Genomic DNA, 72,089 nt, shown 5'->3' on the forward strand with positions numbered 1-72,089 from the left:
CAAATTTAATTCGTTATTTTGTAGTTTTTGATAGAAAGTAGTGTTTCTGAAAATTCCGTCATCTGATATTCTTCCCTGACAATGGCGAATATAAAATTGTAGTTAGCGTCTACACTAGCCATTAATACCACTATAAATAGTCGTAACTAGTAACGTAGCCGTAAGTAGGAGCTGCCGTAGTGGGCTCTAATGGAAGTATACAGTCAGGCTCAATAACACATCCGCAATCTGTTGCTTCAGTAGAATCAAGCAACACAGCAACACAATCGCAACCTTCAACTTCTCTGGGATCTAGCCACACGACAATACCACCAAAAAAATCTAAACCTGAAGACCCTCTAGTAGACGTAGCCTACCGTATTGTAAAAGATACATATGAATCAAAGATAAGTTACAAGAGTCAAGGTTTTGGAAATCATGTAGCTTCAAAACGTCGTGAATATTCAAAATAGACGAAAGCATATTATGTTGAACATTGTATAAATAATCGAACAGTATCGATGCTGATTTGGGGAAATTTGAGTTTGAGTCAAGTTTAGCATCATCTCCGATGTCTTCGTATTCAACAATTCACAAAATACATTACTGCATTCTGTAATCATAGATCAACCACCACCCAACCAGATAATAACAGTTCAGAAAATACTATAAACACAGGGCAACAATTACACATTCCGGATGATACCGAAACTGAAGAAACTTTCGTGTATTACCTTAACAATTTTAAGTAACTTTTTCTTTTTTAATTTCTTTTTGTGTTTCAAGAAATACTATTAATTACCTATGTTCTAAGATTGTTTATTTTTCCAATAAATGTTTTAAAAATAGTGAGTATAGGTTTGTTTACTTACCTTAGCGTAGTCATGAAATACTGCATTTATCGCAGCACATACTTCAGATATAGCACTACACATTGTGGATTTAGATATTTTAGTAAAATACATAAGGCTTTCATAGGAATCTCCAGTTGCCAACAATCTTAAAGTCACTGCTAGCCTGTCATATGCAGGAATCGAGTCTCTAAAATTCGTACTTGATTTCCGAATTTTGTCGCTGTTTAGTGATAATAAATGGTCAAACTCCTTTAACGACATTCTACAAAAATTTTAGAATTGACCACTTTCTTCTTTTCTTGCATATCCGACGTCGTTTCACCTAAATTATCCAGTATCCTTCGCTGCATTACATTTGTCACCAACCAATATCTCTTCTACTTGCAATTATAATATGACATAACGAAGCACTACCAACCACAGAATTGACATGTATGAGCAATGAGCATTCGTTCGGCTGATCTAAACTTCAATTATGCAAGAATTCTAGTTCTTGGTTCTCCTTTTTGCTCGTTGATATTTTGGTGTAAACACACCAAATACGTACCCTTCACACGCAAATGAACAAAATTAGTAACGAAACTCATAAAATGAGGAATCCTGAACATATGTCGGTAAATATCTACTACAGATACTTCAATGTGTTCATCCGGTTACTACGCGTCCGTTTATTAGAGCGTCTGCTTATGGGAAAGAAATTTATACATGAAAATATAGGTTTGGGGTTGGTTCCAAGATTTTTGTCCGTTTATAAGAAATTATAAGAGATGTCCGCTTAAATTTGTTTTAAAATGCAATTTATCTCATTTTGATATCTCAATCAGTTTTTGAGATACGACTTTTTAATTTTATATCACCTTAATACATGTTGCGCGCAAAATGTTATTTAAAGCAACATAACAAAGAGGATTATGAACTCCAAATAAGTACTTTTAGTATATTAAAACTAGATTAAATTAGCTTTAATATGCATTATATCTCATTTTGTTATCTCAAATAAATTTGGAGATTCAATTTTTTTATTCCTGTTGCTATTTTTATTACAATTTATTTATTCCGGTCTCGACGTCAGCAGAGAGTGGATCCACGCAAATTTCTGCGATGTATAAACAAAGAAATTTGGTTAAATAAAGTAAAAACGACGTACGCTGTGTTGCGGAAGGGATAAACATACGAAATAGTGATAGGTACTTTCATTTCAAGTTTCTGTGAAAAATTGTGTAAATTAACTTTCTACGACTTCGTTAAACAAGTGTCACACGTTACAACAGGGCATTTGAGGGTCAAACAGGTTTTTCGTGGGGATTTTCATTCGTGTTGAGATGGCCACAGTGGACTTTGATGTAAACAATCTCAACGCGCTGACAGTTATCCAATTACGGGAGATTTTAAAGGCTAAGAATCTTCCGCACGGTGGTAAAAAGAATGAGTTACTGAAAAGATTAAGTCGGGTAACCACAAAAGATGTGGTGGAAGACAGCTCAATCACTGAAGATGAAGAAGATATTTTGGAGATGTCAATAAGTAGCTCGGAAAGCGTATGTACAATAATTACCAATAACAAAAAACAGTGCACAAATAATAAAAATCGCAAAAAGAAAATAAAAAAAAAGCAAAATATGATGAAGAAGTATTCAATGTTATTTAAACAAATAGAAACAAAGATCGAAGAATTAAAAGAGCTTGGTAAATTGGTGCACAGTAAACTTTCTTCTGTCTGTGTGTGCTGTGGAGAGAAGCTGGTGGAAAAAATGGAACAAGAGAAATCAACTGTGACAAAATGAGGTTTTTCGCCCCCTTTTACTGCTGAAAAAGACCATAAGGAGAAAGCTTCAGAGGAAAGAAAGGAATATAGTAAAAGTTATAGGAGTGTGTCAAAGGGCTCAATGAGTGTAAATGCAACGTCCAAAGTTGAGGGTAGTAAAAAGAGAGTATTGGTTTTGGCGGATAGTCATGGTCGTAATGCAGGTCAATTTTTGGAAAGATTCTTAGACTCTACCTATGAAGTGTTTACTATTTGTAAACCAAATGCGAGCTTTGTCTCAGTGTTGGGAAATGTTGATCAGCTTACGACAAATTTCACAAAAGATGACTTTGTTTTGGTCATGGCGGGAGTTAATGATATACTTTTAATTCAAATTTTCCGCGGGCTGTCTATGATAAGCTAAAACTAATACACAATCGATGTAATCTTTTGTATTTGTCGATTCCCTACTGGGAAAATAAAATTGATGTAAACGATAGTATTTATAAAATTAATTGTAAAGTTTTTGACTTCTTGCTTAAACTGGATAGATCTAATTGTTCGTTTATCGACGTAAATGGTCTTTTATATGCCTCAGACAGAACTAAGCATGGGTTACATATGAATGTTCGCGGTAAATAAAAAGTATTGGAGCCTACAGCTCAAATTATGAAAAATATCTCCGGGTCTAGTCATAGATCTTCAAATATTGTAATTGATCGTAATAATGATCAGGTGAAATCACGAAATTTTTATCAAAAGCGCAAGATAGTAAAAACAACATAGCTCCCGGTGAGTCGAATAACTGTCATTTGCTATATGCCAATGTTCGGGGGTTGAGTGGTAAAATAAATGCTTTGGAGGCGTTTTTGATTGATAAGGGCTATGATGTTCTATGTTTCACTGAAACGTGGTTAAAATCACAACAAGCAAGCGTTGCTAAGTTATTAAATTTCATTCCTTGCGGGTTTTTTTGTAGAGAGGTTCATGTCCATGGAGGTGTATTAATAATGGTGAACGAGAAAATTAAATTTAAAAAAATGGACTCAATTAGTAGTTTTTCACAAGAGATCCATTTTGAAATAAGCGGTACAAAACTAATTAATATTAATGTTGTAGTTTTAAACATTTACAGATCTCCGGACGGCGTTTTTGATTTGTTCCTTGACCTTCTTGAGATAGTGTTGTCTACCTTCCACCCTGCTCCTAAAAACATTATAACTGGGGACTTCAATGCGAAATTTGGCACTGATGACAGATGTGCTGCATTGCTGCTTGATTGCCTAAGAACTTTCGGTTTCGAGCAGATGGTGTATGCTGCTACTCGTGGTAAAAATTGCCTGGACAACATTTTCGTAAATTTTGGGAATACAAATGTTAATGTAATGGTAAGCAACAATTTTCAGACCACAAAAGCTTAACGTTGACGTATGCTTTTGTTGATCCTTTGCTTGACGATACTTTTGTCACAATTAGGCCAATTACCCAAAATGGTAAAGTTAAGTTTTTTGAGAGCGTTTCTAATGTTGACTGGAGTTTTGTTTCGCATGCACGATTGCAAGCCACTGAAAAATTCGATATATTTTTGGAGAGAGTGATGGATGCTTATAATAGAGCTTTTCCTGAGAGGCGTGTTCGCGAGGGGCGTGCACATCTATCGCAGGGATGGTTAAATACAAAATTAAAAGAAATTCGTGCAAATTTGAATGTATTAACTACTGTATATGAAGTCACAAAAAATGATAATATAAAGCTGCAAAGAAATAAACTCCTTCAGATATACAGGGTCATCCACGACGACCGTCCATTAGAACTTTACAGGGTTCTGGCCAAAATACAAATTTGAAAATTCAGATTTAAGTATTATCAATTGCGTTCTCTTCGACTAAAATATTTTCAAATATCTAACACTTCCGATTATACCGGAAGTAGCCACCTACTTTATTTTTTTAAATGGAACACCCCGTATATTTTTACATATTTGGATTTGTTTGTTCTCAAGGTTTATGAATGATTAAGTCAATTTAAATAAAACAAAATTTTCCTCTTTCTTGCTATTTATTTTATTATGCTTCTAAATCGATTTCGAGGAAACAATTCTCATCTTCAGTAGAATCTTATATAAAAAAATTTTTTAAAAACAATATGAAGTAAATCCAAAATTTCTATAAATTTACTTACTGTCAGTTTAGTTGAAAAAATATATTAATCATCAAATTTAACACATCCTCCAAAGTTAACTTCATCTTTTTTATCCAAACTTGAAAATTTCTTACTTTAATAATTGAACAAATATAATAGAATATCAAATTCAAAACCAAAAGTTTTTTTTATATAAGATTCTACTGAAGATGAGGATTGTTTCCTCGAAATCGATTTAGAAGCATAATAAAATAAATAGCAAGAAAGAGGAAAATTTTGTTGTTTTATTTAAATTGACTTAAACAAAGCTTGCTAATGGATAATTTAATCAATGAAGAAAATTCCTTGAATATTTAGGAAATTATATAAAACTTTGGAAATTACATATAATCACATTTACTTCATCAAACAATGCATCAAAGAAGAAATAACTCCTGATTTTGCTAACATTAAAATTTCAAAAACCAAATTAGTAAATAGAAAATCTATTATTCACAAAGTTTTGAAAGATGCCAAAATTGAACATTATAAAAAGATAGGATCCATTTATGAAAAGCTCAACATCAACCATAGAAAACTTAGAGAGAAATATCATTACCTGGAGATAGAAGAGATTATAGAAAGTATAAAACAGGAAACAAAACAACACAAAAATGAAGACCTAAAAGAAAAAAAAAAAAAAAAAGAAGAAACTTCAAAAACTTCGTAAGAAGAAAGAAGAACAACAAAACATTAAAATTGATGAATTTATTAATAACGATAAAATGACAAATAACGCTACAAACATAGATAATAATCATAAAAATAAAAATTTGTTCACAAACTTAACACAAATTCAATTTGAACCTGACGAACTGGAAATGTTGAATAAAGGTTACAAGTATGCTTTAACAACATATACGGATCCAATTGAAACTGCTATAGATTTAGAAATACTTATTAAAAATCAACCCAAGTTTGACGAAATTAAAAACGAAATTATCCATACTTTAAATAAGAAACCAAATAAAATTTCAATAAAGAATAAAATGGAAAATAAAAAGAACTGGAAAACAATTAAAGATATTAGAGATAAACTCAAAAATAATAATGCTGTATTTACCAGAGGAGATAAAGGAGCAGGTATAGTAATTTTAGACAGGAAAGTTTACAATGAAAAAACAATAGATTTCTTAATTAAAAAGAATTATATTGAACTAAAAAACAATCCTTTAGAAAAGATCATTAAAAATACTAGAAATATAATTAAAGAATGTAAAGATACTTTAATTCAATATACTCCTTTTCTTAATAATTCGGAAAAAAACTTTTACAGTTTCTATTTTATGGAAATTAAACCTGAAATACCTAGACTCTATTCTCTGCCTAAGCTTCACAAAGAAAATATGCCAATAAGACCTATTACAGCATACGGTAATGCACCTACAAAAAAGTTAACAAGATTCATGTCAAAAATTTTCAAACACAAATTTCGAACCTAAGTATACAGTTAAAAAATTCGAGGGATTTTATTGAAAAAACTAAAAATCTAAATATTGACGACTCTTTATTTGTTTCCTTTGATGTTACAAACTTGTATTCGAATGTTCCTATTGAATTTACTCTTGAGGTTGTCTCGCAACTTTTTGAGAACCACTTTGCAGATCAAAATACGTCGAACAATTTAAATAAAATTCTTAAACACGTAGTTACTCAGAATTATTGTTCTTTTGAAGATAAATATTATCACATACCTGATGGTTTACCGATGGGCATGCCCTTATCAGGATTAATCTCAGATATATATCTAGATTTTATTGAGAAAAATATGATTCTTAATTATAACAGTATATTTGAAGAAAACATTAAATTTTGGTGTAGATATGTAGATGACGTGTTTTGCATTTGGAAGGGAGACATTTCTCAGTTGAAACAATTTTTAAAATATATCTAAACAACATACATGAAAAATTAAAATTTACCATGGAAATAGAAAAAGATAATTCATTGGATTTTTTGGACCTTACTTTAACTAAGACAATAGAAAACAAAATTAAATACAGTATTTTCAGGAAACCTACAAACTCTTTAACTACCATCCCCTTCAATTCATACCACCCACACAATCAGAAATTTGCAAATTTTAGATTCTTAATCAACAGAATACTAGATTATCCACTTGACAAAGAAACTTTAAAAAACGAAAAAGATTTCATATATAAATTAGCTAACAATAATGGTTTTCCAAGAAGTTCTATAGACAGACTTTTTTATAGAATTATAAAACAAAAAGATCCGTTAAATACTAAAATAAAGAACTCAAATTTGACATATAAACCTATAATCTACAATCGATATACTTCAACTATGCAACACCTATTCTCCAGATATGATATCTCTCTGGCATATTCTAATAATAACACAATTTTAAAATTATTATCAAATTATAACAATAAAAAAGAAATAGATATAAGAAAAGAATGTGGCGTATATTCGATAGAATGTAATAATTGCAATAGTATTTACATAGGACAGACAGGAAGGAGATTAGAAACACGTATCAGAGAACATGAAATTAAAAATAATTCTAATGTTTATAAACATAAAATGGAAACGGGACATAAAATTAAATACAAAGAAACTAAATTAATACACAAATGTAATAAAGGTCAAAGATTGGATTTGCTTGAAATTTTGGAAATTTTAAAGTATAAACACAATCAAAATTATAATTTATTAAACGATCAAATACAAATTAATACTGCACCTATTTTCACTTTATTAAAAGATTTTAAATTTAAATATAAACAGTGTTATTCAGGATGAATACCAGTTTCCTTTTTGCTTGTTCCTTTTGACCTTCAGTCATTTTTCGTATCTTTTGTCAAATGTAAACGCGTGTTTTGTTTTATATTGTTTTGGATTTTGTTTTAAGTGTATTTTAACTTTTGGTTTTGAATTTGATATTCTATTATATTTGTTCAATTATTAAAGTAAGAAATTTTCAAGTTTGGATAAAAAAGATGAAGTTAACTTTGGAGGATGTGTTAAATTTGATGATTAATATATTTTTTCAACTAAACTGACAGTAAGTAAATTTATAGAAATTTTGGATTTATTTCATATTGTTTTAAAAAAAAAAAAAATTTTTATATAAGATTCTACTGAAGATGAGGATTGTTTCCTCGAAATCGATTTAGAAGCATAATAAAATAAATAGCAAGAAAGAGGAAAATTTTGTTTTATTTAAATTGACTTAAACAAAGCTTGCTAATGGATAATTTAATCAATGAATTTATGAATGACTTTACTTTTTGCAAATTAATTCGGCCGTTCTCGAGTTATTCTAATTTTTCTAGAACAATCAGCTCCAGCAGACATTTGTTCAAAAAATCAGAGAACACTCGATTTTTGAGATATGAATTTAGGATTCAGAACATGCTTAAGCAACATGATGGAGTATGTTTTGGTGCCGACTATGGCTGTCTAGAACGTTTGGTTACTTTACTATGGCACGTTACCTTTTCGAAACTTGGAAGTACCATAACTTCATTTCTTTAAACGGCACCCCCCATATTTTATTACTTAGTCGTCTTCGGTGTCTCATTTTACATCTTTTATATCCCATGTTATTATTTATGTATTATTGTATAAGTACGAAGGCTTTCACGGCCGGTGTGAATTAAACTAAAATTAGAACTAAAACTAGAACTAACACTAGAAACTTTCGGGTTTTGTCGTGCGTCTTTTAATAAAAGGTTTGACGTTTCGGATGCCATGTTGCAACCTTCTTCAGAAACTGGTTGGAGTGATTGAAACCCGAAAGTTTCTAGTGTTAGTTCTAGTTTTAGTTCTAATTTTAGTTTAATTCACACCGGCCGTGAAAGCCTTCGTACTTATACAACGTTACTTTTTATAATTTATAAATCATCTACTTTGGCGCCGGAAAAAAAATTTTGTGTTGGGAATGTTGTTGTGGTTATGTATTATCAGAGGATCAGTAAGGAAAGAGTAAACAGTTTGACATTTGCAATAGCTATGCTTTATTTCTGTTGGTGTGATGACTAGGTTACTTTTTGTAGTGATCTGTTCTCAAGAAATGCCACGTTTGGAATTTAGTAATGAGGATTATTTGAATTTGATAATAATTGATGGAGAGTGCAACCAAATAATTGCGCGTACGTGTCGGCTGCAACATACAGGGGCCTAAAATTGAACAAAAATTTCAAAAATGTAATGAAATACAGGGTGTTCCATTTGAAATATGAAAATTGTCACCTCTTCCGGTGTAACCGCAATATTTTAGTAAGAAACTAGCATCAAACACAGAAGTCTGCAAATTTTCTAAACTCCAGTTCATATGGTTATACACTAGGTCACACTAGGTATTCATGGCACACTAGGTTAAATATCGATATGATATGTGTGCATTTTTCAAAGAACCCTAATAATCTTCCAAACTATAAATGTTAGGTATAGGACATATGGAATATAAAAGATGTAAAATGAGACACCGAAGACGACTAAGGCTCACTTTTACCACCTCTTGATAAATTTAACCGATAGATAATTACCATGGTTACAGCGGTTTTAAGCGCTCTCATTGGCTAAGAACGCCAATTTGTCTATCGGATAAATTTATCAAAAGGTGGTAAAAGTGGACCTAAGTAATAAAAGGGGGTGAATCCTAGGTGGGCTTGTCCTACTTGTTTTGCCGTACTCAGGGTTCTTGTCTTATGACCTGAATCAAGACCGACACTGCAGTTTTTTTTTTACTGCTCCTTCACGAGGTGCCCCTGTACCATACCAAAAGTGTCGGATCTAGACTTGCCAGTCGATAAACAGGCCTCCCGCCCGGCTGTCGTCGCGTGGCTTAGGGCTTGCACGGGAGAAAACGTGGCCGGGGACGACTGATATAGTCGAAACCGTTATACCATGCATGCCTATTGTTTGTGGACCTGTTCCACGGGCAGGGCATGCGGGGGATCTTCGCTTAATTGCCTGGGTCAAGAGGAGACAACCTCATTAAAAACCCCAAAGTGAATGTGGAACAGCTTATGCAGAGCACTTTAGGCTGTCATCTGACGGTCTAGTCATCCGGGAAGTGGTGGCTGCTAATAAGCGGACTCTGGAGACCTGCCGCCCTTCAGTTTCAATAGGCTTATCGGGGTATGGGAGCACTGCCTCGATGGACTACCCTTTCTGCCCTACTCGTGGGATTAGTATGGAGACCAAAAAGATGGAGGATAGTCCTCCATCACAATCTACACTTGTGGTAGCCGGACCGTCCGCACCCAAGTCAAGTTCTCCCTCTCTGGAAGAGGAGCAGGTTCTTCTGCACTCTGAAGGGGAGGAAGATGAGGAGGAGGCTGTTAAGGCACTAGACAGTCTCACCCTCAAACAAAAACGCCTGCGGCTGCCAGGGTCCGCTAGAAGGAACCTGCGCAAGCTTATGGGGAGCGGGGTGCCTTATGAGACCACCCTCAAGCAGGTGATTGAAAAGATCAATACTCCATCGGAAAAGAGCGCAGAGACCTCTAAGCCTTTGGCCAAGAGGGCGCGCTCTGATGGGTCGACGCCCGAGCAAGTGGCTAAGAAGCCCAAGCCGGCTGAGATCGTACCGACGGAAACCAAAGCTGCTTCAGAGAAGCAGCTGACTTACAAAGCTGCTGTGAGCGGTATCAGGGTTGGATTAATCCACCCAGATTATCCCGCCCAGCAGTTCAATGTAGAACAAGTGGGGTTGCTACGGAGGGAGGTTATTTCAGCCGTAGACAACATCCAAAAAGGGGGTGTGCGAACACAAGTCCGGTTCGAGGGCTGTGCGACGCGTCCAGGCTGGCTTTTAGTCACCTGCGCGGATGCCTGCTCGAAGGACTGGCTTGTGAATACAGCCAATAGCCTTCATCCATGGGAGGGTGCCCAGATTAAGGCGGTCGAGGGGAAAGATATTCCCAGGCCGCACGTCTGTGTAGCATATATCCCAGACGATGAAGCTAATGTTCCTCTCACCAAAGAGACGGTGTTAACCCGATTGGAGGTGATGAACAACTCACTCCAAACATCCGAGTGGACGGTTCTGAACACCACCAGATCCGGACCGGGGCAGACGTGGACCTTCGCGGTTGACGAAGTGTCTTGCAACGCCCTGGAAGAACTGTGCTGGCGGCCGTACTTCGGTTATGGAAGAATTCAGTTCCGACTGAAAGGAAAGGGAGTGGAGAATCCCGCACCTACTACCGAGACGACGGAGGCTGTGACAGTCGCCCCGTCGACATCATCAGCTCCCGCGGCAACAAGCGCCAAGCGCGTGAAAAGATCGCCAGGTGTGAAACCCAGCCGAGGTGGGATATCCGCACGTGCCGGGGTGTCCAGCAGGGGGCGTCGTGCAGGTGCTCGTTCTGCACCGCAGGAGAGTGGAGAAAGAGGAAAGTCCTCTACTCCTGCCCGAGGCTCGAGAGGGCGCGCTGGAATGAGAGGGACCGGTGGGACGGCTGCTCCATCCCATGCGAGAGGTAAGTAGGGGAAACTGTACTCGGCTCAGTGGATAAGTCTATTAACTGTTTACAGGTAAACCTGCAGCACGCTAGGGCGGCTATGGCTGTCCTTAGCAGAACCTGGATGAGTGAGCGAATTGATATTGCCCTCATTCAGGAACCATGGCTCGCCAATACCGGGCGCATCAGCGGACTCGGTAATTTATCCGGTAAGTTACTTTGCTCAGGAGATAGACCCAGAGCTTGTTTACTTATCAGGAACAACATTAATGCTTTCTTAATCTCAGAGCATAGCGACCGCGATTGTGTGGCTGTGGTTCTGAGAATCCGTGGTGAGAAGGGCTGGACAGAAATTGTCATCTGCTCGGCATACTTCCCCGGAACGGAAAATGACCTTCGCCCGGCCGCTGTGCGAGACATAATTGCCTACAGCCGGAGGAATAACCTGCATGTTGTTGTTGGATGTGACGCCAATGCCCACCACACAATGTGGGCAAGCACCAACACAAATGAAAGAGGTGAGTTACTTTTTGACTACCTATTAGGGGAGGGGCTTACTGTTAATAATGTAGGCGCCAAACCAACCTTTGTTACCAGAAATAGAGCAGATGTACTTGACATTACGTTCAGCTCAATTATATTGAGCTCTAAGATAACCTCCTAGAGGGTATCCTCTGAACCGTCGTATTCAGATCATAGACATATTCAATTTAAAATTGATCTAGGGATGAAATCGGACTGTACATACCGTAATCCCCGTAGCACTAATTGGGATCTGTTTAAGAGTTGCCTTGCAGATAACCTAACTAGATATGTATTCTATGTAATGTAATGTAATGTAAGGCTCACTTTTACCACCTCTTGATAAATTTAACCGATAGATAATTACCATGGTTACAGCGGTTTTAAGTGCTCTCATTGGCTAAGAACGCCAATTTATCTATCGGATAAATTTATCAAAAGGTGGTAAAAGTGGACCTAAGTAATAAAATATGGGGGGTGCCATTTAAAAAAATGAAGTTATGGTATTTCCAAATATCGAAAAGTTAACGTGCCGTAGTAAAGTGACCAAACGATCTAGACAGTCGTACTCGGCACCAAAACATACTCCATCATGTTGCTTACGCATGTTCTGAATCCTAAATTGATATCCCAAAAATCGAGTGTTCTCTGATTTTTTTAACAAATGTCTGCTGGAGCAGATTTTTCTAGAAAAATTCGAATAACTAGAGAACGGCCGAATCAAATTGCAAAAAGTAAAGTTATTCATAAACCTTGAAAACAGACAAATCCAAATATGTAAAAATATATAGGGTGTTCCATTTAAAAAAATAAAGTAGGTGGCGACTTCCGGTATAACCGGAAGTGCTACAAATCTGGAAATATTTTAGTCGAAGAGAACGCAAATAATAATGCTTAAATCTGAATTTTCAAATTTTTGTATTGGCCAGAACCCTGTAAAGTTGTAATGGACGGTCGTCGTGGATGACCCTGTATAATAAACGCATTATACTATCAAAAATTAATTACAATGATCAGGTATTTACTGATTCTGGCTACTCTGGTAAAGCAATGTGGAGGTTGATTAATAAGAGTAGTGTCGAAAAAAGTAGTAGAGTAAATGCACAGTTTCCACCAGATGAGATAAATAACTTTTTTGTTGATATTCCGTATAAAATCTTAGAATCAATTGAAAATAATGAAGTAACCACTAAACCATTCAATAAGTATTTAAATAAAATAAACGTCGAAGGATGTAATTTCTCTTTCATGGAAATATCCTTCGTTGAGTTGCGTGATATCTGATTAAATCAAAGTCAACTAAGGATATATACGGTTTTAATGTTAACTTAATAAAGCAAATTAAAAACTTGATTATACTTCCACTATGCAAATTACTAAATCAACTACTAATGGAGGGGGTTTTTCCTGATTCGTTAAAGATAGCTCTTGTGGTACCTGTGTATAAAAAGGGTGACCATGACAAGATTGAAAATTTTAGGCCAATTTCTCTTCTACCCGTTTTCTCTAAAATTTACGAAAAGGCTTTAAAAAATAAAGTTTATGAATATTTTGAAAGTAATAAATTATTTACTAAGACGCAGTTTGGTTTCAGAAAAGAAAAAAGCAGTGTTGGTGCAATTGTTGATTTTGTAGAAAATGTTATGCAGTCCTATGAGGATGGACACTACATGATGGGTGCTTTCTGTGACCTCAGTAAGGCATTCGATTGTGTGCAGCATGACCTTTTGCTCTATAAGTTGAAAAAATATAATTTTGACAATAACAGTATTAGACTGATTAAATCATACTTATCAAATAGGTCACAAATAGTTAAATGTAATGATTTATTTTCGATAGGTGTACCCCAAGGATCAATATTGGGCCCTCTTTTGTTTTTAATTTATATTAATGATGTCCCTCAGAATATAACGAATGGGTGGGTTGTTGTGTATGCCGATGACACAACCCTATTTAGCAATCACAAAGGTTATGAACATGCTTTTGAGAGTAGAGCTGTTTCTCTAAGGGAGGCCGAGCGTTGGTTTGCTAGTAACAAACTAAAGTTAAATTCAGATAAAACGGCTTTCACTACGTTTACATTGAGACGGTGCCCTAACATACAGTCTCTTTCTGCTGTAAAGTTTTTGGGTGTTTATCTTGATCCCGGGCTGTGCTGGGAGGAACATATTTTGACATTATGTAGTAAATTAAGTGGCAGCATCTATTTGTTGCGAAACCTGCGCTCGAACGTTTTACGCACAGCATACTTTGCGCTGTGTCAGTCCTCAATGACTTATGCATTGTTAGTCTGGGGCTCTGCTGCTGGTTTTGAACGCGTATTTAGAATGCAGAGAAGGGCTATACGGGTATTAAGAAATTTAAATTATAGAGACGACTGTAGAAGCTCCTATATTGATTTACAAATATTAACTCTACCGTCTCTCTACATTCTCGAATGTGTTACATATGTTAAAAAGAACATTAATAAGTTTGACATGTATAAGCAATACGTGTCAAACTTATGCACTTGCTATGATACTAGGAAACATAGCGATCTGATACCCAAATATACACGATTAACAAAATGCCAGAAAAGTGTGAACGCGGTGGCGGTGAAATTTTTTAATAAATTGCCATTACACGTCCGTCAGTTGCCATTGAAGGGCTTTAAAGAGTATATTAAACAAACTCTTGTTACAAGGGCGTACTTTTCTCTTTAATATGACACTATATAATATGTGTCAAATTTGACAAGTGTGAACATATTGTATTGTATTGTAACACAATAAAGATTATGATTATGATTATTCTGACCTTTAATTTTTACAACGATCAACTAACAGGGTTTAACCAAAAAAAATCATTACAACCAGATTAACGAAAATTAAATGTTTATACTTTAAATAATAAAAGTAGAATAAATTTGTTTTAAAATGCATATCTCCTTTTCATATCTCAAATAATTTTGGAGATACACTTTTTTTATTCTGACGTTTAATTTTTACAATGTTTAACAGGGTTTAATCAAAAAAAATCATTCACAACCAAACCAACGAAAAATAAATATTGATATTTAAAATAAAAATGGATTAAATTTGCGTCAAAATGCTTTATATCTCATTTTGATACCTTAAACAATTTAAGAGATATAATTTTTTAAACTTTTTCATTTTTAAAGATTTGTTCTAAAACGATAACATTCATGTTTTGTTGAAAAAATTATTTGCTTCTGCATTTTGTGAATGCACTAAATCATTCGCCATTATGTGCTCTTAAACAACATTCTTTAAGCTTTAATTCAGTGTAATACTTATTTGTTAATGAATATACATACGATTTTTTAAACATTTCCATTTTAAAACGAGTGTTAAAGCGGAATATTGTTGGGTTATGTTAAAATTTTTTTTTATAATCTATAATAATTAATTAACTTAATTAATAATTACCTAGAACGTGAATGACATAAATGATAGCAGCCGTTAATTCAAAAATATAAGCAGCAACGCAAAACCATTTCGAAGTTGTAGGAAAAGGAATTACACTATGCAACACCAACATTTTCCTACATTCCACATCTTCGTTTAAAAAATCCTCCGGGCTCATCTTGACAATATAAAACAAAGGCGTCCCAGTCGTTATAAATGTCATCATTAAAACGCATCCAACCCAACACATCGACACCATCCCGATTTTTCTCATCCCCATTTCGATGTCTTTCTTAAATTTTCCCCCAAACGATGTTAAAAAGTCGTACTCGTAACGAATGTCTTCCATTATGCAGTTAACTTTCTTGTAATTCCAGCACAAAACGAACGATTTTACTATCGTTACTAAATGGACGGGAAAAAAAATTAATTGGTCCAAAATTTTTTCGTAAACTCTTAAAGTATTTTTCAACTCCATCGCTTCCAACACAAATAGTTGTAGGGGATGAAAAATTATTATTATGCTGTAGATTAAGTAGTACATTTTTGGGGATTCGGTGTCGAAGAAACTAAAAATTCCCGCAACTTTAAACAGTTTTAAAATCGTTTCAAACATCTTGCATCAGAATTAACTTCAGATGTGGATTTTATGTATTCTTGAATCCTTTTTATACTAAAGTACAAATTTGATTGATGTTATAATACGGAAATTATAATACATAAGTGGTTTTAAATAAAATAGTTTCACTTATATTGATTTTTTTTCTTTTCTTTACTTCTTTGTTACAGCATAAAATTAGTGGGATTAACGTAGTAGTTGCATCAAACTTCGCAAAGTTATCTAAGTATTGCAAAGGAGGGTCATTATTGACAATACAGGAACGTTAATACCAGGTGTTTTCAGGTCTCTAATTGTAAGAATTGAGAAGGAATTGATTTGGTGCTGTGTATAGCAATCATAAGGAACGTAAATGAAATAGTACTCAATGTTTCGCCATTCTTTTTAGGTGTATTTTTAGGCAGAAGCCGTTAAATATTCCACCTTTCTTTAAGTTTCATATTTTATTTTATTTAAAAATGCAGGAGTTTGTTCTAAACGTTTCTTTGTAATCATAAGCGTTTATCGTTTATAATTTACAATATTTTACAATATATGTATACCCCCAAACTCTCTACGCTCCTTCCCCATCTCTACACCCTCGGCTCCTCGCCCCAATTACCTCCCTTACCCCGATCTCCCAAGTTCTGCTTCATATCCATCGCCTCCTTCTTCACCTCACTATACCCTTTCAGCATGTGTTCAAGTATTTCCCAGTCCTCTTCATACTCTACACCACGTCTCCACATCGTGCGTCCAGTGCCCTCTCTCCTTATTGCCACAGCAGAATCTGGCCAGCAATCTCTTCCCTTCCTCATACCCCTCCATCAACAGATACTTTAACAGTTCCTCTATCATTATCTCGCTTCTCGTATCTGTGACCATCTTTCCTGCCTCTGTATGTCCCTGTCCCTATCCCTCAGATGTCTCCACTCTTCTGTTGTCATACTCTCCTATAATATTCTTCCCTATCTCTCTGCCCATATATCAAACTCGTCTCCTTGATTTCCCTCCAGCACTGTCCCAGGATCTTACAATGCAGTCTTCCTTCTATCCTTTCCTCGTACTTCACAGTTCTTCTCCTAGCCTCCATTACTGCATCCACCTTAACCTCCTCCCTCAATACAGTCTCCTGGAGTCCCCCTCGCTAACCCTAGTACCAATCTCCAATACTTGTTTGTACATCCTGCAGCAATCCTTGTTCTCTCCATCCCCATACTTCTGTGTCGTACATCATTGCGCCATCATCACCAACCCCTCAAACCTCCCAAAAGTTCTCTCCCTCCCATCCCCAAACCTGTCCCATCACCCTGTTCGCTCTTTTTGCTATCGCCTTCACGGGCGACCCGACCATATTACTCTCCAAGAACCCATATCCCAGGTACCTATACTCTATCTCTCTTACCTGTCACCTCGATTTCTCCCTCTTTCTTCTCCCCCCTGTACAGAACTTCATTATCTTTGTCTTCTCGACGTTTACCTCCAACCCCTTCGCCTTAAAATATCTCTCCAGAGACCTTATCATCTCCTTCAACTCCACCGCCTCTCTTGCCACGACCACCAAATCATCCGCATACGGCAAGTCGTGCATCTTCGTTCCTCCTATCATCATCCCACCCATCTACCCTCTCATAAGTTTCTCTTCCAAGTCCGCTGTATACATCGCAAATCGTGTGGGACTAAGCGGACACCCCGGTCTCAATCTCTTTAAAGTACATACACTCACGTAGATTTAACTAAATAAATAACAACTTTATTGAATCTTCAACAATACATTAATCTAACTTAGTTTAGTCCTCGTATTTAGTCAGATCACGCCGGTTTTAGTCCGTCTTCAACCCTTTTATTCCCGATACACGTTTTTCCACATCCACCGCGCACCGTCTGCCGTAACCGACTCTCTCAATCTTGTTCAAACCTGTTTGTTTTCTAACGTCTCGAAACTTCTCCGAACGCGCGGGAATTACTGCCACCGCCACACCACGCTACGCACTACCAACCCAAATTCTCACGCACAAAATATTCCTAACACCTTCGTCTATCTTTAACCTTAAGGTTATCACTTTAACCTTGGCTATTTTCTCCAAGGTTGCCAGGTCTCACGATTTATTGTGAGATCCCATTATATTACCTTTAATCTCACGATTTAACGTATACTTCTCACTATTTTATTACAAAAACAATATAATTATTGGAAGAAATTACTTAAACTGTAATATTTCATTTCCTTTTAATTGTATCACTTTTATATACAAACGTTGTCTAAACAGTTTTACTAGAATCCTATGCCTGTATGTAACACGTATTATTAAAATTGAGTGATTTTTAAACAAATTTCAATATCTCACGATTTTTTATGACATGGCTCACGACATTCTATGTGTGTAACCTGGCAACCCTGATCGTCTCTCTGTACATCTCCTTCACTCTATCAGCTGTTCTGTGATACCTCTCCGCCTCATTTCCTTACACATCTTCCCTCTATCCATCTTATCAAATGCCGCCTTCAGGTCTGTGAACAATGCATACAGCTTTCCTACCTTTTTGTTCAACTCCCTATCTGACAGATCTTTTAGTATGTATATATTGTCAATCTCCCCAGCAGTACCTTGGCTTATATTTTACATGTCGTGTCCAACAGGCTGATTCCTCTGTAATTGTCCACCAACCGTTTACTCCACTTTTTATACAGTGGGCATATTATCCCCATCCTCCACCTGTCCGGAAACCCCTCACATCACCATAAGTCATTTATTACCATCCATAGCTTCTTCTTCACCGTCTCCGTCGCCTCCAACCATGCCTCATTCTGGATTTTATCGTCTATTCGCGGCCTTCCCCTCTTCAGTCCCCTCAACACCTCTTCCATTTCTTCCAGTGTTATCTACTCTTCCCCCTGCACCCAGCTCTCACTTTTCCATTCTTCTCTCTTCCTCCCCTTCCAACAATCCCATAAAATACGTTCTCCATTCCGTCATTTGTATATCTCCGCTGACTTCCTCCCTTCCCTTCCTCATCCTCTTTAAGTATCTGCTTACATCATTTTCCTCTTTCAACTCCATAATTTTCTCAGCCTCCCTCTCCTTCAGCTCAGTCTTCTTTTTCTTGCATTTTTTTTGTATCTTCTCTTAGCCTCTGTATATCTATCTATCCCTACCTCCCTTCGCTACCACTGTCTCAGTTTCCTTCTAGCTTCCCTCTTCGTTTCTCTGCATTCCGTATCCCACCACTCATTCCTTCCCAGTCTATGCCCCCGTCGCCTGACTTCTTTCTTCAACGTCGCCTCCCTGACCACCTAAATCAGTTCATTCAACCCGTCGGCCCCCTCCACCCTTTGACCCCCACTTGCCCACTTTCCCCTCTAACGTTCTATACCTTCTCCCGACTAATCTGCAATAGTGCATTTCCTATTCTATAATTTTTTATGTTTCTTTTTACGTTTGAAGGGTTAGGTGGAAGATCAGTCCTCTGACTGAACCTCGCCCTTCGTCGATTATGTAATTCTAATTGTGTTTGGTTTAGAGAGAAATAAAGACCTTTATTATTATTATTATACCGTAAATCTTTCCACCCTATCCCACATACCTTGGTTTGCCATTGCATAGTCGATTACTGACGCCCCTTTGTCGTTTCCTATAATAATTACTTCATGATACTCTTTCTTGCATTTTTTGTATAGATGGTAGCATTCTTGAGATCTAGAGACTCTCATAATTATAAATAAAGCTTCCAAAGTTCTTTCCTTCTTCATCAATTCGGTGTTCCTGATTAGTTTACTATTTCTTGTGCTAGTCTTTACCGATGTTTGCATCTTTACAGGAAAACATTGATTAAATAGTCCCAGAAAGTTCTTATGGAAAATGCTACTGCAATCCTGAGCAGAGTTGGTCCCAGAAAGACTCCACACGGCCTCCATATGTAACTGTTCCTTCATTCGACATAAGTTCTCATTATTATATATGAGTATTTTTTTAATGTCTCTCTTTTCAGTCCTTCCCTGTACCGGTTCTTTCAGGCTGGCCACTTGACCAAGGTGATTTGATAAATGAAAATTTCATGGTAGCTGTTTTAAGTTGCAGATGACTAGCATTCGTGAATACATTGTCAATACATGTGGCGTAGGCTGCTCCAATTCGAGAAGTTTCATCAAACTATTGCTTCGTCAATAATTCTCTATCTAAATGATCCATTAGTCTTTCAAGCTGCATTAGGAAATCATCAAAATCACCGAACGGCGATTTATAACAGGAAACAAGAAGTTCTGAAAGAAGAATTTCAAAATCCCTCTCAATAGCACAAGTTTTGATATCAGCTCGTTTTCGGCTATTACTTCATCCCGTACCAGAGTCATCACGCCTCCATGTTGCAAATTCTGTTTGTAAAAACATGATGTCATTTTAAAATCTTTTAACATTATCTTAATAGTTTCGTCTCTCTTAAGCCAATACTCTGTCAGACCAATTACATCGTTTTTTTGGCTGTTTAAGACATTTGCAAACCTTTTGGTTTATTTGACAAAGTTTTTCATAAAATATTAAAGATGGATGGGATTCTTAATTTATGGGAAAAGTTGGAAGTTTTGCTTCTAAAGGCAGAGGATGTTGGTGTTTGCGTCGAGGAACAAGTAGTAGATAACCTAACCATGAGTGAACGTGAAAAGAATAGCGAGATACCCCTTAACTCCTTCGCCAGAAACACGAAAATTTCGCGTTTCCCCAAGAGACTAAGTAGCGAGCGTCAGAGACTTAAGACATATTCACCATAGGGAGCTGGTAACAATTTCCAACAAATAGATGCTGAGGAACCTGTCCAAATTATGCCACAACATTCAAGCGGACTAGAAAGAATCAAAATAAGGTTGAAATGGTCACATTTGACAAATTAAAACAGGCACAGGAAACACAGAGTGGAAAGGACAACATCCGCAAAAAGGAGGTCTACAAATAGTGAGAGCAAAATGGGTGTAGGTTGTATAGGCATGAAAGGACGAAGTCAGACTAAAAACGAGCTGACGAAATAGATTGAACCACAGAAGAATAAGGACCAAAAACTTTGCGACAACGAGGTGCTGCTGTTCTCATTAAACCGACTTGATATAGCTGTGTGCCTAATTAACATGGTCTTTGCACTTTATTTCGGTTCCATCACTCTGCCCTGTTCATCCTCAGTCAACCCCTCTATTTTCAATCACCTATTCCTCCTGTAATCTCCCACCCTGTTGACCATTTCTCACCTAAACTTCTTCTGCAGCTTTGTATCTCAGCTACCACCTCATGTGCAAAGTACTTCTAGAATTGTTTCTTGATGGTCAGCTCCCTTGTCATATACCCTATCCATTCTGCCTTACTATCTCTCCCCATTTTTCCACGACCGCATTCTTCGTCTTTGCCTTGACACTCGTCCCCATGCTATCCTGGTATTCTCGTCTCGCCACTTTAACTTCTCTTCTCATACTCTGCAACTTATCACTCCAACAACTCACACTCAGTTTCTGCTTTGTTTCTCTCCTTGGTTTTCTTAACAACTCCTGACATAAATTACTCATACCTTTACTCCATATATCACCATTTACCACACAGCCTTCAAATCTCCCAAAGTTTCCTTCACATAGCTTTTTTTCTAAACGGCTTCAGAGCTTCTTCCAATCCACATTCATGAAGCTAAACGTGTTGAGATGACACGAGATGTAACTCGATATTATATACCATCTCCAGAACGTTCCACATTGGGCTTGTTTTCTTCTAATAACCGTAAAATTAATCCAGCTATATTAATTGAATCTTTGCCCCCTATCATCGAACAGCCTGTCGCCAAAGGCTGCATGCCTTACATTGTAATCGTTGCTGAGAATGGTGCAGCTCAACACAGTCTTCCTTAGAATTAATCATACATACACCTTACAATGCGATTGCACACTTTACAGTATAGTAAAGTGTGCAATCGTAGGCCCCAGCGGGCACTTTGTAAGTCCCCACAATCATCAAGGGTCAAAAAACCAGACCAATCTTTTCATGAAACGTTACTACAGAACAGAAAGATATGTTTCTTATATCCGAAATTTGGAGTCATGGTACTTCGAAAATGGATTCCCTTAAGTACGCGCGGTTGGGACAGTCACAAACAATATGACTTACCGTTTCGTCTTCCATTTCACACCCTCTACAGAGGGGTGTATTTGCCAGCTTCATGTAAAACATGTGCTTACGTAACCTACAATGTCCGGTCAGGAAGTGGGTGAGAAGCCTCAAGCCCAGAAATGATTGATTTTCCCAGAAACTGAGTAGATATCTTCCGGTCAGGGTAGAGCAGAGTTTTCTTAGCAAAGACACCTGCTGCTGTCCCATCAAATCTGTCGCAAAAAGCTCGATGGGAGATGGAGTTTATCAGTTTTGATGCTGTATTAACAGCTAGTGGTACAAACGGTTCAGGGGAGATCGGTGACTTGTTAACCGCCCGTTTCGCTAGCCTGTCCGCATGATCATGTCCTTTTTAGTTCCGATGTGTCCTTTTCGCCACTTTATCGTAACGTTGTTGTACTTCACCAACGATGATGCAGTGTGGTGCCTACCAACTGCCAGCATAGCCTGACTGTTATCGGTGCAGATTACAACATTTCTGCCGACTTTTTTGGAGTCGATGATCGCATCGGCTGCTATGCTTATAGCAGTTAATTCGGCTTGAGCAGTAGTGCAATATGATCCTAACGAAGTGGAAAGGTGCAGCTGGAGATCGTGCGAGAAAATTCCCGCTCTTTAACCTCCAGCCTTCCTTGAGCCATTAGTGTAGATGGTCAGCGTTTGTCCGAGCTTGAGTTGCTCTGGGGTATCGTTTCAATGCCAAAGTGTTGCTTGCCTAAGAAAGTAGGTGTAATGTAGTCTGTGCGAGCTTTAAGGAGGGGTTGTTTACTAACAGCCTCTCTCCAGAGCGCTTGCTCCGGACTATTCCCATTTTAACAACCTGCTTTTCATTCACTGATCGCAGTCGTAATAATGCCATCACGGCCACCTCCCTGATAAAAATATCTAGGGGCAGCACGTTCAGCATAGTCTCCATCGCAATCGTAGCCCTTCGGCACTGAGTCAATACAATCGTTGCTTTTTTGGTTTTGCAACTAATGTATGATGTCCAAGTTAGTCCTTTGTCCAAGATAACACGCAGATATTTCACCTTTGGAGCAAAGGTTAATGGATTATTACAAAAATTGGGTTGAGTTTGTTTAGTGAAGAGAACAGTTTCAGTCTTTTTAGGATTGACAGAGAGGGTATGTTCTTCACACCATCGTTCAACGCCACCTTGTGGGCAACCCTTAGCCACAGCTCTCTGTACTGTGAGTCCTTTCGCCTCAGCCCGAACAACTCTGCTTGCTAGCATTGTTTTTATCCAGCCTGCGATGACCAATGGCACTCTTCAAGATTCCTCAAACATGTTGGTGTAAGTGCTGTTACGTTTTGTTTGGTTGACGTTCAAGAATGGCAAACTTTTGTTTCGGGATTTGTTTTGTTTTTTTTTACAGAGCCATCTAGGAAGAACTTTCCTTTACCACCTTCTTATTTTCTAAACATTTTTAAGATTTTAAAAGGTAGATGGGGTTGATTAATTTAGGAATTTAATTGTTCAAATTTTAAAGAATTTTTTTTTGAGGATCAATTGGGAATAAAATAGGAATTCGGTTAACTTAGTTAAAACTTTTTTTTAAGTAATATCAGAATAAAGAACAAAAATAGAAGGAGATTTTAGGGAAAAATATAATGTACACTTTTTTTGGTAATATGAGTTTTTTTAAAGTTATAAAACGAAAATACGACAAAATTTAGCAATTACAATTATTTACTGTTGTGTTTGTCTCATCCTGTATAACTGAAAATTTTGAATTTTAATATCTTCTTTTCGCCATTATTGTGTTATCGTGGTTTATTCAATGGCGTGGCGCTGTATAAATGAGTCACCCCTTCTCCATTGAGCTGGTCGAGGTACCGCGATAAAATTCACTTTTCAAAATTAAAGTTAGGAAAATTGGGTGGGATAAGTTGAGTATAGGTATAGTATATATTTTTGTGATACAGCGGCAACAGTGCAAAGGAAACGCTTTACGTACATTATCTCTAATGTAATGTTCACATAGTCTTTCAAGCGTCTTTAAAAGAAATGATGAGAGACTAATTGGTCAAAAGGATTTAGGATCCGCTGGCGCTGGGTCCTTTTTTCCATTCTTTGGTATAAAGGTTACTGTAACCTTCCTCCAGCTGATGGGAATGTAATTAAAGGCTAAGCAGGTTTTAAAAACTCTCATCAAGTGTATTTTCATATCCTCTAGGCTCCATTGAAGAAGAGCAGGAAATATACCGTCGGGTCCGGGTGTTTTGAAGGGCTCAAAACTGTCGACGGCCCACTCTACCAACTCATTCCGTATAACCTGATTGGCTATCTGCCAGTCCTGGCTGGTAGGAGAGTTGTTAAATTCCACTTGGTGTAGAAGCGTTAACAAATCATGCAAAGAACCTGGAAAATGAACATCCATTAGTAAATGCAACGATTCTTTTGGATCCTTGATAAAACTGCCATCAGACTTTTTTAGAGTTTTGAGAGTTTTTTATCACAACTGTGTTTTTGGCCGCGAGATAGTATTTTGTTTAGGCGTGAGGCCTCAGCAGCGCTCTCCACCTCTTCACAAAAACCTCTCCAGGCTTGTCGTTTCTTTTGTCGTACTAAACGTTGGAACTCTGACTGGTGTGTTTTGAACAAGGTCCAGTCAGAATTCAGTCTAGTTTGTTTTGCTTTATTGAAAGCTTTTCCGCAAGCGACCCTCAGTGAATGTAGATCAGGAGTTCATCAAGGTGTAGCCCTTCCTCTCTCCTCCACAATTCTCTCAGGACATGCACTGTGGAAGACCTGAGTTAGTGTGTCGTAGGTGTAGGTATTGTTCTATTATATAGTATATATACTATTAGGACTATCTCGCTTCTCTTTTTCTCGTAACCTGAGCTACATCGAGCATTGCCGCTCTTTCTTTCCCAAGATTAAACTCGTGAATATCTTGAACACTTGCCATCGTGGCTCCACCAGATCCACTGAGGCACGATACTCCCCGCAGCACCATGATCTCGTACCTCGCGTACTATCCCCTATTTGTATACAATTAACACAAATTGAAGCATTCTGCTCTCTCCTACTGTCAAGTTCAGTTTTAGAACAAAAGTTGTGGCAAATTTTATTTTTAACAATATTGCTCTTTTACACTTTTGCTCTCAGATGCAAAGATATCATTGATATTTAACGTTTGCATCGTCTCCTCCTTTCTTCTCCCATCAGGTCCTTAGAAGCAGGCGGCGAATGCGTTAGCAGAGCTTAAACCAGAAAGTTCTAAGACCGCCTAAGGAGCTGATTACTCCAGTGAAAGTTATGAAATGTAGAAAAGTAGATGGTCCAGTCGATCTGCGTGTTCACAACTCTTCCTGAACATTTTTAACATCTGTCTGAGGGGAAGGCGTCTTCTGCGAAAGGTGGAATATTTAACGACTTGTGTCTAAAAATATACCTAAGAAGGCGAAATAATGTGTTCTATTTCATTTAGACCCTTGTGGTTGCTATACACAGCAGCAAAGCAATTCTTTCTTTATTCTTATAATTAGAGACCTTAAAACACCCAGTATTAACGTTCCCGTATTTTCAATATGACCTTCGTATGCAATACTTATTGTTAGATAACTTTGCGAAGTTTGATGCAACTACTACGTGAATTCTACTAATTTTATGCTATAACAAAGAAGTAAAGAAAAGAAAAAAATCAATAAAAGTAAAACTATTTTATTTAAAACCACTTATCTATTATAATTTCCCTATTACAACATCAATCAAATTTGTTTAGCATAAAAAGGATTCAAGAATACATAAAATCAATTTTAAAACGATTTTAAAACTATTTAAAGTTCGAGGAATTTTTAGTTTCTTCACCACCGAATCCCCAAAAATTTGCTATTTAATCTACAACGTAATAATAATTTTTCACCGTCTACAACTATTTGTGTTAGAAGCGATGGAGTTAAAAAATACTTTAAGAGTTTACGAAGAAATCTTGGACCACTTAATCTTTTTTCCCATCCATTTAGTAACGATAGTATAATCGTTCGTTTTGTGCTCGAATTACAAAAAAGTTAACCGCATAATGGAAGACATTCGTTACGAGTACGACTTTTTAACATCGTTTGGGAGACAATTTATGAATGATATCGAAATGGGGGTAAGAAAAATCGAGATGGTGTCGATATGTCTTAACGTAGTATGTATTATCGAGTTAACAGCTGCTATTAGTAATACTAAACAAATGTTTGACAGAAGGTATTTTCCTACTGAAACTCAAACGAGCGAAAGTAATACCAATTAAGAAACCAGGGGACCCAAACGATTGTGGCAAATATAGACCTATATCAATATTACCGGCGATGTCGAAAGTATTTGAAATGGTCATAAAGAGAAGGATAATGGAATATTTAGAAAAAGAAGATCTCATAACCAAATATCAGCATGGGTACATACAAGGCAAATCAACCACAACAGCGTTACTAAATGTTATCTAAAAAATAGCAAATGGTTTTGACCAACAGAAATACACGCAAATAGCTTTCTGTGATCTCAGCAAGGCTTCTGATATGGTACACCACAGAATTTTAAAAGAAAAATTACATAAATATGGCTTCAAAGCTACTGCATATAATTTACTTGGATCAGAGAGAACAATAAGTGTATTGGAAAAGAATACACTCAGAATGGAAATCTGTGGCGACGGGTGTACCTCAGGGTTCTGTGCTTGGGCCCTATACTTTTTCTGATATATATAAACGATCTGCCAGAAAATGTGAAGGCACTTTCCATTTGTCTCTATGCAGATGACAAGTCTGTTATCAACCAAGGAAATGATATTCAGCAACTTAAAAATAAAACGCAAACATCATTAGCCGATGCAAAAAAATGGTTTGACATGAACAAAATGAAATTAAATGCAGATAAAATCAAAATACTAACTTTTACTCTCTACAAAAAGAGACAAAGACATTGAAATTCAAAAGATAAATTTTCTAGGCATTATGCTGTCCGAAACTTTAGCGTGGTCGGACCATGTAATAAACTTAAAAAGAATATTATCAAATTCAATATACTGTATAAAGTTTATATCTAAAAATTTACCAACAAATGAAACAAAAAGCGTCTACTTCGCATACTTTCACAGCATGGCAGCGTATGGTATATCTATCTCGGGAAGGTCAAATGATATGTACGACATATTTAAAATACAAAAGAAAGTGATACGGATCTTGTCTGGGCTTGACTATATTGGATGATGCCGAACATTTTTTAAAACCTTAAAAATACTAACTATCCCAGGTTGTTTTATACTTACCTGCCTAGTTAATGTTCATACGAAGAAAGACACATTGCCAAAGAACGAAGATCTACATATCTACAACACGCGTCATGGAAGTAGTCTGTTAATACCATATCACAGAATCAAAAAATCCCAGAATACTTTCAACTATATATCGATCGAATTGTACAATGGATTGCCATCAAACATAAAAGAGTTGAATAACAAAAGGTTCAAACAGACAGTTAAACGAAGATTATTGGAAAAAGAGTATTATTCAATTGAGGAATACCTTGCAGACAAGAACTTTCCTAATATATAAATACTGGGTTGTAAGGAAGGATATCGTCGGCCTAATCTGCAAAATCCGTAAACCACAAATAAAGAATTTTAGAGAAGTAAAAAACGTTTCAATAATTAATTTTCAAATATATAATTGTTCTATTGCTATAGAATATCAAATATGCGTTCCATCTTATATATTTATGGGTTATTATGTATTAAACAATATTTATTGAAATTAAAAAGGACTTTACGGGATTTACTCATAAAATATTCAAATATAATTGAACATACTGGATTTCCATGTTTAAAGAATAAATACAGGATTATTAAGAATACACTAAACATTTTAAGGTATTTATTTACCAAATTATTTCAATTCAAAATTCAATTTTTTGGAATAAACAGATACAGATACAAACAAAATATATTTATTTTTCGAAGAAACAGATAAAACAGAATAGTTATATTTTGAAATATATATGGAAACTATTATAAGACAATGCAATGGTCTTATTTAACAAATGGAAGGTTATTATAAAAGTAATGATAGTCTCTTTGTAAACTTGACTTTAGAGATTGTAATTGCATCCACTTTTCATATTTAATTGGACATGCACTGGACATTTAGCTTCTTTTCTCTGACCTTTACTTACTCAGTTATAATGAAGTTCATCAAAATCTTCTGTATGCCTCCATTTATAAAATAAAGAACTATCGGGTGCATATCACAATGCTCGTATGTCGGTTACGACTGGATCCCAGCCCGCTTTCCTGGACGTATAGATTTCAAATAATTTAACATGTGAAAATCCTTGAAAAAAGTATAATCCAAATAAAAAACTTTATAAGGTTGTTTTTCTCGAGCTTTCAAAGAAATGTTCACATAATCGGCTGGTACATTGATGTCTGTGTGCCGCATCCGTCTCTCAATCGTTGAATGCATCGAATCGGCCTCCATCTGGGTTTGGCCTTTTTCGAGGCTATTCAATAGTTATATCCAGAGTCATCGATAAGTTTATAAATGCGTTGGCCAAAGTGGAATTACGATTTTGGGATGTACAGCCATCACTGTACAATATTACTTTGTCCACGACTACCTTATAATATATACCTTATGAATAAGTTTTCTAAAACAAAATGGTAGTTATTTTTCACGGAGTGAATAATAGCGGTGAATAATAATTATTATTCACGGGTAGCCATCTTGACCAGACTAATAATAATTATTTGAAACGCTAAAAGTTCAAAAAACGTCAATTTAATTCAATTTTTTAGGAGTTTCTAAATGTTTGACATTAAAAAAACCCAAACAAATTCCTTTTTCTTCAAACGTCATTAAATGACAACTTTGTTGTCGTGTTTACTCGCGGTAGAAGTAAGTCATTGTTGCATAACGACGGTTGGTAAGATCAACATAGCAAAAAAGTACTTCAGCGTTATGGCGCTAAAGTAAATTTCACTTTAGCGCCATAGCGCTGAAGCACATGTCACTTTAGCGCCGTATTGGAAAAGATATTTTTTTGCTTCACGGACGCTAAGTAAAGATTTTAAAAATTAATAAAAAATGAAACTAACCTTTTAATTGTTTGCTTTCTTATTTTCATCTCAAATTAATATCACATAAAAAAACTAAATAAATTAAAGAACAAAACAAATAATTATCTCTTATATTTTAAATTTTAATAAACACAAAAAAATTGACACATTTTAAACTTTTTATGAAGAAATAAACCATTAAGTGACAATTGATTTTTTGAATAATTCTTTAAACATATAGTGTCATGATAGTGCAAAAAAGTTAATTTAATATTTTTATTTTTTATAAATATTAATATTAACTGTGCATTTCTTGAAAACAGCTCCACAAAAGTTTACTTCTTCTGAGGGAACTACTCCTTTTTTGGTGGAAACTTCTCTGGAGATGTTTTCACTGTCATTAAAAATTACTGTATTATCATGAATTGAATCATTATTTATGTTAACGTCTACGTTATGGCTTGATAAAATTTTTCTTGCATTTTCATTTTGATTGAACATCGACTCTTCTATGTAGCCTTCAGCCACTGTGCCGGATTTCCATCCACCAAGTCTTTTTAAACAGGTAAGATCGCCTCCTCCATCTACAAGTAAAGTGGCTGACGTTCTTCGTAATGAATGTCCAGTATATTCGTTTGGTTGTGGTAAATTTAAGTATGTGGCCACTTTTAGAGGGATTTTACCAATCACATGAATTCCCATAACCATTCGACAACACTTTCCATTAAGATATTTAAAAAAAAATCTTCTACTTTCAAAGTCCTGAGGTCTCAATGCTACATACTTTTGATATAGGTTTATATACTTGTCTCCAATTATTGTAAATGACCTTGATTTGTTAGTTTTACTATCAGGAATAGTTACACGAATGACGGATCCTAAACTTTCTACGTCATTTAGTGTTAAATTTACTAACTCATCGCATCTACATGCCCCCGATATTCCAATTATTAAAACAACCTGAAAATAACACATTTAAATCTTCCATTTCGGTGTATTTCACCTATAATCTATAAACCGTTAACAAAACTCCCGATATTTTGACAATGACTTTAGGTTGTTTTAAATAAATCACTAGTTTAATTTTAATAAATTATTAATAAAAAAAAAAAAAAACCTAATGAATAAAATTAAATTATTATTGAATTAAATTTTATTAACACATCTTGCGCGGGCATTTTGCCGCCAAAATGTTACCGTCTATCCATAATCCATAAAAAACGAGTTTAGTCGCTTCCCGCTCAACATATGAAATTCGCGCAAAACGACTTTAGTCGCTTCCCGCGCAGGATGTATTAATATAAATTTAATTTCTTTTTTTTTTAATAATTTATTAAAATTAAACTAGTGATTTATGTATTTAACCAACCTAAAGTCATTTTGACATCTCGGGAATTTTGTGAACGGATTATAAGTTACCTTAAGTCCTAAATATTTGTCATTTGGAGCTTCATCCAAAAACTTGTCAAATTGTTCTTTTGTAAATACTTTTGATTTCTTGGCTCTATAGCCCTCATTCTGTTTTTTCAAAAATGCTCGTAGTTTCATATATTTCGATATGTCAACATTGTAGTTAATGTTCAATACTGTTCTTAACATGGAGTATTGAGACCATAAAGTGGAACATTTCCATTTAGATTCGGTTACTAATTCGTAAAAATACACTAGTAATGTATTTTCCGAATAGTCTTTTATATTTTTTTTATTACACCATGTAAGAAATTTATTGTACGCACCATTATATATTTTAGTAGATTTCGAAGGTAATAAACTATTTTCTATTACCTTCTTCGCGATATCGTTAATTTCGGACGACATTTTGTACAAAATAAATTTAACTAACAGTTAAAAGTTAAAATTCGCGCAAAACTGTTTACTTTTTTTTATTGGTTGTCAAATTTACGTCGTCGTTGCTAACGTTATTTTGTCATGACGTCCTTCGATTTCTCATTAATACATAATAAGTTAATTGTCATTTTATTAAATTTATTAAAATTTATATTGCAATTATTTGCAACGTTTGAAGAAAAAATACTATGTTTTATTCGGAAGAGAAGCAGATTCGTTTGTGGCTGGTCCGTCATTGCCGGACTCACTTCGTTCGTCCGGCAAACTGTCGGACACGCCACAATTTTAACGGCTCATCTGTCATTAGCGACTCACTGCGTTCGTCGCTAAGCGACAGACCACGCCATAAAAAGCACTGCTTCTCTTCCATATAAAACAATATACTATTTTTCGTATGATTTAAGCATAAATTAATTAATTTTCGTAAAGAAAACGACGTTTTATAAAACTACAAGTAAATGCGACTATTCGGGATTTTAATTCCAGGTTTTAATTAAAGAAACAACTTTTTAAAAAGCTAATATTTCGGTTATTTATTGTAACCTTCCTCAGAGCATTTTTTATTGTTGTATTTTGAAACTAACAATTGTAGAACAACCGAAAACCATCATCATAATTAACGGATCATAAAGGATCAAGCGAAATATTAACACAACTGGATGAATCAACGTGCGTACAAGATGTCTGACAGGTAAAACCTCTTTTATATCTTATAAAAGACATGTCTGACAGGTAAAACCTCTTTTATATCTTATAAAAGACATCTTGTAGATACTTCTAGATACTTCTTTCCTGCATCGTTTTATAAAACTGACACTTAATTTTGACAAATTGTTGTGAAGTTGGTTACAGTTAGTAACATTGAATTTGTGTCACATTGACGTTTAACCTTTATTCAAAAATTTATTTAAAAAATAAATTTATGGAATCAATTTCAATAGTCGTGCACAAAGTATAGTATTCTACTCGCATATAATGAGCTATTATTCACTCAGGTTAATTATGCCACTCGCAACGCTCGTGAGATAAACTTAACCTTCGTGAATAATAGCCCTCATTATATGCTCATATAATAATATACTATTTTGTCTTGGTTCCATATTCATAAAAACATTATCTATTATAAATTTGCAGATTATAGTAGAATAGTCATTTGCCGAGACACTCCCGTTTGATTCATGGCATAAGTAGCAATATGCATTTTTAGGTAAAAAAATGTGAAGTTATGTACCATTAACTTCTGTTTGAAGTAAAGTGATGAAGTATTTGACTTCGGTGATAACAGAACTGATTGCAGGTCCATGCAAAAAATATGACTTTCTGCTTCTTTATCTTTTATTTTTCTTCCTTCTTTTTTCATTGTCTGGTTGAAAATTTCATCTGATAGATTTCCAGTTCTATGACTTACACATTTGTCACATTCGTCTTCCTTGGACCAAAGAGCGACAAGTTCATTTTCTCAAAAACATGATCAAATGATGTACTGGATGCGAACTTGTATTTATTATCTGCGCACCATTGTTTGTAAAATGTATAAATTGACGATTTTGATTTCCATAATGGCTCTAAGTAAAAATTTTGATGATGATGATCGGCAATAACGAGATTCGACCCTTAATAACTCATTTAAAAAACGCTGTATATTTTCTTTCACTTTCTGATATCGAGTAGCTTTTTCTTTAATAATTTTTTTTTCTTGTTGTTTTTCAGTATTCTCTCCCACATCTTTATTTATATTCTTTTCCCGAGCAATTTCCTTCAACCAGTCCAAAACCATGTAAGTTTAAGTAGTATTCTAAAGTCTCGCTTCTAAAGTCTAAAGTCTTGACACATTATCCTCATTTCTATTTCTTTATCTATTAATAGGCTTAGATACAATTAATAATGACACATACACTTTTCTTGTAGACCATGTCATTTCTGACCAAAAATGATCAAAAATATTTTCCCTTTCCGTTTCTGAAAAATCGCGACATTTTAGCACCGAATTCTCACGCAAGGAAGGTTTGCAGTTGCACCTCTCTTGCATTTTTCTCTCCTCCTTTGGCAAATCGTATCTCCATTTTCCGTCGATCATTTTTCTTCCTAAATATTCTTTTCCTTGTTCGCGAAACGACTTTCTTTTACTTTCATTCCATGTTTCACTGTCTATAAACTGTCTCTTGTTTCTTTTCCTTTTTATCTCTGGTAAGTCAGATTGTTGAGCTGTATCATTGCTTACATCATCCTGGGGATGGATGGTAGTTTCAGGTACATAATTTGGATCCCCATCATCAGTATCCATTTCTTCATCTTCCTCATGTTTACTATTTAATTCAGGCACATAATCCGGATCATCTATTTTCTTCAATATCACATTCTGTACTCGCTAAGGCTTTGCAAACTTTATTTATTTCTAAGGTTATCTCGTCAGTCTTTCCATCACTTATTCCACTATTATCATATTGTTGTGTAAAACTAAAACTAGATTCGATGGCACAAGGGGAATCAGTAATTTCTGGAATGTCTATAATAACAAGCTTCTATCGTCTTGTATTGGTGTCGGATTGCACAATCTAATATCGTTATTTGTTGATTATAAGGTAACATGATACTAGTTTGAATATTCTGTTCATTATCACAAAAAGGTGTTACAGGGTTACAATTGTGCATTATAGGACATGAATGATTGTTTCTAGCAACTGATTCAGGATCAGATTCATTTAAAATTTCATTCAATTGTACAATATTGTTTTGATTGTTATTGCATTGTGTGTGATTTGGTTATTCGGCAGCCTGAAATTTGCCGAAATCTGCCTATATGCTGCTGAAATGAAATTAAAAACTAATTATAAATTATTTTATTATGCGAAACCTCTCGCAAATCCCACAAGTCCAACTATGTTAATATATAACATAATATAGAATAACTTACCTTTAGCAAAAATTGCAAATAAAGTCACACTGATACTGGATGTTTACATATAATTTGTTTTTCAACAGAACCCTCTGTTCACTGCATGCTGAATTAGTCTGCAATGAGGAGTTACGGCTATTAGGTGTCGGGTTCAACTAGCATGGACTTGCGGGGTTTACTAAATTTTAAATTAACGAAAAAGTAATTTTTACAGGAATATGTAATTTTTTCAGTCAATGGATTACTTTTCGTCAACAGATGATACTAAAATGTCAATTTAGACCAAAAGTGGACTTACGGGTTTTGCAGATTAGGCCGACGATATGTAATATTTTGAGTCTTACGAACTGTATATTATTGACGAGAATAATGTATAATCATACTTATTCAATAAAACTATTATTATTATTTATCTTATTCACATTCTAGGTAATTATGAATTAATTTAATTAATTACAGATTATAGAAAAAAAATTGTAACATTACCCAACAACGTTCCGTTTTAACAATCTTTTAAAAATTGAATAATTTTAAAAAATCGTATCTTTTTTAATTACAGTAATTAACAAATAAGTTTTACACTAAATTAATGCTTAAAGTATCTAGTTTAAGAGCATACAATGGTTTCAGTTCATTCATAAAATTTAGGACGAAATAAGTGAGCATTGTATAATTTCTTAACTGCAATACATTTCGTGGTTATGATGCTTTGGCTACAATTTTGTATGTTTGACAATAATCGACATTATACCAAAAATGACAAAACATTAAAAAATCATATCTTTAAAACTAACAGAAGTATCACAACGAGATATTTTAACGCAAATTTAATCTAATTTTGGTATACCAAAAATAATTATTTTGATTTCCTAAATTACGTTGTTATGATGCTTTGAATAAAATTTTTCTCGCTACATTAATTAGGGTGATGTAAAATAAAAAATTCGTACCTCAAGAACTGATTGAGCTATCAAAGTGAAATAAACTACATTTTGAAGCAAATTTAATCGATATTTATTATTTTAAATATCAATATTTCAAATATAAATGTTTAATTTTCGTTGATGTGGTTGTATTGATTGGTTTGGTTAAATTCTGTTAGTTAATCGTTGTAAAAATTAAAGGTCAGAATAAAAAAATTGTATCTCCAAAATTATTGAGATATCAAAATGATATAAAGTGCAAATTTAATCTAATAGCAATAATGTGCTAAACATTATTTTTTAGATTCTATAAATCTTGTTATGATGCTTTGAATAAAATTTTGCACGAAACGTTAATTGGGGTGATATAAAATAAACAATTCGTATTTCAAGAACTGATTGAGATATCAAAATGAGATAATATGTATTTTAAAGTAAATTTAATCTATTTTTATTATTTCAAATGTAAACATTTAATTTTTGTTAATTTCGATGTAGTAAGTTTTTTGGTTGCACCCTGTTAGTTAATGGTTATAGGTATTGTAATAAAATCCCTGTTTCCGAAAAAACAGAAAAAAGACTAATTAAATTTAAGAAATTTACTATATTGGATTAGACTATAAGTAATTAGTTTTGCTATGATTTTCGATTAGTTTTAAAAAAAATTAGGACGATGTGCAAGAAAAAGGTAATTCATTGAAGTCTATGACCTTCAAATTTTGACCTTGAAATTTACATTTTGACAGCTATTGATTTTGGCGATTTTTCAGACGATTTTCGATTCTAAAACCATGCGAGATCGATAGATCGTGTCGACTTAGCCCTTAGGCCGCAATTTCATCCATTTCTGAATCATTTTATATATTTAAATTCCATTTTTTTTCTTTCCAAACTTTAACATCAAATTACGAATTTCTCGAAAGAATTTGACACCTGAAAGCGCGATTATCTAAAAGAACGAAAAATTAGCTACAAAATTACAAAATCTTAATCAAATTTAAAGTTTATTAATAATTTCGAATATTTTCAAAGTTGATAGTTATTTTCTTTAAAAAATTCAATCATTTTGGCTAACCTGTGTAATTTATAATTCCCGCTATTTTATCAACCAATCAGAGAGCCCAGATTCAAACTGAGGCGATCAAATTCGAATATTCTTGGGGATTTTAATATCGACATGTTGACCGTGACCACCCGTAAGTCCCTAGCGCTACAAGATTTACTTGATTCTACGGGCTTGTATCAAGTCATTGAGGGACCAACACGAGTAACCCAATCATCGTCTACTTTGGTTGATCTGATACTGGTATCTGACCGCAGCATGGTCAGTGAGGTGGGTGTCGCAGACGGGGGAAATATGTCACATCATGATATAATATACTGCAATCTAAAATTTAAAACCCCACCACATCCGCCTCTGATTAGAACCTTTCGCTCTTTCAAATATTTTCAATACGATCACTTCGCTGATGATCTGTATAGAATACCATTTTTTCACATTTTTGATATTCCCGACGGGGACTCTAAGGTAAATTTTTTCAATAACGCCCTAGGTAGTGTTCTAGAGGTACATTGTCCACTGAAAACCTGCAGTTTTGTAAGACCTCAGTCGCCATGGATCACTGATACAATCAAGTCTATGCAAAAAATTCGGGACAGGGCATATCGGGAATTTAAAGCAACAAAGCTACCGCAGAAATGGACATTTTATAAAACAATGAGACGAATTGTTACGGAAGCTATCCGTACAGAGCGCAGAGTATATCTTGAACTTCAAATTAAAAGTGCGAATAATAAATGGACAGCATTGAGAAAAGCGGGTTTGTTTAATAAGAAGCAAATTTCAATACCGGGGCACCTTAAAAATCTAAACCAGTTGAATGCGCACTTTGTCGGTGTGGGTATATCCGGGTATGATGCTGACCTTTACAATTATTATCTTAATAACACACTATATAGTCAGGTTTTTGAATTTGCTGAAATTGCTGAAGCCAATGTTGAGGAAACTATTAACGCAATAAACAGTAATGCTATGGGCTATGACAGCTTAAATATAAAAATTATTAAATTGTGTTGCCCCCATATTATACCATATGTTAGGCATATTGTAAATCATGTCATAGAGACTAGTTCCTTCCCGGCTTCGTGGAAGATATCGTTGCTAAACCCTCTCCCTAAAATTAATAATCCTCAAAGGCTGTCTGACTTAAGACCAATAAGCATATTGCCGGTTCTCTCAAAGGTCATGGAGAAGATTTTATTTGAACAACTTAGCAAATATATTGTAAACAACAGCATTCTGCCGGACCGACAATCTGGTTTTCGCCCTGGGTTCAGTTGCGCGACCGCGCTGGTTGACGTTGTGGATGACATTGTGGGAGCGATGGATAGCGATAAAATTACCGTTCTTTGTCTGCTTGATTACTCGAAGGCCTTCGACACTTTGAACCATAAAATCTTGCTGTCCAAACTGCACCATATAGGGTTAAAGTGCAAGGCAGTTAATTTATTGGGGAGTTTTTTGGATAATAGGGTGCAACGTGTGAGTGTGGATGGTCGGGTGTCGGGTGTCGGAGGCAATGACGGTATCGACAGGTGTCCCACAGGGATCGGTTCTCTCCCCGCTCCTTTTCTCAATATACACTAGCGATTTTCACAAGCATGTATCTTTTTGCAATATGCACCAATATGCCGATGACACTCAGCTTTATGGGTCTTTTGGCGAGGGTGAGGTGGAGGAGGCCTGCAGGCGGATAAGTGCTGACCTAGATAACCTTGTGGATGTGTCTCGTCGTCATAATTTATTAATTAACTCAGCAAAAACCGATGTTATTGTTTTTGGCCCGAAAAAACTTAGGGAAAGAATTAAACCCAAACTTGACATACGTATAGGAAACCAACAATTAACGTGCAAAGATTCAGTTAAAAGTTTGGGAATAATTATTGATGAGAATCTAACTTTCAATGAATATATTAATAAAAAGATCCGGGCGGCATACTGTCAATTAAAATCCATTTATAACGCGCGTCATTTCCTAACCGGTAGCAGTAAACGTTTACTTTGTGAGAGCCTGGTGTTATCGGGTTTTAACTATGGGGGGACATGTTGTACTCCTCTTTTATATCTAAACGTATAGCTCAAAAAATACAAAAAGTACAAAATTCATGTCTGCGACTAATTTTTGGTATAAGGCGACGAGAGCACATTAGTCACAAGTTGATTGAAATAAGCTGGTTAAATATGATCAACCGCAGAAAATTACATTGCGCAACAGCTTATTTCAATATTATAACGACAGGTCGACCACCCTACCTTCGCCGGAAGATACGGTACAGGACGGACGTGCACACCCTCAATATTAGGTTTAAGGGAATTCTCACACCACCCATTCACAAACGTCAATTTTTTAAAAAATGCTATTCTTACCAAATTTCAAAACTGGTTAACGAGATTTCTGGATCTGTAGGACTGTGCACGTCCGTTGCATTACTTAAACGTCGATATAGGGCAGCCTTGTTTTCGGCTCAGTGCACCTTTCAGGGTTACCGATGATGTTAATACCTCAGCTCTGCCGTATCTGCCGTATTTGCCCATAAATTCTCTCTTGTTCGTGTTTTCTTTCTCTTTTCATGTTCTTTTCTGTTTTGTCTATGTTTATGTTTATTATTTTTAAGGGGGTGATTGTGGAAGAACGATAGACTATCGAACATCAACTTTTGTTCATAAATTTAGATATGTAAAAATTTTTTGTATTTTCAATAATATGTACCTATATCGATTTTTGTGAACAATAAACTTGTTTATTATTATTATATCCAAGAAGCCTTTGTCCAAAAAGGGTATATAAGGCCGCGCAAATTTGACACCGGGAGAGTTCAATTTTGGTTAGAGCGAAGCGTTATCGAATCTACGTCAATTTAACCTAAAAATTTCTAACCTAAGTTTGAACTTAGAATTTTTTTTTGACAACTCAATTTACTTTTATCTAGTAAAAGTAAACAAGTGTTTCTAAATTATCTTCGAAGAAATCGAAACCATACCTGGGATCGAGTCCAATGTTCCATCCTGTTCCCGAAGGACCCGAGAACTAAATTTCCCGAGAATCCTAAACTTCTAACACCGAAGAACATCCATCCCGCAAGACCAAGGTCAACCAACCATTTTTAACTGACATGTCACACCTCCGGAAAGAAGTTAAGTGAACATTTCCTTTTATCGAACTCTTTAATTTTTATAACCCTCGCGATTAAAATAAAAAAAAATCAATCTTAAAAGACCCTTATAAATTAACGCGTATAAGCGTTGTCAATTTCAACACTCTTATAAAGGAGTTACCTCTTTCTTGCACAGATTTCTTTATGCTCTATTTTATATTTAGTTCGTAAATTTAAACATTTATTTATAGATGTCTCCATGAACTTGCGTTTTATTCTTTTTTTTTTGTCCCTGAGATTCATGTTCTTTAATTTAACAAAAAAAAATGTATTTTTGTTCGTTGTTATCCAATTAAATAATTGTTATATGTTTTCTGTGTGATTTATTTGTAAAAAATTTGGTTTATATAATTAATTTAAATCGAACAAAATAAAATAATACAGTATTATTAATTATTTTTTTATTTCGAATCATTAGTGTACCTCATAAAAATCGATTTAATCGTTCTTAATTTTTCATTCGCCATCATCAGATCACATTTCATTAAGGACAATTTCTTTAAAAACGACTCGATGGTTTCATTTACATTCATTTTGCTTTTAAGCACAGTTTAAACAAGATGTGGGTTAAAACTTTGGGTTTTTTAAAAATACAACATTTTCTTGATCAAATTCAAGCATCTCCACTTCAACCAGTTTATAAAAACAAGATCATATTAAGTATTATTTTAACTTTAATCTGGATTATTTATCCTATCATACAAAAATTTATGGGTAAGTCTTCGATAAAAAAATCTAGACTTAAATGTAATAATATTTTTTTAAGATACTCAAACAGATTTTTATTCATACTTGTTCGACATCTTCGCCTTTATAATGTACACAAATTTTGTACTGATAGCTTTATTAATTAGTAACAAAAGGGGCAAAATGATAATCGTAATGAATAACTTAAGCGATTTTAATTGTTTTGGAGTTCCAACCCAGCTTCATTTTATCGATAATTTGGTTAAATACGGTTTCAAATATGTTTATTATCTCACACCGTACTCAATTACAATTTTATGGAATGCAATGTTGTTAAGAAAAAAATGTTTTAATAACACTCGAAACACCTGTTATTTATATTTGGGGTATTATATGCCGTATAAACTCCAACCTTGGTTTGAAGGATTTTTGGTTGTACGCGAAATGTTTTTCTTCATTGCAGTTTTGAATTTGGTTATAGGGGCGATAGCTTTGTTTGTGTACGTGTTTGAATTGGTTATAATTCGTTTAAAACATATTACTTTGTTAATAAATCAAATTAAATTTAAAATTGGGGATAAAGAAAACGTACAACTGCGCCGAGTTTTGCAGTATCATCAAGAAATTTTTGGATTGTTTAATTTTGTTTATAAAGTTTATGGAAAACTAATTGTGCTCCAACGAATTTGTAGTGTTGGGTTCATTATTTTAGTTGCTTCAGCGTTTGCTTTGGTTAGTATTTAATTGTGTTACTTAAATTGTTTATTTATCATTTGTGTCACATTTTTAAGCGATTCGATATATTTGTTTTTTGTATCATGATCTTATGCTTATTATCTTTGATGATACTTAATTCAATTGGACAACGTATTATTGATGCGGTAAATAATTAAATATACTACAAGATAAGAAATTAATCTTTTTAATTTTAGAACGTTTCTTTAACTGACGCTATTTATGATATGAATTGGTATGATGCGGATGTTAAACTTAAAAAGGACGTTTTGATTTTCTTGTGTTTAAGTCAACACACTTTTAACATCAAATTCGGCATGTTGGGTGTTGTGTCTTATCCTTCAATGACTGGGGTAAAATAATATAAAAAAAATATTTGGAGAAAAATTAACATAATTTTTTTGTAGGATCTTAGAAAATGTTATGCTTGGTTTAGAACAGTTTCTACTTTGATTTCAAAAAAGAAATTTTAATCCCATTTAAAAATTTAATATTAAAAGAATTGTTGGATATAAATTTAAATTAATAAATGTTTAATTTCAAACTTATCTTCTTGTTCTCCTTCATTGGCGCTACAGCCGAAATCGAACCTTGTTTTCCTCAATGTTGCGCCTCCAAGCCCTTCACTCATGGTATTGCCTTTCATTTACTTTGAATCAGGAGTTTGCTGTTATACGAAACATTTTTCGATTAAAAGAATAATTTGTTATGAATTGCTTTAATTTAAATTGAGTCATTTTTTCTTTAATTAAGGCAAGAGTATAAAATGACGTTTTTTGAAAAAATTGTTTCAATAATAGATATTTATGTACCAAGTCAGCAATGTAATTTTTTATAGAACGAGTCTGAGTTTGCGAGTCGAGCGAGGCGAGTAATGGACGAATTAACAGATGTTAGACCCAATTGCCGATTTCGGACAAGTGCCGAAATAATTGAATATTTTGCGGAATGTTCAAGTGCATTTGAGTAAACGCGGAAATAAAACTGAATTTCGGAATTTGAGTAAGTAATTTTGAGCAAACGCAGATTGGATAGTTTGATCAAATGCCGATCTTAATAAGGTTGAAATTAATTATATGTCTGTAAGTATAGGTACACGAATGTGCAACATGGCATTAACAACACAATAGAAGACCACTTTTATTAAAATAGTATATTATTACATGAGCATATGTCACGAGCGTAGCGAGTGGCATAATTAACCTGAGTGAATAATAGCTCATTATATGCGAGTAGAATACTATACTTTGTCCATGACTATTGAAATTGATTCCATAAATTTATTTTTTAAATAAATTTTTGAATAAAGGTTAAACGTCAATGTGACACAAATTCCATGTTACTAATCGTAACCAACTTCACAACAATTTGTCAAAATTAAATGTCAGTTTTATAAAACGTCGTTTTCTTTACGAAAATTAATTAATTTATGCTTAAATCATACGAAAAAGGAATTTGTTTAGGGTTTTTTAATGTCAAACATTTAGAAACTCCTAAAAAATTGAATTAAATTGACGTTTTTTGAACTTTTAACGTTTCAAATAATTATTATTAGTCTGGTCAAAATGGCTACCCGTGAATAATGATTATTATTCACCCCTATTATTCACTCCGTGAAAAATGACTACCATTTTGTTTTAGAAAACTCATTCATAAGGTATATATTATAAGGTAGTCGTGGACAATAGTATATTATTATATGAGCATATAATGAGGGCTATTATTCACGAAGGTTAAGTTTATGTCACGAGCGTAGCGAGTGGCATAATTAACCTGAGTGAATAATAACTCATTATATGCGAGTAGAATACTATACTTTGTCCACGACTATTGAAATTGATTCCATAAATTTATTTTTTAAATCAATTTTTGAATAAAGGTTAGAAACCCACTTCAAAGATACAAAACAGAAACAATAAATTCTCAAAAATTTTATTAGAAAGGGAATACATTGATAAGAGATTGTATAACAGCCTTAGATGTCACAATGGTGTCATTCCCAAGTATTATGGGTTGCCGAAGATCCACAAGGTGAACTGTCCTTTGAGACCTATCATATCTTTCGTGGGTTCCCCCACTTATCACTTGTCAGAGTTCCTGTCAGGCATTCTGAAGCTTTCTTTAGTGATTGTAGTGTCCTACAATATCAAGGATACTTTCTCTTTTGTAGAGAAAATTAGGGATATAAAACTCCCTCCTAACTTTATGCTTATCTCACTTGATGTGGTGTCTCTCTTCACCAACATACCTCTCAACTTGGTGAGAGATATATTGTTACAAAATTGGGACCTAGTAAGTTCTGTCACTCCCACTGATATGGATTTGTTTTTACAATTGATAGTGTTCCTGTTTGAGTCTTCGCTATTTACTTTCAATGATGTTATTTACAGTCAAAAATTTGGCACTCCAATGGGAAGTCCTTTGAGCCCCATCTTGGCCACAATGGTGATGGATCATTTTCTCGATCAATGTATTCCTTTGTTGGGTTTTTCTCTTCCTTTTATCTACAAGTACGTGGACGATATAATTTGCGCTGTACCTGTCGACCGCATCGACGATGTTATGGATGTGTTCAACAACTTTGATAGTCATTTACAGTTCACGGTTGAAACTGAATCCAACTCTAGTGTTCCTTTTCTCGATACTATTGTTATAAGAAATTTAGATCAAACTATTAGTTTAAATTGATATACTAAGCCAACATATTCGGGGAGATATATCAACTTTCATTCAAACCATCCTCTCAATCAGAAACTGAACACTGTGGTTGCTATGGTTAACCGTGTCAGATCCATCTCTGATGTCCGCTTTCTTGACTCTAACCTAAAAAAGCTCCGGGATATATTCTTCAACATCGGGTATCCGATAGGTCTAGTTAATAGAATTCTTTATCATAATGGTACTTACCATCGTAATATTAGTCAACCTTCTGAGGGTGACGACCAACACGACATATCTAGCCTCCCTGGCCCCCAGACCCACTTTGTTAAGATTCCCTTCGTCCCCAGGCTGACTGATAAACTTGTTTCAGTTCTGAGGTTTGACTCGGTTAAGTTTGCTAAATGCAATTCTTTGCCTCTATCCACCTGTTTTTCAAGGACTAAGGATCTGGTTCCTAAAGGTTTACAATCTAATGTTATTTAGAGGGTTCCTTGCAATAATTGCGAAAAAACCTACATAGGCACTACCAGTCAGTATTTTGATGCTAGGATCAAACAACATAAACGTGATTGTCAATCTAGAGATGAAAACAAGAGTGCGTTGGTTCATCACCATGTTCTCAGTGGTCACCATTTTAATTTTGAGAATTCTCAGATTGTTGATAAGGAATCAATTTATTCAAAGAGATTGTTCTTAGAGATGTTTTACATCAATAAAGAGGTTAATTCCTTAAACTTCAGAACTGACACCCAGAACCTTAGTTCTATTTACAGTTACCTTGTTATGAAGGACTGGGGTAGAAGGGATCAAACATCGATTGAGGGTGATTCTTTGGTTTTCTAGTTCTTTTTCTGTTTTTGTTTCCTTTTTCATATTTTCAATTTTATTCCCCCTCTCAACGCCAACTAGTGGTTACTTTTAGTGTTTTTGGTGTTTTGCCGTGACGACGGTTGGCCAGCCTTGTTTCTTTCCAGTTTTTGTGGTATAAAAAACTTACGTGACTTATTGCGTCTTAACTTTTAACGAAAAATTTTAACGTGTTCTCATTGTAAGTAATACTTATTTTAATAGTTTCAAAATTAACTTTGTAATGATTTTTAGTATCGTTTGATCTTTGATTACTCACCTTTAGTGAATTATTAGAAGTATAGTTTTTATAAGATATGTCTAGTGCTCAAAGTTTGCGACCTCATGTTTAGCTTTGGTTCAGTTCCTTTATGCAATCCATTTTTGTAAGTTGTTCAAATGTTTGTTTGTTAACTATTGTAACTTTTGTTTTCTCAATATTGTAGTTACCTCTGAAGAAGGAAAAATAAAATTTCCGAAAGCTCGGTAAAGATAAAAGGAAGCCTCTTTTCAATTATCTAGCCTTTGTCGTGTTGGTCGTGTATCCCAATAAATTACTTTAGTTCCTAACAGTAACGACCGTTACTACTCCTAAATTAAAGTTAGAAACCTCATTCATAAGGTATACAGGGTGTATCTGAATGACTGCAACAAACTTCAAGGGGTGATTCTTTAGTGAATTTTAAGGGTACTTTGATATATGAACTATGGGCGACTTCGGCTCCCTTCAGGAATGACGGAAAATTTTGGTTTATTTTTTTTTCTCAAAAACCATAAACGCTAGGAAAATGAAATTTGGGGAATATGTTTAACTCATAATAGGGCACGTTTTGACCCTATTTGTACTTTGAACCTACCCTTCTAAACTACTAAACGTAACCACTCCCGTTCAATTTATGCCTAGATTTTTGTATGAAGATGATAAATACATTGGAAAAATTTCAGTTAGATAGATAAAACTATTATAAAACTTTTTTGTCTCTCTGATGTTCTTCGAAAAATTAATAATTTCTGAGAAAAAAAATAATTAAGCAAACACTAACTGTTAAGCTGAGGATTGTTAATCGAAAGTTGGAATGAATTTTTAATGAAAAAATCTTGGTAGGCTTTGCAATCTTTGTCAGAAATATTTTTGACGTTTAAATGTCAGTGGTTCTCGTACTATTATTATTGTTTTATTTGAAATTTTGAAACGTCTAGTGAACGAGCGTAAATGCGATAGAACTTTATTTAAAAATTAATTTGAAAAACAATAATAATAGTAAGAAAAACACTGACATTTTAACGTTAAAAATATTTCTGACAAAGATTACAGAGCCTACTAAGATTTTTTCATTAAAAATTCATTCCAACTTTTGATCGACAACCCCGATGTTTAACGTGCAGTATTTGCTTTATTATTTTTTTTCTCAAAAATTAGTCGTTTTTGGAAAAATTTTAGAGAGACAAAAAAGTTTTAGGATGCTTTCATCTACCTAGATAAAATTTTTTTAATGTATTTATCATCTGCATAAAAAAAATATTAGCAAAAATGTAAAGGGGATGGTTACGTTTAGTAATTTAGAAGGGTAGGTTGAAAGTACAAATAGGATCAAAATGTGCCCTATTATGAGTTAAACATATTCCCCAAATTTCATTTTCCTAGCGTTTATGGTTTTTGAGAAAAAGAAATTAAACCAAAATTTTCCGCCATTTTTGGAGGGGTGTAGCTGCTTAGGGGAGCCGAAGGCCCCCATGGTTTATATATCAAAGTACCCTTAAAATTCACTAAAGAATCACCCCTTGAAGTTTGTTGCAGGCATTCAGATACACCCTGTATATTATAAGGTAGTCGTAGTCAATAGTATATTATTATATGAGCATATAATGAGGGCTATTATTCATCTCAAATCGAATAATATCTCATTATATGCGAGTACAATACTATAGTTTGTCCACGATTATTGAAATTGATTCCATAAATTTGTTTTTTAAATAAATTTTTGAATAAAGGTTTAAACGTCAATGTGACTCAAATTCAATGTTACAACTGTAACCAACTTCACAACAATTTGTCAAAATTAGATGTCAGTTTTATAAAACGTCGTTTTCTTTATGAAAATTAATTAATTTATGCTTAAATCATACGAAAAAAGGAATTTGTTTATGTTTTTTTTTAATGTCAAACCTTTAGAATCTCCTAAAAAATTGAATTAAATTGACGTTTTTTGAATTTTTAACGTTTCAAATAATTATTATTAGTCTGGTCAAGATGGCTACCCGTGAATAATGATTATTATTCACCGCTATTATTCACTCCGTGAAAAATGACTACCATTTTGTTTTAGAAAACTCATTCATAAGGTATATATTCATAGCAAATTCATAGCAAAATCAATTATGATTATTTATTCATCTTTTTTTTTTCAAAATTATTATATAAAACACACGTGTACGGTGTCTGTACGGTGCATATATTATTTATTAAAATATTTATTTAACCAAATTTATTTATTTATATTGTGGACCACATATATACCTCCACAATTTGGTGACCCCGAAGATTATTGAACCTGCAACCAATAATAAATTAAAACCTGTATCCGGCAAATTAGAACCTGCACACGAAGATGATTTGAACCTAACCCCGACGAATTTTTGAACCTGCCCTAACGATTATTTTAAACCTACACCCGAAGATGATTTTGAACCTGCCTCCAACGAATTTTTGAACCTGCTCTCGACAAATATCAATTGACAACAAGATGTCAAATTGCAACAAGCCGCCATGCCAGTCGGGCAACCGTCAAGACTTCGAAAATTTTACAGTCGTGTGCCGGTAAGCCATTTATCTTTCTATAGAGCTAAGAATATAAAGAGGAATCAAATCAAATAAAAGTGCATTTTTTAACAATTTTATTAAAATAACGGTTCCCGCTGATGGTGACTCAACCGCCAACTCACTCGCTAACTCACCAGCGATCCCACTCGCGAAACAAGCCGCTAACTCACCAGCGCACCCAATCACGAACTCACCCGTGAAGTTAATCGCTAACTCACCAGCGATCCCACTCGCGAAATCAATCGCTAACTCACCAGCGAATTCAACCAATTCAACAATTAACCCAACGGTCGATTCAATATCAATCATCAATACATTAATGCAATAACCTGCTCAACAAATGATACAACTACCAATTAAATATCAACAATTAACCCCAAAACCGTCACCACAGCGAGGTAAATATTTAAACAAACACAAAAGTGTGTGTAACAGTGTAAAACAACAAAATATTCAAAAAAATTAATTTGTAAATATGGATTTTTTGACCACCACACCATATTCCTCTTTTTATTCATCTTTATAGGAGGGGAAGTAGCTGTAGCATGCTGTGCACACGACATGTAGAAAATCAAGTTCGTGTTGTAAAACAAAATCAATTATGATTATTTATTCATCTTTTATTTCAAAATTATTATATAAAACACACGTGTACGGTGTGTGTACGGTGCATATATTATTTATTAAAATATTTATTTAACCAAATTTATTTATTTATATTGTGGACTATATATACCTCCACAGTATATATTATAAGGTAGTCGTGGACAAAGTATATTTTTGTATTTAAACGAATACATTCCCATTGGTGCCTTTGGTTTATACAGTAAACATGAAAGAAACTTATGAAACCATGGCTTCGCTGGCAACTTTGCTCTGATATAAAAGTTCTTGCATTACTTACAGATTTACAGAGTGGGTTTACGAAATATTGCTGCTTTCGTGCCTATGGGACAGCCGTGACACTAAACACCACTATACAGTCATGAAGTGGAATATAAGAAAATCATATGTTGCAGCAAAAGAAAATGTGAAAAACACTTCATTGGTTAATCCCGCCAAAATCATTTTGCCTCCGCTTCAATCAAGTTGGACCTTATGAAGGACTTTGTGAAAGCTTTGGATAAAAGAGGACAGGCCTTCAAGCAGTTGAAAGAAAAGTTTCCCAAATTGAGTGAAGCAAAGCTGAAAGAGTTGAAAGGTATATATGTTGGGCTACAACTAAGAAAATTATTGAAAGATCCAGCCTTTGATACCAAACTCACAAATATTGGGCGCGGTCAGCGGACACAGCAGCTGAGTAGCTGAGCCACATCAGATTCTGAACGGTATCGCTGGTTTACCGCTGAAACTCAGCGCTGGCCGTTTTTAACAGCGCTTTGGTTTGACGTTTAAATGAAAGTGACAGAAAGTGGGTGAAGTCGTGAAGTGAGGTTAATATAATCCCACCTAGCCGTGGCCTAACTTTGACATTCATACAACAAAATGGATGCTGAGAAAATAAGTAATGGTAAGTTTGTTCGTATTTAAATTATTTATCACAATAAGTATTTTACTATTGTATGAAATAACTAAATTGTATATTTTAACGGTAACATGCAACAGCCAACGTGGGTTTTCTACATCTTAACAGTATCTTAGGTTTTATTTGAATTCTCTTATTTTACTCTAGATGATTTAACCTATTACCTTGTCGACACCCAAGATAAAAATACAGAAGAAAACAGGAATATTAGTACTGTAGAAGAAGAAGGAAGGGGCGAACACTTCGATGTAGAAATATATGAAGGTCTGTACATACAAGTATAACTATATATTCATGTATATAAATATGATTTGTGTAAATCTTGTAGATAAATTTATATGGACACATTCAGCAACAATGCTTTTCTTAGCGGAATATGAAAAGAGGAAGGACATGTTCCAAAATCCCAAAAATTCAAAAATCCGGCAACTTGAACTAGAAGAAGAAAAGTTGGAAGATATGAAAAAGATACGTGTAAGTTTTGAGGAATACAATAAAATTCAAAGAGAGAAATTAGAACTTTTTAAAAAATATTTAAATTTATAAATTTTTTTATGTGTTTCTAAACCTAGTATACATAAGTATATAAAAAAAAGTTTGTAATTAGTTATAATAAATTATTACATGTAAATACAACATTTATTACATATTTACTTTATTTTTATAACCAATAATGTACAGTGTGGTGATAAAGTCTGGAATATAATTCATAATTGCGTTATTTAATATTTTCAAGAAAAACGCTAGGACAGGTCACTTTTTTCCATAGAACTAGTTACTACTTAAATGATGATGTAAAAAAATTGATAGCCCACACAACAATTAAAAAAAAAATAAATAAATAGATAATTCACTTTAAAAAATAAAAACGTAACTATTGCCTGAAAACATTTAATAACGCAATTATGAATTATGTTCCAAACTTTATCATCACACTGTGTTATTATAGCAGTTTTATTGTGAGGGTACCAAAAGTGAGGCAATGAAATTTCGCTTTAAGGAACCAGTGTTACGTTCGTTATGATCGTTGTTTTCCTGTCTGCAGTCCTGAGTCTCATTTTCATCATCTATTTCCATGTGATCATGCTTCAAAACAAAATTATGTAGAATACAACATACCGCAATAACATTTGGAATTTCTTGTCTCAGAGACATGTCCAGATATTTTAACCGTCTCCACTTTCCTAAAAGACTATTCATGAAATAATCCACGGTACAAGGCCTTTAAATGCAAAGTTGATATATCCAATATAAAATAAGTTATTAGAAATAAAACAGTGCAATACTAAATGGTAGCGAAAAAAATAAAATAAATCACTAAAAATAAAATAGTACCTTTTAATAATGAAAATGCTCGTTCAATCGCTGATCTTTGACTGTTGAGGCGTACATTAAAAGTCGACTGTACCCTTGTTAAATGTCCATTATCTAGATATGGCTTTAGTAGGCTAGTCATCAAAGGATATGCAGCATCCCCTAAAATATGCTGATGAGGTAATAATAATGGTGGGTGGTCACGTAACTTCTGGAACAGTGGGCTATTACGAAAGACTCTAGCGTCATGCATTCGTCCAGGCATCCCCACAAATATATCAGTTAGTACACACTTGTCATCACAAACAGCTTGTAATATCACTGAATGTTGTTCTTTTCTGTTGTAGTAATCTATAGGATTGTTAATAGGCTGTTTTATAATAATGTGGGTTCCATCAATAGCACCAACTATACCAGGAATGCCTGTAAGACATTTTTAATATAAGCACAAGATAAACTGTGTTATCTCCCCTTTATGTATTTACCAGAACGTGATTTAAATCTTGTTTCAATTGCAGCTATCTCCTGGCGATTTGGCCAACGAATATATTGGTCTTTTAAATGAAGTATTAAAGAAATTATTTCAAGGAATACAAAATGCGCTGCACTCTTTGACACCCCAAAGCGTTCTCCGACAGCTAGGAAACTTTCTGGTTTTGCAAGCAGCCATATCGTAAGGAGCATCTTCTTGTCAAAAGCTACATACGATTGAACCTTATGATGTGGAAAAACTTGTGTTGACAATTCCTAAATTTATAATAATGTTAGGCATATTATATCTTTGTTGGCAATAATTGTTCAAATTTACATACCTCGAAAGTTGTCTTGGACATCCTGAAGTGGCTTTTGAATCCACTTAATCTATAGTTTGGTATAATTTTTTCATAATAATTATTGTGGATCGGTGGCTGTTTATATTGAGGCTAACTTTGTGTGATGTTATTAGCAAGGTTATCCAATACCATTAAGATATTCATATCTAAATCATCATCGTTTAAAAAATAATCCACTACCAAACGTTTATTACGATTTGTATCGACCATTTTTAGCAAACACGTATAATACGGGACTTAACTAATCTAATACTGTCAACCAAGACAGTTTAGACATTTAATGCATAATATGTCAAAAACATGATGTGTAGAAATACCGTACAGCGACCAGAAACATGCTGCTTATCATCATACTCATCACAAAAGCTGCTTTTTTACATCAGCTGTGTCTGCTGACCGCGTCCATTGAATTAGCTGCTTGCTCATCTTTTAAAACATTGTTTCCATTCTGAATTAGCAGCTACAAGAATATGGGAAGTAGAATGTCTCTTCAAATTTACGATGGAATACCGTTATCAAGATCGCTGCAACCCTACGAAAATGAGCAACTACTGGCTAATAAAAGATCACCGTTCTCACATTTTGTAAATATCAAAGAAAATTAAAGTTGAATATATGTTGCGTCTAATTTAGGTTTCTATGTGGTAATTATACAGAATCTGTCACGATGAACTGAGTCTACATAAATAATACATATACATAAATAAAACATACAGGTTAACTTACAAAAAAATTAAAAATAAATCATTGCGAATAAATACATTTTTAAAACATAATACAAAATAATAAAATACAACTCCATTTATGAGGAGGAGTAAAAAGTATTAACGCTGTTACAATATTTATTAAAGGAATCCTGAATTGTGAATCCTGAAGGGAATCAGTGTATACGTTAAATGCTGATGTTAGTTCCTAAATACCAAACAGTTGCCCATATCAGTGGCAACCCGCCTTCGTTGCAAGTGACCCAAGCCAAGGTCAATTAAATTTACGAACCAGAAATCGCACAAACCGGCGTTCCCGAGCTTCCAACCGACCCATATAAGTGTTATACCTGGGATTCCAGACCACAAAGTAAAAATGTTACTCACATATGCCATATAAATAGACCTAATACAGTGTAGGTTGGAAAATTGTAAACATCTACGAATAATAAACTCTAATTGCTTGATGGCCTTTAAAAAAACATAATAAATATGGGAGGAGAAAAGCAATTTAGTGTTCAAGAACACACCAAGGTCTTTAATTGAAGTAACTATGTTTAAGGATAGTGATCCAAGGGAATACGATGTTCTGTTGATAAAATTTTTTCGAAAAACGTAGTGCCATAAGTAAAGTTTATCTATGTCGATTTATTTGTATTTAATTTTATTAGTCATCGTTTAGTCCAGTTTTCTATTGAATTTAAGGCCAATTGTAACTTGTTTGCTGCAACTACTTCATTTTCTGCAAGACCCAAGATCGCTGTGTCATCTGCGAATGTAGCTGTTAAAGTTTCTGGTATCTGACGAAGGTCGAATGTGTACAGTAACTACAGTGTTGGGACAAGCACACTTCCTTGAGGAAAGCCGGCTTGTATTTTATGTAGTGATGTTACGGATGTGGGTTTAGCGGATACGGATGCGGAACCAGATCTTTTAATTCTAATTTTGCGCATGCGGATGCGTAAGCGGATGCGGATTTTTGGATGCGGATTTAACGGATGCGGAGTTATTAAAAAAAGTTACATAGGTACTAAAATTTTTATGAAAATAATATTTCTATTGTAATTTCTCTATTTTATATCTAACATTCGTAATTTATTACAGGCAAGTTATATTTTAAAAAAAGCAATTTTGATGCCTTTTCTCCTCGAAGATTTTTTCTTTTATCCGTATATATTAAGGATGCTCCACTAAATAGCTGTTCACGGGTATAGCTGCTTGGTGGCGTTGATAAATATTGTCGAACAATCGGCAATAAAACAGTATATTTGTACCCATTCTGCCGCCACCACATCAACGGGTCTTCTTCTAAAGACAGCCTTCTTTCTTTAACGTAATTTTGGAGCACAAGCTTCAGTGTTGTTAATTGGTCATCTTCTGCCTCACTTTCGCTTGAACTTAGAATGGATTGTACTGACTGTAGTAGCATTGAACAACTGCTAGAACTAGTAGCAATTTGATTATCAATTTTTCTTTTCTTATGTATTGGACTACAATCTTTATTTTCATGGATCGTTTGATTTTGACACAAATTAACTATTATGGCTTCGACTTCTTCTCTTTCAAAACTGTTAAAAAACTTTGTTTTATATCGCGGATCTAAGTACGCAGAAACCGAACATAGCAAATTTTTATTTAAATCGCCAAATCTTTCACTTATTTCTAGTATATCTTTAACGAAAAGTGCTTTGATTTTTTCTGGCATATTCTGGTTATCTTTCTCAGCTTTTAATGTTGTCAGGATAACGTACATATGTGGTATAACCATGCCAATGCTGTTCTTTGAGTTACTCAATTCTTTAGTAAGTTCTCCGAAAGGTGCCAACAATTTTAACAACAGGTCAATTGTTGACAAATCATCTGGAGAAAATGATACAAATTGTTTTGTAGTTAAGTATAAAACTAAAGAATCTTTTATTTTAACAAAACGCTTCAAAATGTAAAATATGCTGTTCCACCTGAAATTAAAATTAGTTACACAATATCTGATTTATACACAATCGTTGGCTTACCTAGTGGGACAATCTTGAATTGTTGACAATGGAAATTGCTTCATTCTTATTTCCTGTATAGCCTTTAGTTCATCTTGTGCTACTAGGGAATGATTAAAATGTGTTGAAACTTTTTTCACCTTTTCAATTATTTCTTGAACCCATTCTTCCGATAATATCACTTTTTTAATACAACACTGTATTTGAGGAATCACACAGTTAAAATCAGTGAAACCAGATATCTGCATTGCTTTAATCATGTTGTTGCCACGATCGCGTACCACACAGTGAACAGTATCGTGTTTTATACCCCATTCTTCAAGGATGGATTCAATTTTTGTCGAAATAACTTGGCCCGTGTGACGTCCTTCCATTATTTCACATTTCAAAATAATTCTTACTCTTTCAAAACCTTCGTTTACACCATGAGCAGTCAAACCAACTAATGAAGTCCCAGAACTTGTATCAGACCAAACATCAGTTGTAAAGGATATTTTCTCAAGGTCTTTTAATAATACTTTAATTTTATTTGCCACGCTGTTATATAAATCGTCACATACAAGCGACGTAAAAAACTGACGGCCCCTCATTTTATATCGTGGAAGTATTGTATTGATCAATCGTCGAAAACCAACACCTTCAACGAAGTTGAATGGCAAGTCTTCCAAAGCAATCATTTCGCCTATTAGTCGATCCGTCTCTTTGGATTTTGGATATGATGAATCCCAACATACATTCTTCGTTAAACATTCTTGTAAAGAAAGGTGTTTTGTTTTTGAACCTGTGTCTGTAGATGTACTATAGGTTGGCTGGCCCTGTTCGGCATTTTCAGCTATACGTTTTTCTAACTCTTCAAACATTTTCGTGTGCTTCGACTTCAAATGATTTTTTAAACAAGATGTGGTACGTCCTTTTCGTGAATAATCCTTTTCACAAATGTTACAACGAGCAACTGAACTGTTAATTTCCGAGAAATATTCCCAAATGAAACTTGTTTTTGGTTTCATTTTAATTTAACAATAAAACGAATGACGAACAATGCATAAAACGAACCATAACAGTTGCCATCCGTTCAACAACTGATCGGCTTTAAGAATAAAGAACTTTAGTAGAACGACGGGACCATGGCGCGACAATATAAGCGTCGCGTTGTCCGTCGCGACCTGTCGCGACATTGTGCTTATGTCACGTGTTCGTGCATGTTACAATATCTAGTTTTGAAAATGTAAAAAATCTAAAGAGAAAACTGTCACTACTATTTAAAAATTATAATTAAATTATATGTCTCATTGTCAAACGATTTAAAAAATTTATTTATTAATGCCGAACGCTGGCATGACCGGAGCTTCGTTAAAATATATGCGGATACGGATGCAGATGCGGATCCTCAAAACAATGCGGATTATCTGCAGTTACGGATGCGGATGCGGATATCTGTTACATCACTAATTTCATGTAGTGGTGAATAAGCGTTTTCGTATTTTACACTATAATATCGATCAGAAAAATACGATTTTAATAATTGACTTTACGTTAATGGTAGTATTTGGTCTAGTTTGTAATTTAAACCAGGAGCAGACTTTATTTAGGTACCTATATGATGTAACATCTGTGGGGGATTTAGCAGGTTCTGGTATCATTATTATTTCAGCAACTTTCCATATGCTTGAGAAGTATTTCTGTTTAAAAGCAGCATTAATTATGTGTAATAGTTTTGTAATCGCCCGTTTTGGTAGATGTTTCAATGTTTCTCCATTAATTAGGTTATAGCCCAATAATTTCTTTATATTTAGTTTTTGTATTTCATAATACAGTTCTTTCATTCTTACACATGGTATATTACTCTGCACGAACTCTTCTTCTATGTTTACGAAGTTATGCGATATATTTTTCGTAACAAAAAAATTAAGTAAGTCCGGAATTTTACATCTATTTGTTGGTCAGTAAGTTGGCTTACCAGTGGAGAGCATCTCACAATTTTTGAATTTGTCAAGCGAGAACCCCAAAAAGAGTTTGTGATAAGCATGCAACCAAGCTAGACGTGCGCGTGCCTCTCCAGGTTAAGTCGACGAAAATTATCGAGGTGGTTTGAGTTACCGATTAATTCAACTTGATTTTCGACGTTTTAAAGTTAGTTTTTAAGTTGAGTGTGTTAATTAGTTAAAGAGAATGGTGGTCACCAAGAAACAATTGAGTGATTTTGAGGAGGTGTTGACTGAGTTATTCAAGAAAGAGTCGTTCATTGCCAATATCGCCAAATCAATATCGTCCATTCTAAGGGATGAACTCAGGGAATACAAGGAAAAGGTTAATATTCTCGAAGAAAAGGTTGTAATTTTGGAAGCGGAGGTTACTCGTTCGAAGTCCGACAATACCGTATGTAGAGCAGACCATGAGGAAAAACTGGATCGACTTGAGCAATACACTCGACGGAATAGCATTCGAGTTTTCGGGGTAAGCGAGACAGACAATGAGAACACCGAACAAGTTGTATTAGATATTATTAATAAGAAAATGAACCTCGCATTGTTACCGGATTCTATCGATCGTTGTCATCGAGTTGGACCGAAGCGAAATGGAAAGAACCGACCTATTATTATGAAATTTATAAGTCACAAGACCAAAGATCGCGTATTTTATCATAAGAAACTGTTAAGAGGAACTCAGTTTATAATTCGAGAAGACCTTACGCACCACCGGTTTTGCGAATTGAGAAAACTGGAGGAAGAATATGGTAAAAGAAGAGTGTGGAGCCGTGATGGAACTCTGTATGCAGAAGTCGACGGACAGAAGAAAAGAATGTTGATATAACTTTTTCGATTCTTGCTTTTTTCGAAAAATCTCTGTTCGATTTTTCCGTTTTTTTTTTCTTCTTTTTTGTTTTCGATTGTTAAAAATATATATACAATCTTTCGATTGTTTTGAGACTTTTCCTCCGTTTGATCTAATTGACGAATCTAGTTGATTTGTTACCTGGAGGGAAAGCACTCTAGAATGTAGTTTATATTTATTTAAATCTTTTTCAATAGTTAAATTTCATTTAATTGTAGTTATTATTGTTTTTTTTTTGTATTTTGTTTGTCTTTTTCTTTTTATTATTGTTCACAACATGAATATAGCATCCATTAACATTAGGTCGTTGCTGCCTAGTATTGCTGAATTTCGTGAGTACATTACTGATAATAATTTTGATCTGGTATTGGTTACGGAGACCTGGCTGGCGGATGAACATACGGAAGCGGTGTGTTCTATCGAAAATTATACATTCATACATCGCCGAAGGTCTGGTAAGCGAGGTGGTGGTGTAGGCATTTATATTAAGAACTTATATAGACCCAGCAAGGTTAACATAAAAACATATGATCATTTAGAACAGCTATGGATCGCTGTAACTATTAACAAAGTTAAATATATTTTTGGTGTAATGTACAGGCCCCCGACCGGAAGTTTGCCATTATTCTTTGAGTCTCTCGAGGAATCCTTAAGTTTAGCTATACCACAATGTAATGAACTATTTATTGCCGGTGATATAAATATTGATTTGTTGCACCCTGAAAGTACATATTCACGCATTTTCCTTGATTTGCTGGAGTCGTTTGGTCTGGTTCAACTTGTTAATCAACCAACCCGTATTACACTTAATTCCGAAACTTTAATAGATATTACTGCATATATTCACTACCCCACCTTTCAGATCACGAACTTGTACACTCTCATTTGAAAACTGCTAGTACAAAGCCTGTTCCTACATTTCGAACTTATAGAGACTTTAAGAGGTTTAATCTCGATCTGTTTAGTAGAGAACTTGAATCATTACCTTTACAATTAATTTTTGAAATTAACGGCATTGATGAAAAAGTGAATTATTTTAATTCTTTAATACTAGATCTATTTGATTTACATGCACCACTACAAACGAAAAGATTTACAAAAAAACCTGCTCCGTGGCTTACACCCCAAATCAAGGAAATGATCGCGGTTAGAAATAAAGCTTATGCTAAATATAAGCGTACAAAAAATGTATTAGACCTAGAGCAGTATAAAACGTTGACAAGACACGTGACAAATGCCATCAAAACTGAAAAAAGGGTGTACTTTGAGGGGGCAACGAGTCGAACTGGGACATCTGCGATGTGGCGTGTTATTCGTGATTTCGGAGTGATCAGGAATAGAGTAAACACTTTGCCCATGCATTTAAGAAATGCGAATGACATTAATAACCACTTTCTCCAGACAGGTTGTTCATTGGGAGCACCTTCAAGTGATGTTATGCACTTTTATAACAGTAACAAAAAATGTGAATTTCAGAAGTATTTTGATTTCGAAACTGTACATGAAAACGTTGTTGCAAGTTATTTACTTAAAATGAAATCTAATGCTGTCGGGGATGATGGTATTTCGTTGTCAATGCTCTTGTACTGCTGTCCTTTTATACTCCCACATTTGACGCATATAGTTAATTACTGTTTGGAGAAATGTGTTTTTCCTTCCTATTGGAAGACCGCTCTGGTAACTCCATTACCAAAAATTTCTAATCCCCAAGAGTACAAGGATTTACGACCTGTTAGCATTCTCCCGGTTCTCGCAAAGGTTGTGGAGAAAGTTATGGACTGGCAAATTAGAACTTTTATTGACGGCTATAATATCCTACCTCCAAATCAGTCTGGATTTCGTAAACATTATGGTTGTGAAACAGCGTTAATGCATATTACCGACGACATTCTCCGGGCGATTGATGAAAACGATATGACTGCATTAGTTTTGTTGGATTACTCAAAAGCTTTCGATACTGTAAACCATTCCTTGTTAAGTTCTGTCATACATTTTGTTGGGTTTAGCGCTAATGCTATATCATTGGTCTCCAATTACTTGTGCAATAGATACCAAAAAGTTAAGATAAACAACTCTATATCTGAGCCTCGGAGGGTGTCGGCGGGTGTGCCGCAGGGTTCTATATTGGGGCCACTTTTGTTTTCGTTATATACATCCAACTTTTCAAATAGTTTGAAACACTGTAGCTGTCATTTTTACGCAGATGACACCCAACTATATCTGAGATTTGCTCCCAGTGATGTATCTCTGGCTGAAACTATTTTAACACGGGAAATTAGGAACTTAATGGAAATTTCGTCTGGACATAATTTGAAGGTGAATGGTGCCAAGTCGGCATTGATGCTTTTTGGTAGGCGGGGTTTGCGAGAAGAACATTCTACTCATTTTAGTATAGAAGTTGATGACCAGCGAATTAATGTAGGATGCTGTTTTCGTAATTTGGGATTGTATCAGGATTCAGATATTAGATTTAAAACACATATTACACAGAAAACCAATAAATCATATGCAACGTTGAAATTAATTTATGGCATTAGGCACACAGTATCTAAAGCTACACTGTTAAAACTGTGCGATACCCTTGTACTTAGTAATTTCACCTTTTGTGATAAGGTTTTTGGTACCTGTTTGGCTAGCACTTCAGTAAGTCGTGTACAGCGGGTACAGAATGCTTGCCTCAGGCTTGTATACGGTTTAAAACGGTATGATCATGTGTCTCATAAATTAATAGATGCTGGTTGGTTGAATATGTCCAACAGAAGAAAGTTGCATTTATTATCATTCTACCATAAACTTCTCATGTTGAAGAAGCCCCCGTATCTATACAACAAAATATCATTCAGGACAGATGTTCATAATATCGATATTAGAAATAGAGGTATTATTACACCTCCTAAACACGAGACCTCGTTATTTGAACGATCCTTCACTTATTGCCTTCCTAAATATTATAATCCGCTGCCAGGCTCTTTGAAGTCTCTAAATTTGAATGCGTTTAAGAAGAAACTGCGACAAATGTTAATGGATGAACAATCTGGCGTATAGTTGCTGAGTTTCGCATGCATATGTATTGCAATTAATATATGTTCCTTTGTTTTTTTTTTATTTTTTTATTTTTGATTTGTTTAATATTGTTAATTTCGTAAACATTGTTTTTTTTGTTTTTTTTTGTTTTAATTTTAATTTTTCTTTTGTTCTATTTTATTAATACTTAATTTTTTTTTTTTTGTTTGTAGGGTTGAGTGGTAGAGAGGAACTTGATTCCTAACTCCGCCCTACGTATTGCTTTTGTATAATTATTGTCATTATTTTTTTTATTAATAAAGCCAAGTTATTATTATTATTATTATTAAGACATATGTTTTGCATTAAAGTTTCCTCCAAGTACAAATTTGTTTCAAGATGCAGAATTTCCTGATAATCTTCTCTTTTGAGATTATGTCTCGGCGGTATGTACGTTGCTGCTACAGATATTAATCCATTAGCGGTTTGAACGTTTACCTCTGTAGTTTGATGTTGTTCAGTACTAAATGTATTGTTGAAATAATGGTCAATATTGTATTCTTTAAGTATTGCTGGTAGTGTATTTTGATGCTGTCGAAGACCATTTAGAATTTAATTTGCACAACGAGTTTCAATCGGGTTTTCGTAAAGGTCATAGCACGACAACAGCGCTTATTAAGATTACAGATGATATTAGGTATGCATGCGACAAATGTTGTTATCATCCTTGTACTACTTGATTTCAGCAAGGCGTTCGATTCGGTTGATCACGATCTGTTGTTAGCGTCACTGGCTGCCCTTGAGCATTTCAATAAATCATTACGTTATATCAATTATAGTACAAATCATAAGCTCTCCAATGACAGAAACGGATTTTCAAAATATCTGTTAGTTTTTGAGATATTAACTTTTTAACAAAAGGCATTTTCTCATCTTTTTCGGGATAAACAGTTATTTTCATTCATTTTCAAAAAACGCAATAAATCGTTGTTTTAACAAATTTTTATGAAATTATCAGCAATTGCAATACAAATTATCGACTTTCCAATGAAACAAACGGATTTTCGAAATATCTTTTAGTTTTTGAGATATTAATTTATAAACGTAATAATGCACTTTCTCATTTTTCTGGAGAAACAATTATTTTCAATAATTTTCAAAAAATCATAACATATAGGGATTTCAATAAATCGTTACGATATTATCAGCAATCGTAGTATAAATTATAAGCTCTCCAATGGCAGAAACGGATTTTCAAAATATCTGTTTGTTTTTGAGATATTAACTTTTTAACAGAAGGCATTTTCTCATCTTTTTCGGGATAAACAATTTTTTTAATTCATTTTCAAAAAATTGCAATAAATCGTTGATTTAACAAATTCTTATGAAATTATCAGCATTTGTAATACAAATTGTTAGCTTTTCATTGAAAGATACGGATTTTCAAAATATCTTTTAGTTTTTGAAAAATTGGTTTTTAAACATAACGAGAACAATTAATATCACAGAATTTTCAAAAAATCGCAATAAATCGTTGTTTTAACAAAATCTTATGAAATTACCAGTATTTGCAATACAAATTATCGGCTTTCCAATGAAATAAACGGATTTTCGAAATATCTTTTAGTTTTTGAGATATTAATTTATTAACGTAACAATACACTTTCTCATTGTTCTGAAGAAGCAATTATTTGCAATAATTTTCAAAAAATTATAACAAATAGGGATTTGAATAAATCATTACGATATTATCAGCGATTGTAGTACAAACTATAAGCTCTCCAATGACCGAAGTGGATTTTCAAAATATCTGTTAGTGTTTGAGATTTTAGTTTTTTAACAGAAGGCATTTTCTAATCTTTTCGGAATAAACATTATTTTCATTCATTTTCAAAAAATCGCAATAAATCGTTGTTTTAACAAATTCTTATGAAATTATCACCATTTACAATACAAATTATCAGCTTTCCAATAAAATAAACGAATTTTCAAGATAGCTTTCAGTTTTTGAGATGCTAACTTTTAAACATAACATCTTGTTTGGATTCATTTTGATCGATTTTAACCCAAATTAAAATTAAAACTCAAAACCGGAAGTAACCGTCTCCCGATTATTTTCAACATTATCGTGTTTGGATTCGTTTCAAACGATTTATCGCGGTTAAGAATTAAAAATATTCCTAACATTCTAGTTTATGATATCATATAAAAATTATGATATAATATTATTAAAATTTTCAAAAAAAAGGTTATTAAAGAGAAAACTGTCAAATTTATGAATTAAAAATTATGCGAAATATTCAAAAAATTGTATCATTTATATTTATAAGAATCATGATATAACACATTAAATTGTTGTTAAATTGTAGCTTAAACATTCTAGTTTATGATATGATATTAAAATTATAGAATAATATTATCAACATTTTCAAACAAAAAATGTTAAAGAGAAAACTGTGAAATTTATGAATCAAAAATTATACATTTTCAAAAAGTCATACCATCCGTAGTTTTAAGCATCATATTATAATACGTACGTTAAATTGTAGCTTAAACATTTTAGTTTATGATACGATATAAAAATTATAAGATTAGATTATTAAATTTAGTTATTTAGTTATTAAAGAAGAAACTGTCAAATTTGTAAATAAAAAAATTACGAAAATTTCAAAAAATCATATCGATCGTATTTTTAAGAATTATGATATGATGTACGTTTAATTGATGCTTAAAGATTCTAGTTTATGATATGATATAAAAATAATAAGATTTTTTCAGAATTATGTCAGATTTATGAATCAAAATTTATACATTTTCCAAAAATCATAGGTATTATTTATATTTTTAAGAATCATGATATGATTTGTATGTTAAAATGCAGATTAAACATTCTAGTTTATGATACGAGATAAAAATTATAAGCTAATATTATTAAATTTTCCTGGAAAAACTTATTAAAGATGAAACTGTCAAATTTATATTATCTGTAATTAATGTAATTAATTTTGGTAATGATTTATTGAAACGGTTATTTGTTATAATTTTTTGAAAATTATTGAAAATAATTGTTTCTCCAGAAAAACGATAAAGTGCATTTTTATGTTTATAAATTAATATCTCAAAAACTAAAAGATATTTCGAAAATCTGTTTCTTTCATTGGAAAGCCGATAATTTGTGTTGCAAATGCTGATAATTTCATAAGAATTTGTTAAAACAACGATTTGTTGCGATTTTTTGAAAATGAATGAAAATAATTGTTTATCTCGAAAAAGATGAAAAAATGCTTTCTGTTAAAAAATGAATATCTTAAAAACTAACGGATATCTTGAAAATCCGTTTCTGTCATTGGAGAGCTTATAATTTGTACTACAATTGCTGATAAAATCGTAATGATTTATTGAAATCCTTCTTTATGATTTTTTGAAAATTATTGAAAATAATTATTTCTCCAGAAAAATGAGAAAGTGTATTATTACGATTATAAATTAATATCTCAAAAACTAAGAGATATTTCGAAAATCCGTTTCTTTCATTGGAAAGCCGATAATTTGTATTGCAAAGGCTGATAATTTCATAAGAATTTGTTAAAACAACGATTTATTGCGATTTTTTGAAAATGAATGAAGATAATTGTTTATTCCGAAAAAGATGAGAAAATGCCTTCTGTTAAAAAGTTAATATCTCAAAAACTAACTGATATTTTGAAAATCCGTTTCTGTCATTGGAGAGCTTATAATTTGTGCTATAATTGCTGATAATGTCGTAACGATTTTTTGAAATGCCTATTTTGTTATGATTTTTTGAAAATTATTGATAGTAATTGTTTCTCCAGAAAAATGAGAGAGTGCATGAGAGAGTTTATAAATTAATATCTCAAAAACAAAAAGATATTTCGAAAATCCGTTTCTTTCATTGAAAAGCCGATAATTTGTGTTGCAAATGCTTATAATTTTATAAAAGTTTGTTAAAACAACAATTTATTGCGATTTTTTGAAAATTTGGTGAAATTGTTCTCGTTATGTTTAAAAGCTAATTTCGATATTTTGAAAATCAGTTTCTGTCATGGGAGAGCTTATAACTTGTACTACAATTTTTTTTTTCTATATTATGCATAGCTCAATTGCATAACACCTAGTAAATACATAGTAATTAGTTACTTATTTTTAACACTAAATTAAACTAGATAATGTTTTGCAGCTTTTCCCAGTGGTCCAGTCTGGTTTACCCATAATATAGATAAATATTGTCATATTTTTACCGTTTTAAGACCAAAATGCAAAAACGCGCACACTGCGATACGCGGAACACACGTATTGGGTATTATTGTTTTTGTTATAATTCCGCACTATTGCTCGCGTTTGAATCGACTAGGGCACTAGGTCACTAAATCGAACGGCTTCATCCGCTGAAGGCGACGCAGGACATCCTCGTTGTCGAGAAGCTGGATGGCCTCGATGTTGGGATGATCATACATTCTCTTCTCATGTTTACATGCGAATGATGCAATTTCTGATGACACCGATGCTACTTTCAAGTCGCGATGGAGGTCGGTGTTTCTTATATACCAGGGTGCATTCACTATGCACGTTACTACTTTGTTCTGGAATCCTTGAATCAGACTTGCATTTGTCTTGCAGGTACAACCCCACAGTTGGATTCCGTATGTCCATTTTGGTTTTAATACTTACTTGTATATTAACAACTTGTTTTTTAGTGATAGCGTTGATTTTCTGCCAATAAGCCAATATAGGTGTCTAAATTTGATATCAAGTTCCTCACGTTTTTTTTTGACGTGAGCTTTCCATTTGAGTTTGGCATCCAGCGTCATACCAAGATATTTTGCGGTGTCGGCGTAAGGGATTGCATTGCCATTTATGTGTACTGGGACATAGTTTATTTTCTTGTAAGTAAAGTTTATATATGTCGATTTATTTGTATTTAGTTTTATTAGTCATCGTTTGGTCCAGTTTTCTATTGAATTTAATGCCAATTGTAACTTATTTGCTGCAACTACTTCATTTTCTGCAACAGCCAAGATCGCTGTGTCGTCTGCGAATGTAGCTGTTAAAGTTTCTGGTACCTGAGGAAGGTCGAATGTGTAGAGTAAGTACAATGTTGGGCCAAGCACACTTTCTTGAGGAACTCCGGCTCGTATTTCATGTATTGGTGAATAAGCGTTTTCGTATTTTACTCTATAATATCGATCAGAAAGATATGATTTTAGTAGTTGACTATACGTTGATGGTAGTATTTGGTCTAGTTTGTAATTTAAACCATCTAACCAGACTTTGTCGAAAGCTTGTGCAACATCCAAAAATATGGCGGAGCAGACTTTATTTTCTTCCATTGCTATTTCGATAATATTCGTTATTCTATGCACTTGGTCTATTGTTGCATGTTTATTCCGAAACCCAAATTGATGTGTTGGTATTAGGGCTTTTTCTTCTATGACAGGTTTTAGTCTTTTTAATAGTAATTTTTCAAGCAGTTTTGATAGTAAGGGTAATAATGAGATTGGCCTATATGATGTAACATCTGTGGGGGGTTTACCAGGTTTTGGTATCATTATTATTTCAGCATACTTGGGAAGTATTTCTGTTTAAAAGCAGCATTAATTATGTGTAATAGTTTTGTAATCGCCCGTTTTGGTAGATGTTTCAATGTTTCTCCATTAATTAGGTCATAGCCTACTAATTTCTTCATATTTAGTTTTTGTATTTCATAATACAGTTCTTTCATTCTTACACATGGTATATTACTCTACTGATTGTACTACAATTGCTGATAATATCGTAATAATTTATTAAAATCCCTATTTGTTATGATTTTATGAAAATTATTGATAATGATAGTTTCTCCAAAAAAATGAAAAAATGCATTATTACGTTTATAAATTAATATCTCAAAAACTAAAATATATTTCGAAAATCCGTTTCTTTCATTGGAAAGCCAACAATTTGTATTGCAAATGCTGATAATTTCATCAGAATTTATGAAAACAACGATTTATTACGTTTTCTTGAAAATATTGTGATATTAATTGTTCTCGTTATGTTTAAAAACTTATTTTTCAAAAACTTAAAGGTATTTCGAGAATCCGTTTTTTTCATTGGAAAGCCTGTAATTTGTATTGCAAATGCTGATAATTTCGTAAGAATTTATTAAAACAACGATTTATTGCGATTTTTTGAAAATGAATGAAAATAATTGATTATCCCGAAAAAAATGAGAAAATGCCTTTTGTTAAAAAGTTAATATATCAAAAACTAACAGATATTTTGAAAATTCGTTTCTGTCATTGGAGAGCTTATAACTTGTACTACAATTGCTGATAATATCGTAATGATTTATTCAAATGCCTATTTGTTATGATTTTTTGAAAATTATTGAAAATAATTGTTTCTCCAAAAAAATGAGAAAGTGTATTATTACGTTTATAAATTAATATCTCAAAAACTAATAGATATTTCGAAAATCCGTTTCTTTCATTGGAAAGCCAACAATTTGTATTGCAAACGCTGATAATTGCATAAGAATTTATTAAAACAACGATTTATTACGATTTTTTGAAAATGAATGAAGATAATTGTTTATTCCGAAAAAGATGAGAAAATGCCTTCTGTTAAAAAGTTAATATCTCAAAAACTAACAGATATTTTGAAAATCCGTTTCTGTCATTGGAGAGCTTATAAGTTGTACTACAATTGCTGATAAAATCGTAATGATTTATTAAAATCCCTGTGTTAATTATTTGTTATTTTATTAATCATATATTTTTTATTATATGTATTTACCCTCATGTTATCAAGTTATCCGTTGCACGGCGTAAAAATTGATTCGTCGTCAACGCGACATTCGTCGTCAACGCGATAACAAACAAAACAAAAATATAAATATAATTATTCACAACTCGAACGCACGTCTTTCAATGTTTGGCTGTTGCAAACAAATAAAAATAAGGTATTTTTCACGAAAGAAGTTTTTCAACCAGTGCAACCCAGAGAAACCCAGATATTATTTAAACACCCTGTTTGTTATGATTTTTTGAAAATGATTGTTTCTCTAAAAAAATTAAAAAATTCATTATTACGTTTATAAATTAATATCTCAAAAACTAAAAGAAACATTCTAGTTGATGATATAATATAAAAATTATTAGGTAATATTATTAAAATTTCCAGGAAAAAAATATTAAAGGGGAAGCTGTCAAATTTATGAATCAAAGACAACAACATTGTCAAAAAATCCTATCGACCGTATTTTTAAGAATTATGATATAATATGTATGTCTAATTGATGCCTAAACATTCTAGTTTATGATATGATATAAGAATTATAGGATAATATTATTAAAATTTCCTGTAACAAAATTTTAAAAATTAAACTGCCAAATTATGAAAATTATACGAAATTTGACAAATTCTTTTATAATTCTTTACTTCAAATTTCAATAATATTATCTAATACTTTTTATATCACATCATAAACTAGAATCTTTAAGCTTCAATTTAACATATATATCATATCATGCTTCTTAAAAATACAATTGATACGTTTTTTTGAAAATTTCGTATTATCCTTTAGTAATAAATGTATCAATTGCTTCTTTAATAATTTTTTCCTCGAAATCTTAGTAATATTATCTCATAGTTTTTACATCACATCATAAACTAGAATCTTTAAGCTTCAATTTAACATACAAATCATATCAGTGTCTCGTTATACAATATCTACATATTTATTTTATTTATCCACATTTTCTGTCAACAAATCTCACACTTAACATTTTAATCTTTAACCTCTCTTTATCATTTTTTTAAACCAACTTGTTGATGCGCTATATTAATCCCAACTTTTAATATCACTCCTCATTTTACATTCAATAAATCATCATGCCCCCGAACAACACCCAAGAATTAGGCACAATCGGTTTCAAATCACGAATTCCCGGATTCGGCGTCAAAGAAAAAAGTTCTCGAGTTTGGCTAAACGGAAGAAAACAAATCGACGGGGCCGAAAACGTTTTTTGGAGAGTCCACGATGGACTTTATGATTTAACCGGGTTTATTAAAAACCATCCCGGAGGATCACAATGGTTAGAATTAACACAAGTAAGTTGGTGCTTTAATAATTAATTAATTTAAAGGATTAAAGATTAAAAAATTTTTGTTTTTAGGGAACTGATATAACCGAAGCTTTTGAGGCACATCATTTGAGTGAAAAGCCAGAAAAATTACTTGAAAAGTTTTATATCAAGGATGCTATAACTGAGAGGGTGTCACCTTACACTTTTAAAAGAGATGGGTTTTATAGGACACTAAAAAAACGAGTTGGAATTATTTTAAAAGATACTCCAAAAATCCCGATAACGATTTCAAAATTTTATGCAGATTCTTTATTAATTTTAACATTTTTAACATCGTTATTAGCATGCAACTTTGGAAATTATTTCCTTGTTGGATTATCCGGATTTTTTCTCGCAACCGTTATCATCTCAGCTCACAATTATTTCCATCAAGCCGATAATTTTAGGATGTTTTATTTCCAATTAGGATTTCAAAGTGTTAAGTACGTCGATTAAAAAAAAATTAACACATTTATCACAATTTTTTTTATAGAGAATGGAGAGTTAGCCACGCTTTAAGCCACCATTTATTTCCAAACACCATAATCGACATGGAGATGTACATTTTTGAGCCATTAGCAACGTATTTTCCAAAAAATAAATCTTTTTTGAAGCGTTATTTACCCTGGTTGGTTTCACCATTGATTTGGTGTTTAGTTTTTCATGGAAGTTTCTTTTTAAGGCTCCGCGAATTCTTTAAATACAACAAAAAAGAATTTAATATTTCCTATTTAATTCCATTTTCTTTACCGATTTTTCTTGTAACTTTCTCAAATCAACCAGTAATAACTTGTTTTTATTTTTGGACTTGTATCATTTTATCCGGTTCGTTTATTTTCGCTATCATTGGAATTAATGCAGCACATCATGCTCCTGATATCTTCCATGATGGTGATGCTGCGAGGAATGAAAAAGATTTTGGGATAGCTCAATTAGATGCAGTTATGGATCGCGAGGAGATTTTGGGGTCGCATTTATGGACTTTGACCACTTTTGGGCAACACGCTCTTCACCATCTTTTCCCAACGATCGATCATGGATTGTTGAAGTTTATTTACCCAGTGTTTGAGGAGACCATGAATGAATTTGGTGTTGGTTTGAGGTTATCAAATAGTTTTAAGTTGATGAAGGGGCAATTTAGACAAATTGCTAAAGTTGAACCGAATTTAATTCCTCCTGGATTTGATTTAATAAAAAATAAATAAAAATTTTGTGAAATTATATCTTATTTTTGTGTGATCTACCACTCTACAGAAGTATTTACTTGCCAATTGGATTGGCATGATAAATTTAGATTGAAAATCTTGCCGAATTGTGCTACAATATTTATACACCAGCAAAAGAAATAAATGCAAAAAAATTTGCACGACTATATTCTGTTAACCAAACAGATGCAGTGAACCTGAGCGAAGCCACGCTTATTTCCCTCACTATTGCACAATAATTAGTTTCACATACAAGAAAAAATACATACATACAAAGAAAGAAAGTTCCCTTAACGATTCTTTGTCTGAGGGAGCTGTCTATCCATCCACAAAGGGTAGGAGGACCATTTTGGTCAGTCAAAGCCTCGTCAATAACCAAGAAGGTCGTCTTATCAAAGGCAGACAGTTTCAACGACAGGTGAAAGGTGAAAAACTGTTTATTGCCCACCTCATTTTGTCCTGCGTGCAGATCTTCTGTAGTCGGTGTGTGGTTGGTGTCTCCATGAGCTACTATAGAGTCTACCGAACCTGGTACACATTTATTAGTTAATATTGTGATCACCTCGTTATATAAAGTAAAAATTTTGTAAATTGGGATGATCTGACTAAATTCGAATCAGTTTTGGAGGAAATTTCCTCTTCCGAGGAAGAATCGTTCCCCACATCAATTGTTAGCCGCTCCATTCTGACCTCGGTCCATCGCTCCATCGTCGACCTGCCACAATTTTTCTTCCTCCCCTTTGGCATGACGAATAGCATTCCTCCAATTACCTACAGAAACATTGCTTACAGCTTGTTGAAATAATGGGTGCAGATCTTTCATTTTAAATGATATATTATATCTTGCAACTCCTCCTTTTATTAATTCAACGGGGTTTAATTCACAATCATATGGGGACAATCGCCCCCATTTCATAATGTTCATCCCATTATCATAATTCTAGAATACTCTAGGACTCCAGGAATACTCCAGGACTAGTGGGTATCTTCTCTGTATTTCGGCTATGATATGAAACCATCTTTCGAACACTTCAGCATTCATCTTATCATGATAATTTCCAGTCTTTTTTGACTCAAAACAGAGCAAACCATAATGAGATTCAGATTCTAGTTTATGATATAATATAAAAATTATAAAATAATACAATAAAAATTTTGAAAAAAAATTGTTAAAGAGGAAGCTGTCTAATTAATGAATCAAAAATTATATGAAATTGTCAAAAAATCATATCATCTGTACTTCTAAAAATTATGATATAATACATATGTTAAATTGTAGCTTAAACATTTTAGTTTATGATATGATACAAAAATTATCATTTTTAATATTAAAAATAATATTAACCCTAGGATGTTTAACTACCTAATAGGTGGTAAGTGACCCTACTGGGCCTCGCGAGGCCCATAAGCCATGGTCAGTTGTCCTTACGATTTTCGTCCAGCTAAGTGTCCCATCGAAAGCTGCTATTGGGTAGATCTATTGTATGACGCTATAGCTGTATGTGGGTGTCATTATTAGGGGGTCTCTTAACAGGGTGGTGCAGTTGGGATGCTTTAGTAAAATTACTATTTTTGTATGGTTAACTTTAAACTTTAATAGATTTATTTATTAGTTAACTAGTTAATAGTTAACTACAAATAAACAGAAATGAATTGTTATCGTATAGTTTTCTAAATTTATGATTCTTTAGCAGCACAGTCATGGCACAGACAAATTTTCCTCATAGAGCCGTGTTCAAGGCACATGAATTTTTTACATTTTTCACACGACAAGAACGTTTTGCGCCGCTTTTTCTTGTGCTGAGGATTGCACCACAGTCCTTTCGTTCTTTTTTTGCTGGTGGTGCGGATGTGCTTGGTGCTGGGTATTGTTCAAGGTAATGCGACGGTGTCTGTAATAATAAAGGTAGAATTAGGAATATATAATACTTTATTTTTTATAATTACTTACAAAAACATGAAATTTTGCCATAGGTGCACTGATATTAGGCCAGCGGCTAACGTGACTATTCATTGCTCTATTCTCCATGTGAGGAGTAACCAACTGAGATGTCAAAACCGTTAGGAATTCACGACGTTTATCCGTTTTGCGTGATGGTTGGAAAGAATTGTGAATAATAAATGATGCCAGTCCAGCGACATCTAACATATTATAAAACAAGGCTAATGGCCAACGGTTTGTGCCACGCTTGCAAGAGTAGCCACTGAGCATCTGGTCCATAGTATCGACACATGCTTTATTTTCGTTGTAATCTAGAATTTGATAAGGCTTAGATTTGTTGGCATTGTCGACGTTGGATGCATAATGCTCGGTTGAGAGTAAAATGACTCCTCCGGGACAAACCGTTTGTTGGATCGGACAGTGCCCACAATTGCGAGTTTCAATGTACGCAGTTCTTCAGCCAAGTCCAAAGAAGTGAAGAAATTGTCGCAATAAATTGTACGACCGGTTCCATGGAATTTTCGTACCAAAGATAACACCACTCGCTTGCCCTGCTGCACATCTCGTAAGGCGCCTGCCAATTTACCGGTGTATATCTCACCCTTTAGTGGATAACTGTTCTTCGCATCACAAATCCACCATACCTTGATTCCATATTTAGCCGGCTTCGAAGGGATGTAATGTGTGAAGCGCGTGCGACCTCGATATGGAAACAATTGCTCATCAACAGTGAGATTCGCTGATGGCACGTACGCGCGTTCCAAATTGGTGTTTAGCATTATCCAAAGGTCGTCGATGGCTGCACTTTTACTCAATGCCTCACGATCCGGTCGCGTGTTTCCGTTGTCAAACCGAATGTAGCGGCTGAGGGACATCGTAGCTTTGTAGATGTCACGGTGATACGGCTTCCAAAGTTCTTTAGCTGGCTGTGTATTCGAATTGAACATACCAGCAAATAATAATAATCCGAAGAACGCGTACATCTCATTCTCGTTTGTTTCTGTCCAAACTCTTGCAGTCGAATCAGGATGGGCTATATTCCAATCGCGTATGATGCCAGATGCTTTGCGATTTGTTTCGCAAACAATTAGATTAACCATCTCCGGAGTAACAAATTGCTTGAATATGCTGATTGGACTGGCAAAAACTTGCTGCATAACTGGGGTAGGACCACATCTGGCAACAACTGGAACATTGTGTGCATGCGGACGGTATCTTGCCGGTGGATTTTTCATCCAAACAACCCCAACTTTGGATGTGTAAAATTCGCCAACGGGCAATTGTGAATTATTCACAGTAACCGCCTGTCCTTCGACAACTTCTTCCTCTTCTTCATCACTATCGTCACTGTCCACCGCAATATTCTTCTCAATGTGCAACTTTTCTTCAGCATCGGACGCCGCTTCATCAGGGGGAATATAGTCTTCATCAGCATCATCACCTCCGAACGGATCATCTTCTTCATCCTCGATATTCTCACTCGCAAAAAACGCGGCCAGTCTGTCCTCAGTGAGCTGCTACCGGTCTCTCGAAAGTCTAGAAAATCTTTCACGCCTATTTAGAACCATATCAAAGTCTTCCCACACTTCGTCGCTTATTCCCGACATTTCAAATGGTACAAAGCAAGAAAACCGAAGAGCACAAAAAACACAGTAAAAATGCAACACAAAGTATGTTTACCCGATCAATGCCAAAAGAAAACTACACACAAGAGTTTTACACATACACATATGGCGGCATACAGTCGCCAAACGTGATCAATCGTGTTTGAACACGTTTTGTTGGCAACTTATATACGTTTCCCATAGATTGAACGGACGAGCCTTGTGAGGCCCAGTGGGTACACTTACCACCTTGATACCAGGGGCGGCGCGATGCGGTAAGCAAGCTAAGCACCGCATGGGGGCGCATTATAACGGGGGCGCATTATAACGGGGGCGCCAACGCCGCCAACGTAGACCTCAATAATAAAAATTATTTAAAAAAATTATTAAAAAAGAAGTAATAATAAAATATTGGCATTTTTCATATGCATGTATGTACGGTATATTAAGATAATTATTATTTTGTATACATTATT

General features: G+C 34.0%; 4 protein-coding genes across 4 annotated transcripts; 1 reads left to right on the plus strand and 3 right to left on the minus strand.

The window, feature by feature from the left end:
• Nucleotides 1-29,017: 29,017 nt before the first annotated feature.
• Nucleotides 29,018-31,158, minus strand: LOC139432449 (uncharacterized). Its single transcript, XM_071200992.1, has 2 exons — nt 30,322-31,158; nt 29,018-29,862 (listed from the first exon to the last, which is right to left on the minus strand). The coding sequence occupies exons 1-2, from the start codon at nt 30,718-30,720 to the stop codon at nt 29,179-29,181; spliced, it is 1,083 nt and encodes a 360-aa protein (XP_071057093.1). The 5' UTR covers nt 30,721-31,158; the 3' UTR covers nt 29,018-29,178.
• An 18,186-nt stretch (nt 31,159-49,344) lies between these two features.
• LOC139432439 (uncharacterized) lies at nt 49,345-50,206 on the minus strand. The gene is made up of 3 exons (XM_071200966.1): nt 50,186-50,206; nt 49,859-50,120; nt 49,345-49,796 (listed from the first exon to the last, which is right to left on the minus strand). Exons 1-3 carry the CDS (start codon nt 50,204-50,206, stop codon nt 49,345-49,347), a joined length of 735 nt encoding a protein of 244 aa, XP_071057067.1.
• A 1,785-nt stretch (nt 50,207-51,991) lies between these two features.
• LOC111422032 (zinc finger BED domain-containing protein 4-like) lies at nt 51,992-53,908 on the minus strand. The gene is made up of 2 exons (XM_071200967.1): nt 52,923-53,908; nt 51,992-52,868 (listed from the first exon to the last, which is right to left on the minus strand). Exons 1-2 carry the CDS (start codon nt 53,906-53,908, stop codon nt 51,992-51,994), a joined length of 1,863 nt encoding a protein of 620 aa, XP_071057068.1.
• A 12,622-nt stretch (nt 53,909-66,530) lies between these two features.
• Nucleotides 66,531-68,083, plus strand: LOC111419844 (cytochrome b5-related protein-like). The gene is made up of 3 exons (XM_023052722.2): nt 66,531-66,848; nt 66,914-67,305; nt 67,356-68,083. Exons 1-3 carry the CDS (start codon nt 66,630-66,632, stop codon nt 68,065-68,067), a joined length of 1,323 nt encoding a protein of 440 aa, XP_022908490.1. The 5' UTR covers nt 66,531-66,629; the 3' UTR covers nt 68,068-68,083.
• The last annotated feature ends 4,006 nt before the right edge of the window (nt 68,084-72,089 follow it).

This window comes from Onthophagus taurus, unplaced genomic scaffold (genome assembly GCF_036711975.1).
Source record: "Onthophagus taurus isolate NC unplaced genomic scaffold, IU_Otau_3.0 ScKx7SY_15, whole genome shotgun sequence".
Lineage (NCBI taxonomy): Eukaryota > Metazoa > Arthropoda > Insecta > Coleoptera > Scarabaeidae > Onthophagus > Onthophagus taurus.

What these genes read in the sequence shown, in the direction of transcription:
- LOC139432439 (XM_071200966.1), bottom strand. Translation starts at nt 50,206, where the DNA reads ATGTCCAAGACAACTTTCGAG. An exon ending in TGTCCAAGACAACTTTCGAG is followed by an intron (nt 50,121 to 50,185) that starts GTATGTAAATTT and finishes TTATAAATTTAG; the next exon opens with GAATTGTCAACACAAGTTTT. An exon ending in AAGATTTAAATCACGTTCTG is followed by an intron (nt 49,797 to 49,858) that starts GTAAATACATAA and finishes AATGTCTTACAG; the next exon opens with GCATTCCTGGTATAGTTGGT.
- LOC139432449 (XM_071200992.1), bottom strand. Translation starts at nt 30,720, where the DNA reads ATGTCGTCCGAAATTAACGATATCGCGAAGAAGGTAATAGAAAATAGT. An exon ending in ACAAATATTTAGGACTTAAG is followed by an intron (nt 29,863 to 30,321) that starts GTAACTTATAAT and finishes TGTTATTTTCAG; the next exon opens with GTTGTTTTAATAATTGGAAT.
- LOC111422032 (XM_071200967.1), bottom strand. Translation starts at nt 53,908, where the DNA reads ATGAAACCAAAAACAAGTTTCATTTGGGAATATTTCTCGGAAATTAAC. An exon ending in ATTCAAGATTGTCCCACTAG is followed by an intron (nt 52,869 to 52,922) that starts GTAAGCCAACGA and finishes TTTTAATTTCAG; the next exon opens with GTGGAACAGCATATTTTACA.
- LOC111419844 (XM_023052722.2), top strand. Translation starts at nt 66,630, where the DNA reads ATGCCCCCGAACAACACCCAAGAATTAGGCACAATCGGTTTCAAATCA. An exon ending in AATGGTTAGAATTAACACAA is followed by an intron (nt 66,849 to 66,913) that starts GTAAGTTGGTGC and finishes TTTTGTTTTTAG; the next exon opens with GGAACTGATATAACCGAAGC. An exon ending in TTAGGATTTCAAAGTGTTAA is followed by an intron (nt 67,306 to 67,355) that starts GTACGTCGATTA and finishes TTTTTTTTATAG; the next exon opens with AGAATGGAGAGTTAGCCACG.